The following is a 72,089-nucleotide window of genomic DNA, read 5'->3' as shown; positions in this document are numbered from 1 at the left end:
GAGATTAAGATCAGCATTTCACTGTGAGAAGTTCTGGTGATGAAGGGGAAAAGCGCCGGTTCTCCTCCTAACCGACTGCCTGCTGAATGAGTCCTGTGATATAGAACAAACAGTCATAGCTGAAGCCTCAACTGGAATTAACTGCGTCTAGGCGATGTACCTGAGGTCAAGAGGAGCTCTCATTTAGAGTACTTCTTTCATCTGGGTTCTGGAGGCCTAAACGATGTCACTCAGTTTTCATAGTGTCATTTAATGTAACAGGTTATGTTTATGATTAAGTACGTTGGTATTCGCAGAGTGGAAAGCAATAATATTCTTAATCTTATTTCATTTAAAGTGAAGTTGAAGTTCTAAACTGAAAGCTAGTATCACACAATGCTGTCCCAAGTTTTCATGTCACTACCAAAGAACAGTTTTAGCCCAGAGGCGGAGCCTTATTTTAGCCACACCCTTGCAACAGTTGGATCACATTGCTGTGAAGTAACTGTGTGGGCTGCTTTTCCTGAAGTCAGTTTTCATTTCCACTGTTTTAAGCATGTAGAGACCAAGTGCAGTCATTAGTGTACGGTGAAAAAAGGGGATATAGACATCCTGGGAGGGACACCAGTACAGATGGTCTGAGTTGCGGAACAATACTGTACATGTCCTTGGGTGGCTGAGGATAAGGTAAAGTTACACATTCCCTCTGTCATCCACTGACCCAACGGTCTGATATGCAAACTACAAGGAGTCCAATGGGGGTCTATAAGTTCCTTCAGATATGCTAATAGTGGTCTCTCAAAATAATTAATGACTGCAGGGGTCAGAGCATTAGGTCTGTAGTCATTCAGCCTGCAGAGAGAGAGAGAGAGAGAGAGAGAGAGAGAGACCCTGAGACAGACAGACAGCCTGAGCAAGAGAGAGAGAGAGAGAGAGAGAGACACCCCAAGACAGACAGAGAGAGAGAGAGAGAGAGAGAGAGAGAGAGAGAGAGACACCCCAAGACAGACAGAGAGAGAGAGAGAGAGAGAGAGAGAGAGAGAGAGACACCCCAAGACAGACAGAGAGAGAGAGAGAGAGAGAGAGAGAGAGAGAGACACCCCAAGACAGACAGAGAGAGAGAGAGAGAGAGAGAGAGACACCCCAAGACAGACAGAGAGAGAGAGAGAGAGAGAGAGAGAGAGAGAGAGACACCCTGAGCTGTAAACTATTGTTTAACGTAATACTGAGATCTGCTTTATTTCTCTGAGACAGTGTTAAGAAAGATTTTTCCCCCTTTGAAGAATTGCTGAGTTCAAAAGTGGTACGTTGAGTTTTCGTGCAGTAGTACTGATTAGTTTGAGTTGTTATATGCTGTGTTTCAGGTGCTGGTGTCCTGGGCAGCGTATGTGTCGTTTCGGAAAGCTGGTATGCTGATCAGGCAGTTTAACCAGGCTGGGTGACCAGTTAAACCATCACCAGACCATTCAAGACCCACATAAACCAGCACAGAATTCACTCTGGTCTGTGCTGTTTCTTCAGCAGGGACTATAAGATCGTAAGTCTGTAAACTTCAAGCACTTTTCAAGTGAAAACTTACGTTCATTATTAGTTTTTGTTGCCGAAGCTGAGTTTAAAATGATGATATAGTAGCTGAGGTTTTATTTATGTATAAATATGTTTATGCAGTTCTGTTAGCAGCCACACGATGGCGCACAAAGATCTATGAAATGGCGTCCAGTCCTCTCTGATGAAACCCCTCAGTAAAATCGTCTTTAAGGTATAGAGATTTAGAGAGCTGGTGAACATAAACGCACTTCCCACTACAACAAGCAACTCCAGGGACTTAAAAAGGAATAATGATTAAAAAATCTGAAATGAAAATGACCTTGCCCCCATCACAGTAAACCATCACACATTTTTAGTGTGTACCACTACCCAGGCCAAGATTTAAAAAAAAAAGAGTTATATTATTAAATTAGTTACAATGTAGATAAACCTCAAAAATAAATGACAAATACTGTTGATTTCTTTGCTAAGATAAAAAAAACAAACATTTATATCAAGCTTATTGATTGTTCTGGGAAAATGTTGTGTTCATATTTTCAGTGCGAGTATAATCAAGTGATTAGAAATAATTTTAACATTTTGTTTGTAGCAGTTTGGCTCTAATTCATTGACCACGCTCGCCGGCGCCCTCTGGCGTTAAGTAGGAAGAGGCCAGACCAGAGAACTTGTAGAGAGGAGAATAAACACTCTGCAGTGTCTTCCTGGTTGTTTCAACACTAGATGGCGCTCCTGAGCGAGTCCAAAATGAACGGGTTGATATGGAGCATTTTTAATGTGAAAGAATTCAGTCATTTCCTGAACACTGAGTATTATAAACCATTTTAACACCGCTGTCATACGTTTAAGAGCTTTTAAATTCGAGTTATAGGAGTTTAAAATGGTACTTCATGACGTCCCTGACGTCAGTGAGTGCGAACAGCCAATGAGCTGCTCCGCTCACCAATCAGTCAGCAGTCTCTAGCAGTAAAGCCCGCCTCCTGCTGCTGTAGAAAAAGGAAACATATATAAATATAGGCACCTTTTATCTGCTTCTTAGTGAAATACATCTTTCTACTTCCTAAAATTAAAGAAACATTCTGAGAAACTTATTAGAAGCTATTTTATCTCTGTTTTTAGCCGTTGAGCTCTATTTACTGTCATTCATCGAGGCCTCGTGGCCAGGCGCTTCATGAACCAGCTCTGATGTTTTTAATGTAACAGTGTACTGAACCGAGCTAGAACAGAGCACACGACGTTCTCAGACTTAATTGAATGGAATGGTTCATTGTAGTGAAACGTCTTTACAGTGGTGGTGACCGGGGCTTACAATGTCTACAAAGCAAAATAGCCATTTTATTTGCCACCCATAACCGCCAGTGACCCTAAACTCGTATTCTAAGTCGTTATGTTGTTAAGTCGCTGGGGCAGTCGTGGGCTGGAGGTCAGGGAATCAGCCTCATGACTGGAGGGTCGCCGGTTTGATCCCCAGGGCCGACAGTCCATGACTGAGGTGTCCTTGAGCAAGACACCTAACCCCCAACTGCTCCCTGGGTGCCGTGGATAGGGCTGCTCACTGCCCCCTAGTGTGTGTGTGTTCACTAGTGTGTATGTGGTGTTTCACTTCACGAATGGGTTAAATGTGGAGGTGAAATTTCCCGTTTGTGGGATTAAAAAGTGTCTATTAATTATATCTAATGTTAATAGTAGTAAATCTTTTTCTTGGGAAATGTTAACTATTTTGCCTTACAATGCTCTTCACATACCTCTCTGCTATTAATGGACTTTAAAAATATATTTTGGGCCAAAACCTTTTAAAAAATATCACAACACCATGACTCAAGCCTCAGGCACTGCATTAACAACTCCATATAATAACTTTCTTTGAGGGAGCTTGTAGTGTGCTTATCTAGACCAGTACATTTCACACCTAACCAATCGGAAGGACTTTGTGTCCATTTTACTCATTTATAATTATAAAGAAAGGAATTCCCACTCATTGTGCCAGCTTTGCCCTGGCATCGTGAAGCTCCGCCCTCAACCACTAGAAACAAGAAACGTTCATTCCAATGTAGTTATGTAGTAAAAATAAAACATAAAACCACACAAACTGCAGTCGTGGCTGTGTAAGTGAAATGTTAAGTATAGTCTGTGCACATTATAGATACAATAGTTACAGTAAGGCTGGGAAATCTTTAAGAAATAAAAATGATGACAGACCTTGTAGGTAAACTAAATTTACAAAATGATGTGAAACATTTACATCAAATTCAGCCAGACGCAGACACAAGGCAGGCATGTTTATTTTATGGCATATTTCATGCATATCCAAAGACAATTAAACAGACATCACAGAAATAAAAGCAAAAAGAACATCAAAAATAAAGACAAAATGCTTAAGAGCAAAAAACAATACAACTAGGTCTCATGAGGTGAGTCAGAAAAAGATGGCCTGTTAAATCTTGTGCACCACGTAAGCTGTCGTCGTCGTTTGTGTTAACTGTGAGCTGCAACTGCTTGTGAAGCGTCCAGTTTACCAGCTTTCACTGGAAGAACAGCCAAAACAATACGCAGAATCTGTAGGGTATTTGTGAATCTTTGGGATGACAGTGTTAGAATTTAACCTCCAAGTCAATTAAACCTACACCAATAAGGGTCCTTGGGCAAGACTCCCAAACACCGCCTTCGCCCACCTGTGGAAATTGATCAGATCGTAAGTCGCTCTGGAGAAGAGCGTCAGCCAAATGCCATAAATGTAAATGATTTTGAGAGAAACCTAAGACAACCAATGCACTGAGGCTTTAGACTTATGCCTTTTCCAGGACCCTAAGCAAGCAAGATGATGAGTTGGTTAAACGCAGGATACACAGACTGTCGGATTAGCCTTGAAAAATGTAAAAAAGACAAAGAGTAAAACTAATGGAACAGACTAAGAGAGAGCTAAAGAGATAGAAAGTGCAATAGCTTCAAGAAATAAAAGAAAATGAAATGGAAGTACAAACAAGGGCAATTCGAAATAAAACTGAGCTAAAAACAAAGCGCATTGGCAAATTCAATAATAGGCACTTGAAAAGAGAAACGTTTGAACCAAGATTTAAAAATCTCTACATTTAGGGCACATCTAAGGTCTGCTGGGACGTTTAATTTGGACTCTAGACTCGACTAGCTGACCAGAATGCATGGATCTAAGAGAACTACATGGTTTATATTCTTTAAAAATATCATAGATATATTATGGGCCTAAACCCCACAGCGATTTATATTCCAGCAGCAGCACTTTAAAATCTACTCTGTGACCAACTGGAAACCAGGGTAAAGATTTTAGCAGTGGAGTGATGTATTCTGTCCTGTAGTTCCAGAGGAACTGTGACAATAGGGCTTCTAATTGAGCTGTAGCTGTTTAGTTTTTTTGCGAAGTCAGAGATTAAAGCATGGATGAGTTTGTCTTCGTCTTGTAAGGCCACCCAACATTTGGCTATGATTATATCTTTAAGATGACATAATGCAGCGCTACTGATTGCTTTACGATAGTTAGTGAAGCTGAGATCCGAGTCTATTAGTATGCCAAGCTTTAGACCTTGGTCTTTTGTTTTTAGACCCCCCCCCCCGTTTCATATGCCAAACACAAAATCTCTTTTATTCCTATTTAATTTAAGAATCATTTGCCTCATCCAATTATTTATGCGTTCCATACACTGACACCAAGAACCTGCTGGACTATAATCATCTGCTCAGAGAGCCAGTACATCTGTGTACCATTGCCAGAACTATTTGTTGCATATCAGCTGCTACAGGATAAAAAAGAAGTCTTTTTTAAAAGTCAAACCTTTTTTAAAAGGTTTTTAAAGATGGCAAACCTTGGTCAGATGGCAGTGCTAAACTGTTTCCTCTAGAGGTTTTGGTCAGTTAGATCAATTTGGCTTAATCAGGCTATTTCTAGGTGGCCATAGAGATACACAGTTTCATTATTTGACTGTGTGGTGTGAATCTTAGTTTGGATTTTTAAAATTAAAAACATGCAAATTCATTACATTTCACTGCAGAAAGGAGTTGTGGGGTTTTAAGCCTGTCAGCCATGACAAATAGAGCGACACCAATGGAGGCTAGCAGCTGCTGTCCTGAGAGAGAGAGAGAGAGAGAGAGAGAGAGAGAGAGAGAGAGAGAGAGAGAGAGAGTGTGTGTGTGTGTGTGTTATATGCGAATCTACTGTTGTTTTTGTCTTAGTCACATAATACAGTCTTGAACTTAATAGTTGCGTTTGGTGTTTCATCTCTCACGCACATCACCACATCTCACTCTTTCATATTGTTACTGCTTGACCTAGACCGGGTCGTAACAGTGTGTGTGTGTGTGTGTGTGTGTGTGTGTGTGTGTGTGTGATGTCATGCTGTGTGACAGTCACTGAGTCCCACTATTCACACACATCACTTGCTCCACTGTTTCTGCATCAGCTGCTGTGTGTGCGATTTGAACTGAAAACAATCGAGTGATGGAGACTCGCACACCAGACAGACAAAATTCAGTCTTTAGGGCGAATACTAATATGGTTCTTGCTTGCCAGGGCACAAATCATTAGTTACGTGACTTTAGGTTTAACTCTCAAAATGCTTTAGAGTGTGTCTGTCTTAACAGCGGTAAACCCTACAATATTATTTCTAAAATAGTATTCTCCATCCTAAAATCTGCTTGACTGATCTGCATTCTAAGCTGTAAGATACTATATATCACACACTCAGTCCTAGTTCATCAAATTATAGACCCCTGGCACAAATGTTTGATGGAGCCCTATCTGGAAACTTCTTTCCCATGTTCAGGACATTTTGTATGACATCACAGCAAGTTACACGAAATCTGTGCACTAGAAAGCTGCAGGCTTACAGCAAACAAAAGTAAAACCAGGTTATCTAAATGTATCATCATCACCATCATCATCTCCAACCATGCCCCAATTTACCCTTCACACTGCTTGAAGAGCATGTGTATCTACAATGCATTGTGGATTGAAAACATTATTAATTAACCTACCCAAGTGAACAGCACTCCTAATAATAATAATAATAATAATAATAATAATGATGCTGATAATCATATTGATAATGATAATAATACTCTTGAACTGAATATTTCCTATGTGGCTGAAAGTTAAATGACTTATAATTATTTAATGAATTTGTCTATTTGCTCTCAAGTATAAAAATTGAAATGGGCTGCACCTCGTCTGGCATTATTAGGCTAATCCTGTTATCACCTTCTTGTCCATTTCATCCAGAAGGGACTGTGTCCATCGGCCCCTTGTTGCCTACAGGCAATAGAAACAGCAGTTTCCAAATGACACGACAGAAACAATAAAAACACCAGCATACCTATAAACCTAAACAATGGAGCGTCCTAAACTAAAACCTTCTGCTATGGTGGGCATGAAAAATGTTTATGCACCATTTATATCTTACCCTTGATAACTTTTAGTGAAAGTAGACCGTTCACAGCCGCTGCTGCTCAGCCTGTAAACCCAGCCTGAAAACGCATTTCTCTGCCGGCATATGAGGTCTCACTCTTACAGGGGCTCCCAGGCACATTTTTAAAAATATACTGAGCTTCAAGTTCAAATTGAAAATAAATTCCAAGGAAATTTTGGCTGAAAAACTGAAAGCTTGACCGAGGTAATGGTAAATAGTAAAATAGCTGCTAAGCAGTGATTGGAGCAGGCAGTGAAGCTGGTATTCACTAACGATGTGGAGAGCGTCGGGTTTCTGAATTAGAATTAAATTCAATAAGGTTGAAATTGTTTTTTTTTTCTCCCCCCACGGTACCTGCTCGTTCAGTTCGTGCTGGAAATGAAGGCAGCTGTTAGAATTTTGTCATAATTGCTCACACTGCCCCCTACTGGCTTGGGCCCCTAGCCAGTAAAACTGGATGATCTAGGCCTGCACACACTGGTGTACGACTGCCTCACAAAACCCAGTGGACTTACATACAACATACAGAATGTATAACATGGACTCTATATAAGTAACTGTGTGTCAGGTTGATCAATGACTTGGTTGTTGTTTGTTGGAATCTCATTTGTTGTTTTCATGAGGATTCCATAGTGACAACAGAGTCCTCAATCCTCTGGTTTTTGGAGGCAGAGCCATGAAGGTTGCAGTCTACACCTGGAAGCTCTGACTGGTCAGACAGGTTTCGGCATGAGCAGTCCACACTGTCGTGGACGAGCCCAGCCCCACCCCCTACGGCGCTCGCTTCAGCCTCTTCGTTATCATCATCGTCGTCCTCCTGAATAACCCTGCAGCGACAAACTTCAATGCCGGAGTCGCCTGTCAGAGTGCGGAGACGAAAGCTGTTCTCCTTCGGGTCCTCTTCATCTGCTCTTCGCTCAATCTCCAACACACAGACACTGGAGGAAAAAACTGTGTGTTTAAGAACAGAGGGTGTGACTCTGGGACTCTCCTCAACACCACCTTCTGCATTTAAGTCATATTCCACCCCCTGTGGGTGTGGCAGCGGTGGTGACATGGAGTCAGACTGTTCATGGGTGTTCTCTTCTACCAAAGTGGGCAGAGCCAGGCCTAAACCAGACGTGTCTCCGGAGTCACTGGGCGTTGTGGCACTGCTGGTTAGCATCTCGTCTGTTGGAGCAGAGGAGGAGAAGAGAGAGCTAGACTCAGAGGAGCAGGAGCTGAAGGTCCCCAAGCTGTACGAGGAGGGCAGAATGCCACCATGCAGGCCAAACGCAGCACTGTATGATGGGGGAAGACCTCTGTAGTCAGCTGCCGCCTCCTCGTAGGATGGCAGCTTGGAGAGAGCAAGATAACCTGGAAAGAAACAGAGTTTGTGTGCGTCATTGTCTGATATCCTCGTAGCAAACTTTTACCATAAAACAAAGTCTCGGCTGATCAGCTATAAGAATATTTACTTGTTTTTCTGTTGGTGGTCTTGAGACTTTCTATGGGAGATATGTAGGTGATCTGGGAAGATTTATAGAGCCTCCACTGATGTATGAAAGACCTGTGAGTGATTTATAAGTTTTCTAGGGTGGGAATCTACAAGAGGTGTGCAGGAAATGCTGGTGTGATGTATATGGGCTCTGTGAGGGATCCATTGGGAAGGTTTGAGTTATCTACTGGAACTCACCTGTTCATGACGCTGCACCACACAGAAAATAGCGAGCTCACTGTATTATAACAACATATTCATTTAGAGCATATTTAAGTAAGTAAGTGATACTTTTTGATCCCACAAACGGGGAAATTCCACCTCTGCATTTAACCCATCCGTGAAGTGAAACACCACATACACACTAGTGAACACACACACACTAGGGGGCAGTGAGCACACTTGCCCGGAGCGGTGGGCAGCCCTATCCACGGCGCCTGGGGAGCAGTTGGGGGTTAGGCGTCTTGCTCAAGGGCACCTCAGTCATGAACTGTCAGCCCTGGGGATCGAATCGGCAACCTTCCGGTCACAGGGCTGGTTCCCTGACCTCCAGCCCACGACTGCCCCCAAATTTACTGCATAACAGACATTTTTAAGGCACCTAGGAATTAAGTGTCTGCTAAAAATGAATGATCTTGATTGGCCTAGTGATCTATGGGGATCTACTGAGGATCTGTTGGTGACCTGCAGGGGATTCCTAAAGTTTGCTGGATTGGAAGCCTTTTGACTTTAACTAGAACAAATACCAAGTTACTTCTAAAGAGGGTATTTTTTGTGCACAGTGCGCACTGCTTTGCAGATCAGTGTGTGTAAATGTGAGAGTGTGTGTGTGTGTGTGTGTGTCTTACTGAGCTGAAGGTGAGGAGGTGTGTATCTGCAGGCTCTCTGATACACCATCAGCTCGATCTCTCTTTGCCGCTGCTGCTGGAGACGGAGCTTCATCCGTCTGTGTCTGAACACGCAGCAGCAGCAGAACACAATCAGAACGGTCCAGAGTAACCAGAACCCTGCAGAGACATATACATTTATTTTTATATCAGTATAGGAGGCCACATCTGCCTGTAAGTACCTGTACATAATATAATTAATAGCAATTAAAGTTAATTGAAGTTATGGAATGGTCTTTCAACTCCTGATATGGATGAGGTTTTTGAGAAATCCAATGCTCTGTTTTTAGAAACATGTAGGAATGTTTTTATCCATTCATTCATCCACCCGTTTATGCTCCCAGCAGGTGTGTGTGCGCACTCACACCACAACTCGTAGTACACATAGCAGCCTGTTTCCCCACAGCAGAGACCTGCCTCACACACACACGCCGGACTGCTGATCCCAGGGCACGAGGTCAGGCTGAAGGACAAGAGATCCTGTGAATTCACAAACGAAAAACAAAGACCAGTTTTTTTTTTTACAGTTACATTATCAGGGATTTTTCATCCTGGCTCCACCTTTAGCATCGTATTTACAAGATGAGTGCACATGAACGCTAACACATACAAGCACACGGTTTCTGGGGTGGCCAGTCAGATTTCAGAGGTGCACTGGCCACTCGAGATGCCACTCCAAAACCTCTGCCACCTAGTTGTCTTCCACCTTGCTGTGGTGCCATCCTCTGTCCATCCTCTCTCTAAACCTGACCCCAGACTATCCATCCTGTTTCTGACCAAAACCACTTGAACGCAAATTTTGTTGTAATTACGATTTACAGTCTTGAGTAGGAATTTCCCAGGAGAACTTGAAACAGGTGTTTCCACCTGTGCCTCGCTGGTCTGTGTGTAAAGTCTGTTTTCTTTCGTCTTTTCTCATGTTTGTTTAAGTGGCTGTGTTGTTGCTTCATGTTGCCCTGTCAGCTGCTTAGTTTGTGAATGTGTCAGATTTACTTTGTTTTGCACCAACAGCTTCCAAGCCAGGACCAGCCCATTTATGTGGTACTTGCCTTTAGTGGCACTTGAGCAAGGGCAGGTAAAATATCAGTCATTGTTTAGGCTGCCCCTAAACCCACCCTAGCCCCGCCCCCACCCTTCATTAAAGCCAGTTAATTAATCATGGCTTAGCAATCTGTTGCTTCCTTACTTAAATAACCCTGAAACTATTTAACATCACATTATATGCATGTATTGCTCCATATCCATAGTGACATAGTTCAGATAAACAGTGAGACAGCTTTGGTATAAAGTACTTTATTTGGAAGCAGGTAGACGGTAAACTAACTGTTCATTAAAGTTAGCTGTAACTTTGTGCTGCTGTTTGTATTTTGACCCTATTTTTTAATGTACAGTGTGCAGTACTGGTCCTGACCAATGCTTTGAATACACAGCTCTAAAAAAGCCCATGATAAGTGTTAACTGTGACATAAATGTACTGCATTCAAATGGAAATACCTGGAACTCACATTTTCAAGTGGAATTTTTTCTGCAATATTCTAATTTACCAGATAGGACATAGAATGTGCCCTTTCACCTTTTCACTAGTGAACAATAGAATATCAGATATATGTGCTTTTTAATATGCAAAGAAAAAGCACAATATGTCTTACATGCTTTCCTTTATTCCAACCCTGAATGTAAGCATAAAGCTTCCCCCTTTAGGCAGACAAATGAAACTAAAGTCTTATTCACACCACTGAGAAGTTCTGGGCCTTTCAACAAAATTTTCCCCTTTTCCACGACTACAGCTAACTTCGGAGGAAGCCTCTGGATGGTCGCAGCAGAACTGCTGTGTTTCCGTCATTAGGCTAAACAGATTATGACCTCTGACCAAAACAGGAGACCCAGGGGTTTAAATATCTCATGGTCCCTAAATATGAGAATGTATAACATTCGGAATAAGCTATTATATCATTATATATTGTTATATTATTAATATTATATATAATATTGCATTTTAAAATCCTAATCCTAACCTTCTGGTCAATATTTTAAACATTTAGGATTTTACCTTGTTCACAGTTCCCATTCCTGCATCATCTGGAGCCACTGTCACCTACAAGTAAACCAGCCATCCACAAAACCCATTTAAACATTGAAGAAATATTAAAGATGATGTTCTAAACAGAAAGCACAATGATGATTTAATGCAGAAGCTCTGCTTTCAAAGGCTCTATAGAGGCCACACACTCTCTCTCTCTCAGACACACACACACACACACACACACACACACACACACACACACACAGACACACACAGCCCTACAGTGAATGGAAGCTTTGTTAAACAGCTTTGCCGAGACTTAAAACAATAGTTTAGCAAAGTTAGATCGACTAAAGCAAGACAAAATGTTCCTTCTTTAGTTTTACACCTGGCTTATTCGTCTAATGTAGCTAACTAGTAATGAATGTGTAAACGCCACCAATTCACATTAGACTATGTGACAACTCAACACGGTTTGAGGCAAGTAGCACCATGATAGTTGATGGATTAAAAGCTCCCATTAATTCTTAGACACATTGGCCTCAAAGCTCCAGTGCAAAACTAATGAAGCACCATTTAGTCTTTCTTTCCTAGTTCTTTTGAACGCTAAGTCAGAGGAACACAGACATCAGAGCTGTGGGTCTTTTACTGACATACTCCCTGTGTCCACATCTCAAAGGAACATTAGTTTAAAAACAGAATGAGAGACAATCAAGAGAACAGTGTTCACTGCAGTCACTATAGCTTCCCTCTGCTTCGTCTCCAGCATGATTAAGCTCAAAAACCATCAGCTAAATGTGGAAGTTTTCATAGTTTTGAAAAAAGCAATACAACCTCTGTCCATTGAATCATAACATAAAATATAATGAATTACACGCATGTAACATTTTTTCAGAAACCTAAAGATATATTATAGCATAAGTAACCAGCAGTAATGATAAATAAATGCAGTGTGATTATCGTTTATAAACTCACCTCCATGCTGTTCCACCTGAACGCAGACGTCCAGTTCTGAACTGAAGCTCTGTCTCTTCCATTATTCCCCATAGCAAACTCACCCATCCCACCGCCCAGCACTCAAACCACACCCACTGCATTCTGATTAGCCCACAGTTTATCTTCTTGGAGTCCTGTGAACTGCTTTTTGTATGTATAGATAACGTACATACATCAAAGAGGAGTTCCACTCTTTAATTTCTTCATAAGTCAGTGGTTGAGCTGTGAACAACGTCATTCAGAGCGTGTTTTTGTGGTTAATGTGTTTTTATTTATCTCCAAAACTGCTAGCATCTACATGTCTTGAGTTTTTATGTAATACTGATAATTGTATAATAGTAATAAATGTGAAAAAAGCAGTTTTCTTTGGGGACTATTTTGCACTACAATGTCCTCCATGCACCTATTCACCATGAAAGGATTTAAAAAATACTGTTTAAATAAAAATCTCTTTGTAAAACAGCATCTGGTGATTTCTGAAATGTGCTGTGTTCAGTTTTAAGTACAAGAAAGCAAATCAAAAAGGGTTCTATATACAGCTATATACTATATACAGCACATTATCCATCATTTAGAAGAACCATTTTGCTATGCAAATCATGCAAGAGGTTCTTTGAGTGTTCACGATTCTATATAGCACCGTAAAGCACTCTTAGAGAACCAGGTGGAGGGTTAGTGACCACTGTAGTAGTACCTGATCTTTCCACAAAGGGCTGAATCCGATTGTTGAATAAATTGGCTGTTGCCAAGCAACTGATTAGTTAATTGAAGTGCTCTCTTGCTTGGCTGGAAAGACAACTAGCCACACCAACCCTTTGCATTTAAGAGGGATGACCCCTGTGATAATGTGTGATAAGACAGCAATACTGATTCTGTCCACGTGGAGGCAGAAAGTTCCATGCGTTATTACAGACAGCAAACACCTGGCATCTTTAACCCTACAGCTCTGGTCCTACAGGCCCACTGCCCTGCACATTTGACTGCTTTCTCTGCTCCCAGCACACGCGCACTGGGCTGCATTAGTTTTGTGTACGTTTGTGTTTGTCCGTCTTTACTCGGTCCTTAATTAGTGCTTTCCAAGCTCTCAGCACACCTGATCCCACGAATCAGCTCGTTAACATCTCTGTACTGTATTGAAGTGGGTGTGTTAAGGCAGAGAACACTGAACTTATTTTAGTTGACTTTACTTTAAAATGTCACGCAAACGTATTAGTTCGAAGAAGTTACTTAACAGGATCAAGCTTAGCGGTGGGCAGCCCTATCCACAGCGCCCGGGGAGCAGTTGGGGGTCAGGTGTCTTGCTCAAGGACACCTCAGTCATGTGCTGTCGGCCCTGGGGATCGAATCGGCGACCTTCCAGTCACAGGGCCAGTTCCCTGACCTCCAGCCCACGACTGCCCCAAATTTGCAGTTAGTCTTCCGTGTTTGTCAAATGCCAGAGGGTACTCCCATGCAAGTCCAAAACAAATGGATTGATATGGAAAATATGAGCAAGATTATAGTTCATAAAAGCTTGAACATTTTGTATAGAAGAATGCATTCATTCCCTGAACTGCACAAAACATTTTAACACCACTGTGATATTTTTGAGCACTTTTGATCGAGTTATTGGACGTCATAATGGTGCCACATGTACATTCATGACATCAGTGAGCACAAACCACTTCATTCAGCCAGTGAGCTGAGGTACAGTCTGCTTTCTTTGCTTTTTAAGTGAAATATATACGTCTACTTTCCAAAAGTAAAGAAAGGTCTCGGATAAGTGGGTAGAACAGGAGTCGGCAACCCAGAAGATGAGAAGAGCTATTTTGTCCTTTCAACAAAAGTGAAACCACTTGACTGTAAATATCTCATTATGTGCTAGTGTACTAGTAAAGGCTAAAAATATAAACGATAACAAACGTTCTTTGCTCTTTTATGTTGAGAAATGAGAATTGTTGCACTATTTTCTTGCGCAGTCTTTCACAGAGTGGTGAACCCCTCAGCCTCTGGGGGATGCTCTTCTTATACCCAGTCATGTTTCTGACCTGTTGCCAATTAACCACCAGGTGTTTTCTTGAGTCTTTACCTGTGACGGGGAGCGAGGAGGCGGACGCATACGCTGAGAGAAGCGAGATTTATTAAGGGCAAATCCAGAGTCAGGGTCATAACGGTCCAAGGTCATATAGCCGACACGGATAGAATGGGGTTCAGACACGACACAAAGCAGAACAGAACTAACAGCAAACAGAGTCCAACGAAGCAAACATCAAACAAGGCAAGCACAAAGACCAGCAAACACAAGAGGCAAACACAGGGCTTAAATACACAGGGATAACGGGGGTCAGGTGAAAACAATCAGGGCGGAGTCACAAAACAAGAGGCGGGACTTAAACCAAAACAAAACGTGCATGGACCGGACTGGGAGGGGCCAATCCTGACATTACTAGTCTTTTGTTACTCCTGTCCCAAATTTTTTGAAACATGTTGCTGGCATTAAATTCAAAATGTACATATATTTTTCAACAAAAAATAAAAAATGAAATTCTCACTTTCAACATTTGATTTGTTGTCTATGTACTATGTTCAATTAAATACAGGGTTTAAATTATTTACATGTCATTGCATTCGCATTTGCATTTTGCACATTTTGTGTCCCAACTTTTTTCCCCCCACCTATCACAAGCCACCATATAAATATCTTTATTGAACATGTGAATTAATATATGAAAATGATAAGCTAATTTTAGATCAGGGAGAAAAGTGCAGTTAATAGTGAAGGTTCTGAGCAGGTGTGTTTATGTATATTTAAATGCATCAGAAGTTGCTGAGTGTGTCAGAGACTGTCAGGCATAATGGGGGTGTAAAGTGTTGACTGTGCCACCAGTCAACAAATCCAATTCTGTTTGTGTCTTCATGCTTCTTAATGCATGGTGTAAACCAGTCACCCACAGTTCCTTTCACTGAATATTCATGCTTTTAGAGAATTTCTACATTTGATTCTTCTGCACCCACATTTGTAGACAGGGTGACTGCTGAAGTCCATCCATACAATGTGTTCTGAACTGAATTAGGTTCAGTTTTTTCCCCACAGCACTGATGCACGTGTTTCAGCAGTGTGTGCACACAGACCCTGAGTCAGTTTACTTAGAAGAACAGGCAGCTAAGAATTAACGGGAAGCTAAAATATTAATGAGTAAACAGTCTTGGTGCTTCTCAGAGGTTCTTCCTCTTGCTTCTGAGAAGTTTTCTCATTAGGAAGCTGTACCCACATTCGTAGACAGCTGTGGACAGATAAGACTCAATGACTGTTGAACTCACACCATCTAAGGTATTTTGAACTGAATAGTGAATAGTTCTTTTTTTTGTGCACGTGTTACTGCACACTGTGCACTGGGACTGAGTCAGTTTCCTCGGAAGAACAGATACCTAAGAGTTAATGGGGCGTTTAAATAGTCATGAATAAACAGTGATGTAATATGCCACATCATTTTTGTAATATCCTCGGAAATTTGTTGTGAATCACAGTAGATCCGTTTCAACACAAGCAAAAACCTAACAGTGGCGCTCCAGTACAGCCACACTGGTTAAAGTACAAAGAAGATGGTAGAAAAGAAAACGTACAAACATGAAAAGAAATGTACCTTTAGACCTCCATTAGCATATTAATAAACCTGCATCATTGCCATACGATTAAGAAGAATATTTCTTACAACATTAAAACAATTTGAAATTTATGCCAGTTTTGCACTGCAACTCCTGAACCTCTAGCCTCGTTATGCAGTTACACTGGAGCCTTCAGAAACTCAAAAGACTGATGAATAAAGAACAGCATAGAAATGTTCTAGAACCGAGTAACGATGTTAAAGATATGAGCAGAGGTGTTCTAAGGCTAACAAGAGCTGTTCTAGAGCTGATGTACAATAGCATTGTGGTTCCAGAACATCTCTATTCACTGCCAAAATGTTCTACTCAACTCTAGAACATCTATGGTTGGACACTCAAGAATTGCTTTGGACAGCTTTGAATGTTCAGCTCAGACTGAGCAACTCTCAATGGTCAGTTGTGACTGGACAGATCTGAATAAACAGCCTCTAACAGACAGCTCTGACTGGCAGAGGCATAGCCAAGGGATGGCCAGGTGACCCTTCTGCCCACTCCAGATGTGGGAAGTGAGACAGTCACCCATCATGAGTCAGCCATCGATAAAGCATCTACCCTTGGGGTAGTTACCGAACAGTTCCGTGAGTATGATGAGGCTAATTTTCAAACAGGTGACCTAATACTAAATACTTTTAATGCTGAATGCACCTATATATTCTGGGCAGTCGTGGGCTGGCGGTCAGGGAACTGGCCCTGTGACCGGAAGGTTGCTGGTTTGATCCCCAGGGCTGACAGTCCATGATTGAGGTGTCCTTGAGCAAGACACCTAACCTCCAACTGCTCCCCGGGTGCCGTGGATAGGGCTGCCCTCCAGGGCAAGTGTGGTCACTGACCCTTAGTGTGTCTGTTTACTAGTGTATATGTGGCGTTTCACTTAAATGCGGAGGTGACATTTCCCTGTTTGTGGGATTAAAAAGTGTCACTTAAATTAGATGTATGTGTTGTAGGGTACGTTGTACAATGCTTTCTAATTATTAGTGTAATCTGTAGCCAGGGCTGCATAAATTAAGAATTTCTAAGGCTTGTCTATACAGTGTAACACTGTGCACTGACTTTCCTTGATTAAAATACATAATTTCCATATTAATAACTAATATATTACATGAACGCAGTTGACTGATAACTCAATGTGACATTTTATTCAAACTAATGAATCATTTTTGTTATTTTAATATAGTGACTTTATTTTTATTTATTATTTATTTTTCCTAGCAGTGTGCCACCCTAATAAAGTTAGGTCGTACAAGGCCAGCCCATTCTCTGTAAAGTGCAGAAACTTTCAATCCACACCACATTTGTGTTTATGCGTAGAAGATATTTTATTGGGATTTGAATTTGATGAAACATTATTGCTGTGTGTCTTATTTTACATGTGTGCTATTTTTAGTGTCTTTGGACATAAAAACAAACTGAAAACAGTCAGAAGTGCAAACTCCAAGCACAATGTAAAATGGAATGTAAATGTGAATCATTAAATAAACTGTAATTAATTATGCAATTAAGTAATTGCATAAAAAATAATTACATGATGTTCATTATAACTGTAGACTAGCGAGGGTTAAAGAGCTTCAGTCTGCAGTGCAGTCAAAATACCAGAGCAGCACAGCTGGAGAAAAACACGAGCATGTGCGCGTGTGTGTGTGTGTGTGTGTGTGCGGACGCGTGTGTGTGTGTGTGTTTTAAATTGAAATAGAGAGAGAACAAGGACGAGTGTGTCTTTTGCTTCAACTCAAATAATAGTAGAATATTTTCCTTATATAATCTTTATTTGTCTCTCTCTCTCTCTCTTTCATACACACACACACACACACACACACACACACACACACACACACACACACACACACACCTCTTCCCAGCATTTCTGCTTGCTCTCTGATTCCATCCAATCAATCGCCCCCCTCTCTCCCTCTGTTTTGTTTCTGTTTGGGAGCTGGGGGACCCGCTGACCCAGTTCCTGCCTGCATTTTAAAGTTAAAGCTGTTTACATATTGTGTGTTTTCTTTCACCCCTAATAGAAATATGGAAAAAAATCTGTAAAGTTTCTTAAAATTCTAAATAGAATTAGCTCTTCAACTACATTGCCAGCTGATGTTACTTCACAGAGTAAGTAGCACCAGAGACCCCCCCCCACCCGGTCTGATATGATTGGCTGGGCTGGTGTTGGACTTTTCCCCAATGCCAAGCGGCAGAGGATTGTCGTCTCCTGTTGTTATGTCTGAAATCTCTGGTGCATCACTGAGGCAGTGGTAGGTTAGAGCAGCATCAGCGCCTCTTGAAGGTGTAAACTTAGAATGTACACACATTTTCAGGGGGCTAAATAATATTTTGGGGGGATAAATCCCTCTAAAACTGGCCTAACACCGCCCCTGGTAGAACGTCCACCTTTGCTGTTTAACCACTCTCGTGTTGCTTTGGCCTTGTGCTTAGGAAAATGTGAAGTTTCTGCCATTATAATAACTGTAGAGTCTTAGTACTGCTGGCTGGTGAATCTGTAGCTCCTTCTAAGTGATTGTTAGTATCTCTGTCGCTTCCCTCACAAGCTTTTAGAGAATTGTCTTGTCAAGGCAGTGCCTGAGTTGCAGCTTCAGTTTCCTCACCATTTCCATACAATCCAACTGTTCACTGCTCACTGGGATTTCCAAATACTTTTGTCTTATTTTGTAGCCTTTTTCTTATTTTTTGCACGTCTATAGCTTATAGAGCTATAAACTAATTTCCTCAAAATGCTGTTTGGGCTTTTTTGCAGATTCACTGACTGACCAATGGTATTTGAAGTAAAGGAGCCTTTTGTTCAGAAAGAGGTGAACTTTGATTGTGAGGTAGTGCTACAAATTACTGCCATTTCCTGAAATAAAATGACGTGTGTCCTGAAAATACATTAGTATTTAATTGAGCAAAATAATTTGGACTTAAACCTGTAAAAAGTGTGTCATGTATGCTTGTATGCATGTATTTTTGAAGGCATTCACTTCCGCAGTCAGACACCAATGTAGCCTCTAACAAAAAAAAAAACAGAAGAAGAAAAAAGTTAGAAAATAGTTTATGTCCAAATAATCTCCAACTATGAGTGTAAACTTAATCAAAGTGTTATACATCCATCCATCCATCCATCCATCCATCCACCCACCCCATACTCAGTGTGATCTGCTAAAACATACTGCCTGTTTTACTCACCTATGGTAAAACATTAACTTAGCTTCTTCTTCTTCTTTCGGCTGCTCCCTTTAGGGGTCGCCACAGCGGATCATCTGCCTCCATCCTGCCCTATCCACTGCCTCTACTTTCACACCAACCATCTCCATGTCCACCTTCACTACATCCATAAACCTTCTCTGAGGTCTACCTCTTCTCCTTCTACCCAGCAGCTCCATCTCCAACATTCTTTGCCCAATATATCCACTATTCCTCCTCAACACATGTCCAAACCATCTCAACCTGGCCTCTCTGGCTTTATCTCCAAACTGCTCCACCTTCACTGTCCCTCTGATCTGCTCATTAACTTAGCTAATTTACCATTTAACTACCTCTATAGAGCGTGACTTTAATACTGCAGCTTTATCTACTGCCTTTAACTTGAACAAATGGATGAGAATTTGTCAAACAATAGCATGCAGTAAGACACACACACACACACACACACACACACACACACACACACACACACACACACACACTTCGGACTGATCTAACAGATGGTTTAATGCTGGAGTCACATGGTGCTGCAAAGCTGTGCCTACAGAAGGGTCTGGTCTAAACATTCCAGCCATTTGCAAACACACACACACACACACACACACATATATATGTGCACAAATATGTGTGCAACAGCATACATATACATGCATGCATGCAAATGCACACACATGCAGATACTTCTGTGAAACAGTGGTGACTCAGACAGGAAATGGTGAAATTGGGTGACTAAACATTTCTCAGCCAAGCCAGATGGTAACAACACACAACATGCACAGCCCCAAAACACCACCACATTGTCAGAGTGGCTGAATTCATTTATTTCAGTTCTCTGAAGGTGTTAAAGAAACTGTCTTAAGAGAAAAAAACTGACGCAGACTTTACTCAGCCCATCTAACAGTGTGCAACAAAAACTCAGCTGTGTGCTACAGTTCCTCATGAGCTCGAATGGGATTTTTACCAGCGTTCTGTAAAGCTTGCCCGTCCTCACAACAGCAGGGCAGAGCTCACCTTGGCAGTATATGGCTGCAAGCAAGAAAGCCTAGGTTAGGAAAAAGCTGCAGAAGCTTGAAAGATATAATAGAACAAACAGAAGCACGGTTGGTGTAATGTAGTAACACCACTGGCCTCCACATCGCAGGCTGGGGTTCATACTACATCACTAAGCATCCTTGATCGAGACTCCTCATGCCGCATTCGCCCTGTTACACAACTAAGTCGCTCTGAATAAGCCCATCTGCCAAATGCGTAATTGTCTATATAAATATAGTTCGTATCAGTGGAATATTAGAGGAATATTTTGGTAGATGTATTAGCTAGCTAATTTCTGTCAAACTACATTAATCTGATCTTTGCCTAGTCTATCTTAAAGCTTAGCTAGTGGACCTGCTATTGCAATAACTGGATTTGCTTTCTTTACTGCACAGTTGTCTCACTCTCTAGAGTTGCAAGCCCTATAATGAGTTTTATTGTCATGTGTAAGACCACTATTGGACCACAATTGGACCACTATTGGACCACTATTGGACCACTATTGGACCACTATTGGACCACTACTGAACCACAAATCTGCAACACTATGTAAGATTAAAGCTGGTCGGCTACTGCCTGAGCCTTTTTTCTTCTTACCAGCACCTTTTAAAAATACGCTCCATGCTTTTATGGAAATGTGGAACACTAGAATGAGCATTAGGAGCTAGTGTCACAGCAAAATTGTTCATATAATGTTTTTTTAACCCAAAATAATATTTTACAAATACTATTAGTACATTTTAAAGGCTTGTCCACGATCCTGGCCATGGATCTTAGAGTACGTCTTACACAACTTAAAATTCTTTACCATTTCTACCGGACTCCTGCTAGATTGTACAGGCGTGGTCTAAAGAACACGAGTGCTGGTGATGGGAATCTGAGTAAGGGGCCCTTCACTCTCTGTGGCAGTGCCTTAGAATTCAAGAATTCTGCATTGCGATTTATGGATTATATTTGTGAAGTATTACATATTATTACAAATATATTATATACAAACATAGTATTACAAATTCCATACTGCTCTAGGCTCTTTGTCTTATGGAATCCCTAAGGAACTGTCATTTAAACTGTTTGGACATTTAGATGTGTCCAGGTGTGAGGGTTCAAATATTTAATCCTTATCAAGAGTCCCTAAAGATGGATGTCGGATTGAGACATACTAATATCGTTAAAATCTGTGTATTCCTACATGTAGGAAAACTAATTTCACACCCCCCACCCCCATACAAATATAGTTATTTGCACTATACGAATAACCTGTTGATAGGAGTTTGAGATAGCTTGGAAAGGGTTATATGGGTTAGCTGGATCCTTCAGGTTAAAGGGAAGAGGGACCATCTGGTTCATTATGAGTGCACAGTCCAAAAGCCAGCATTCACGATGGTATGGGGGTGCATTAGTTCCCATGGTATGAGTTACGCATCTGTAAAGGCGTCATTAAGGCTGAATACACTCACCGGCCACTTTATCAGGTTCAGGTGCTTGTTAACACAAATAGCTGATCAGCCAATCAGACGGCGGCAGCTCACTGCATTTAGGCGTGTAGAGGTGGTCAAGACAACTTGCTGAAGTGCAGACCGAGCATCAGAACGGGGAAGAAAGGGGATTTAAGGGGCTTCGAACGTGGCGTGGTTGTTGGTGCCAGACGGGCTGGTCTGAGTATTTCAGAAACTGCTGATCTGCTGGGAATTTCACACACAACCACACGGGCTCACCGAAATCGGACAATAGAAGATCGGAAAAATGAGTCTCGATTTCAGCTGCAACATTCAGATGGTCAGGTCAGCAGGAAAGCATGGATCCATCCTGCGTTGTATCAGTGGTTCAGGCTGGTGGTGGTGGTGGTGGTGGTGGTGGTGGTGTTGGTGGTGGTGGTGGTGGTGGTGGTGTGATGGCGTGGGGGATATTTTCACACTTTGGGCCCCTTAGTACCAATTGAGCATCGTTTAAATGCCACAGCCCACCTGAGTATTGCTGCTGACCATGTCCATCCCTTTATGACCACAGTAGACCCGTCTTCTGATGGCTACTTCCAGCAGGATAATGCACCGTGTCACAAAGCTCATATCATCTCAAACTGCACTCCAGTGGCCTCCACAGTCACCAGATCTCAACCCAACAGAGCACCTCTGGGATGTGGTGGAACGGGAGATTCGCATCATAGATGTGCAGCCGACAAATCTGCAGCTACTGCGTGATGTCATCATGTTAATATGGACCAAATTCTCTGAGGAACGTTTCCATCACCTTGTTGAAAGTCTGCCACGAAGAATTATTTCAGCAAGATAATGCAAAACCAAATTTTGCACGTAATACAACAGCAAACTACACAATTGGTCTCCTCAATTCCCAAACACTTACAGTACTCTTAAGTGTTGTTAAAAGAGGTGATGCAACACAGTGGTAAATATGCCTCTGTCCCAACTTTGTTAAAATGTGTTGCTGGCATCAAATTAAAAATGGGCATATATTTGTCAAAAAACAATAACATTTTCATTTTCCTGTTTCAATATTTGAGATGTTGTCTTAATTTTATGTAATTTTGGGTGGGGTTAAATGGCTGAAGACTAAATACATGAGGCCAAACTGCTTTAGACTGAATAGGCAGATATATGTAAATATACTGGCTGCTCTGAGTCTACAAAAACTAAAAATAAAATAAAATAGGCTCCTTTTGCAGCTTAGTTTCCATATATTGAATGCATAAACTGGAGAGTGAATAGTGTTCTGAAACATAAACAATGCTTACACTGTGTATTAAACTCTTGTTTCAAAAAAGTGAGGTGCGAGGTAAATTCAGTTTCACAAGATATGTGCCCTTTAACTTGTATCCCTTACCACAGTTTACCATAACCCTGTCTGTCATGAACAAAGTGTTGTAATTTCACAGGAAACCAAGCTTAATAACCAATCAGACGCTTTACACGGCAGCCGTTTCTCGCTGAGTGACTTGGCACATTCAGTAAAATGTTGTGGCTTGTTTCTTGCACTGTTGGAGCAGCTTTTTCTGGTAAGGCCATGTTTCGAGTGAGGAAATGCACAGTTATCTAACAGTTGTGACACAGTTATAAAGCATTGCAATCTGCATGCAACAAGCCACAAATTTCAACTCAAACTGCAGCAATGAGGCCGCAGGGTGCAGCCGGGCCTGCAGGGGGAGCCACACAATCTGGTCAGTTTTCACTGGAGAAAGTATCAACAGAGTCTGCCTTTCCCAAACCAGTCTCTCCCCACTCTCACTTCTAATTAAGGAGTTTCAGTGCACGGAAAAATCCTGGCTGCTTTTCAGCGGAAGGAGGAAGCTGCCATCATCATGGCTTTGAATGGACCCTTGCCATTCCGTGTTTTGTAAGGATGTGCAGCATTAGCAAGAATAAAAGCTCACAGAAGAAGAAAGCATCTGCAACATACTGGCAATGAAACAACATAAAATGCACAATTTATTTTATTGCTTATTTTTTAAAGTGATGCGTGCACGCTGGGGATTGATGTAGCTATTTTGGAAACGAGGCAACCGAACTTGGAGAGAGAATAATATATTTAAATACTTAAATATTTTTTAGTTTTATTTTCGCAAAACCTACCGTGATTTATTTTATGGATGAACAGGTTTTATGAGAAACACCATCCAATGTCCCATGCAGCCAATGTGCCCATGACCATTTGACTGATTTGCAAGGTGGAGCTAACACCTGCATACGATGAAGAAATTCTTATTGCCCAAAGTGAGGCCTGTAAGGATGATTGATTTGGCCTGTCAGAAGCTTCCCAAAATTCCCTTACCCCCTCATCCCCTGAAAGAACACTTTTTATATCACTTCTTTTTTTATTTTAATTAGAATTAGATTTTTAACAGTAGTTTTAACAATAATTGAACATTTCAGGATCTCTGTAGCAAAAATGTACACTATATAGTCAAAAGCACCTGGCCATCACACCTACATGAGCTCATTGGACAGTCAATGGGAGTTAGTATGGAGTTGGCCCTCCTTTTGTCTGCAACACGTCTGGGAAGCTTTCACAAAATGAATTTGCGGAGGGAATTTCATTGTCATTTCTATTGAGTCAAAAGAGCATTTGTGAGGTCAGGCACTGATGTTAGACGAAAAGGCCTGACTCACAACCAACGTTCCAGTTTATCCCAAAGGTGTTCAGTAGTGTTGAGGTCAGGGCTCTGTGCCAGCCCCTGGAGTTCCTCCGCACCAAACTCGTCAAACCATGTCTTTAAAGAGCTCACTTTGAGAACTGGGGCACGGTCATACTAGAACAGGAAAGGGCCTTCCCCAGACTGTTGCCACACTGTAGTATTAACAATACCCTTCACTGTAACAATGGGGCAGAGCCCAAACCCTTAAAAACAACCCTAGATCATTATCCCTCCTCCACCAAAATTTACTGTTGCCACTTTGCATTCCATTAGGTGGCATTCTCCTGCCATCTGCCAACCAGATTCATCCATCAGACTGGAAGACAGTGATGCGTGATTCAACACTCCAGAGAACACGTTTCACTGTGGCGAGTGAGTCCAGTGGCAGCATGCTTTACACCTCTCCAGCCAATGCTTGGCATTGTACATAGTGATGTGTGGCTGCTTGGCCATTTGACTACATTTCATGCACCATTCTTGTGCTCATATTGCTTACAGTGACAGTTCTGTTATGAGTGATGTAACAGAAGCAATGTTTACTCACTAAACAGTGGTCCTGCCCTGTGATTTTGCTTGGTCTGCTGCTTCACTGTTGACCTGTTGTTGCTCCCAGACATTTCACAGTAATAGCACTTGTTGACTGGGCCAGTTCCAGCAGGGCAGAAAAGGTAGCATCTTCCATCCATCCATCCATCCATCCATCCATCCATCCATCCGTTTTCTAGGCCGCTTCTCTGTCAGGGTCGCGGGGGGGGTGCTGGAGCCTATCCCAGCAGTCTTCGGGCGGAAGGCAGGATACACCCTGGACAGGTCGCCAGTCCATCACAGGGCAGATAGACAGACACAGACACTCACTCACACCTAGGGGTAATTTAGCATGTCCAATCGGCCTGACTGCATGTCTTTGGACTGTGGGAGGAAACCGGAGAACCCTGAGGAAACCCACACAGACACGGGGAGAACATGCAGACTCCACACAGAGAGGATCCCGGTCACCCGGCCGGGGAATCGAACCCAGGCCCTCCTCGCTGTGAGGCGACAGCGCCACCCACCACGCCATCGTGCCGCCCAGGTAGCATCTTATGAAATGTAAAGTGAGTACGATTCATTCTAATGCCACTGTGTGTCTAAGAAATTGCATGGATGTGTACCTGATTTCATACAGCTGTTAGTATGCACACCTGTATGTCCTCTTGAATTAAGATCTGCAGATGTTGGTGTGCATACCTGTCTACAGTGGCCTAGTAAAATGAGTCAACATGTGAAATCGGAGGCTTCTGTGTGCCAATGTGTTTCCTGCTGACTTTATTGTTGGATGCACTAATTTTTTCTAAGCGAGCAAACGTACACATATTCAGAATGCATTTACTGTTGTGATCTTTAACTTATTTCATCCGAGTGTCAGTAAAAGGACATTGAAGTATAATCGCTACTTGTGTTCAAATGGTAGTTTGTGACACAAATAAAATACAACATATACATTTTTAATGCAAAAACAGCACTGAGAACATATTAAATAACAGAAATAGGCACATTTTTGCATTGACCTTAAAAGCCTTCACATAAAAGCACACATGCTTCAAATATTTCCACATATGTAAATGTAAGGCTGGGAAGCAAGCTGTTATGTCTTTTTGGCCCTCAGACACTTTGCCCCCCAAAGCAAAAAGCTTTTGTACATCTAAAATGATTTTATTTTATTTTTTTACAGTTACCTTATATACAGGCTTTCATTGTAAACAAGCAGAAGCACAAATGATTCCACCTGCATTTCTGCATGAATTACTGTGGTCACACTGGTCCTGCGCAGTCATGTTTGGACACCCCTGCCTTAGAATAACATCTAACAGTACACATCTGAATCGTTAAAATTACATGCAATTTTCATACTTTTATTCACAATTAAACATGAATTTGACATTGTTTTGTTAACAATTCCAAAAGACTGAACTGAATGAGAAATAAAAACTCACATTTTATTAATTTGGTTTAATCAGTTTGAACATTTTCAGAGTACAGAGAGCCTATTAACCAAAAGCTAACTCAGATATGGACATGAATGGGTCATAAAATCTCTAATGTTTCTCTGACACCTGGGGAGTGTGTTCTTCATCCAGCTAAAGATCTCACAAACAAGCAGAACTGTGGGAAAATAATTGGTCTTTTTTTTTTAGCTGTGAACTGGCTGTGAGAGAAAAGAGAAAAAAAACAGTGGAACAAACACACACACACACACACACACACACACACACACACACACACACACACACACACCCTGCCAGTCACATCACAGCCAGCCACAAGCTTTTTCCATCCTAGTTGCTCAGTTTCGCTGAGGTGATTCATTTTGTTATTTCTACATGCACTTTGATCTTTACAGAATTAATCTGCACTGAAACTCGGCTCTTCAAAATAAAACACACATGATTAGCAAGGCCTCAGCACGGGGCCAAATCCCTCCGTGTCATCACGGCCTGCTGCAGACATTAATACTATAAAAGATGCACCGACTCAGAGAGGAAGCAGCACGAGCAGCTTGCAATAGCTTTAGCATAAGCTTTCTGGAGTTTACAGTAAGATAAATATTACACACATATTACACTTGTACGCCAGTCAACCTTTCACTACCTTCCTACTTCCCCTTATGGGGAAACATATGTAGTTCATTGCATAGCTAATTGCATAATTACTTATATAACTAATTGCATAATGATATATTATACATAAATTGTTCAGTGTATAAAAAAAGAAAATAACAACCAAACTCTTAAGGTTTAAACTAAATGAAACCCGTTGCGATGGATGACTATGAAGATTATTTTCCCTTGTTTTAAGTCTGGCTTAAAAGCACAACTCAGTGCAATAACGCCCAGTTTCTAAAGCGGCACCACACCTGCTCAGTTCCAACAAATCCAACTTACTGCCAGTGCAGTGATGTCATTTCACCACATAAAGCTTCTTAAAAAAAATAATAAAGTAGAAATGTCTAGAAATAGATTGAGTAATCTTATAACGCTCTATTATGAGGGAATTCCACTCATTTTTCAAATGCGTAATTCAGTTGCTGAGATGTAAACAGGGTCATTCCAGACATCTGGATCCTCTCACTCTAGAATGGGGAAATGTCACACCAAACCACCCTGGGAGACTTTTAAAAACAGCTAAGTCACATTTCAGTCAGCACGGTTTGTGTGGCCACATGACTGTACCACGAAGCAGTCATGAGAAGTGCTTAGGCATCAGTACGGGTTTTATGTCAGCGTGGGTTTTACAGGTTTTACAGGGCTGTGCAAGAGAAAAGCTTTCACAGAAGTGAAACAAACACGCTGCTGAGCTCTGCGCCATCATGCAGATGTACTTTAGCACCTACAAGCCAACCTTGCCAGCCACACTTCCCCTTTAATGACACCATTTACTGATAGCTATGAAAATGTACTGGCATAGTTGATGGGAATAAGGGTCACAGAGCTGGAGCCTCTCAATATTGTGACAGATTTCTGTTTATGTTCCCTGGTGTCTGTTAAACTATTATAACTGCACATTTGTAAATAGCTCAGAACTCTCTGAATGCATTGTGGGAAAAGGAAGTTGATGGCATGCGAGAGTCTCAGTTTGCTCTTCCTCTTGCAAGTCAAAGCTCAGCCTTCTGCTCCACTCCGGTTGCCATGTATACTCCCACTAAATCCCCGTTAGACTAGGAAAAGCCGAACGATCAGAGGTCATAGTCTCATCAAAAGAACTCATATTGTTGCTGTCAGAGCAAAACCTCGCATCTCCATTTTTGTCAATTTTGAAAATACCCTTGGTCCTATATGTTTTATGTAAATTTCATGACGAATGGACCAACAGAAATGACCCAAATTACTGAAAGATGTCTGGTTCCATTGACTTGCATTAAAAGTAAGGTGTGTTTTTTCCTTCTCTTGTAAAGCTGGCATTTGAGATACGAGGTTTTGATCTGACAACAGCGATATATATATTTTTTTTTAAAGAAATAAGCACAAGTGTAAGAAAGTGATTTAGGTATATGATTGATTTAAAAAAGGGCAAATAAATAGTGAAACGTGTTTTAGTTTCAGAATCTGATTTGAAATTACTCATTTCCTATAAGGCTGAAATAAATAATAAAGTGTAACGCATCATTTCATCAGATTTAAAGTTAAAATCATAAACAGGGAACAATGTTTTTCCTAACAAAAAAAAAACAGAAGTGATCAATAGTGCATAATAAACAGTGAATAGTAAGCGACGCTGTTAGCCAACTAACAAACAAACGTGACTGCCTCCACGAACCGCGCTGTTGCCCTGGCAACGTGGCTCACGTTCGAAGGGAAGTTAAAAGAGACGCGCCCTCCGCGTACGTCTACCAATCATTAGCCAGCACGGTGCCTGACCGGCCAATAGGAGACAAGGGGCGGAGTCCGTAGCGCTGTTGCTAGGGCAGAGCTCTCAGCTTGTTACTATCACCGGCCGGCCAATCACATCCCGCTTCGCCGTGGGTCAACAGCTAGAGCCTGAACACTATTCACAGACACTCCTGATTGGACAAAACGCTTTCCTAAGCCCCACCTTTTGCGTCGTTCTGCTCCACCATTGGCCCGTTGAGCCGCCAGTCAGCCCGGGAGGGTTTAGTTTAGGCGCAGTTGATGTGAATTTGGCTGCGAGTCTCCGAGACTCAGTCGTGAACCTTGCAGGCCAAATCGGGCGTCACCAACTTTAGTTTTTTTGTTTTATTTTTCAGTCTGATTTTTTTTCCTCCCCCCCCCCAGGAACTATTTTATTTTGTACATATATATTTTTTTTATTTCGTATTTTTTGTACAAATTCGCCGAGATGGAACTTAATTCTCTTCTAATCCTCCTTGAGGCTGCAGAGTACTTGGAAAGAAGAGACCGAGGTATTTAGTCTTCGTGATAAAATTGGTGCTTGTTGGGAATAAAATTCTCTTGCCCGGTGTTAGTGAAAGGAAGGTGCCCGTCGATTTAGGACTGTTGAACGGCGCAGGTATGCTGCCACTTTAGCTTAGAACTGGACATTATTGTAGCGAACCGGCTGCTTTTCAGGTTTAAGAAAATATTCATAAATATATCTGACGTGCCACTCACACAGCATGAAGCAGATAAACGTGGATTACGATAATAATAATAATTTAAAAAAAAAAAAAAAAAAAAAACCTGCTCATTTTCATGTCGTGGAGACCGGAGTCCGCCAGTCCTCGTAGTTTTTGCTGATGGGCTGTGAATCACATGTTTTCCTAAATGCTGCGTAACGTTGATTTACTGCTTTAATCCTGCTCAGCACTCATTTACTCGAGCCCGGTGGCGCTTATTGAGCTGTTAACGCTTGTTTTGTGTACTTTGTCAATAGAGGCAGAGCACGGTTACGCTTCTGTTTTACCCTTCAATAGCGACTTTTCCAGAAAGAAGACGAAAGCGACGCCAATTTCAAGAAAAGCCCAGAGCAATAGGTAAATATTCTGGTTAAAATCGTGGTAAATATGAAGCTGCTCCTTTTCCCCCCTTTCGCCATGTTTCTCTGTAAACAGTGCCACGCGTACAGCTGCTCCACTTTCTCTTTCCCTCGGTCTCTAACGTTAATCCTCCGCCTGCTGCACTAAACTCGCTCCTTTCCAGCAGAACTCTGTCTTTAACCACATCAGCTGCACGTCTGTCTCACTCTCACACGCTGTGCGCCCGGCCGAGGCTCTCCAGCAGCTCTGCTCCAGCCTGGCTTCGTCCCTGTTCGGCCGGGCTTGGAGCTCCGAGGGCCTCCAGAGCTGAAAGCCCTCACTTGGCTCTTCTTTCCTTCAAGGAAAACTTCTAACAGACGCAAAGAGTAGATCCAGACTCGGAACTCTAAAGTGGTCAAGGTCCAGGACGTCGCTTTAAGCCTGGCACATGTTTTGTTTTTGTTTTTTAAAATTGAAATGTTTTATACTTCTACATCGTTTTAAACCACCTTCTCGGTGTGTTTTCATGCAGTGCAGTCACAGGTGGGCGTGGTGCTTAAAGCAGGTCCACCCTGCTCCCACAAAACTTGGCCTTGGATTTTGACCAGACTCTGGGCTTCCGTGTTCAGCACTGAAGTGCACCCACTTTGACTAGTTGATTCAATCCGGAGGCCTAGACCTAAAAAGGCTGGCCTGGCTTTGGTTTCCAGAGACGGACGGATCTGCCTGGGGTCCCTCCCCTCCCCCGGCCCGGCTCACAGATCACTAGAACTTGAGGAAACGGGCCGTGCAGACAGTAGGGGTTTGCTCCGTGCCGAAGCGCAGATACTTCCCCCCTCAGCTGTGGCGAGGCCCGGAGCTGCGGACGGCATGCCGGCCGTGTTTATCTAGAGCAAACGGGCATTTTCTTTCTGGAGGCCTTTGTCAGTGTAAGTAAAGGTCCTGCTGAAAAATCGACCAAGTTCTCTAAGCTGCTCGGCGAATGGGTTTTTAGGTCACGAGGGCGTGTGAGTTCAGCCTTATTTACCATGGCCTGTTCCACCTAAAAGAAAAGCAGGAACAGTTAAATTCCCAGCTCGCCTCTCCACCTTCACAACCCGTTTACGTTTGCAGGGCACATGTGGACGAGCGTAGAGCTTCACGTTCACCGTGGGGGCCACACGCTGAAGCTTCATAAGACATTAATGGAAGTGGGGCCTTATTGGGTCTGCTTCACTTCTTCGCTCTCATAACTATTGAACTCTGCGCGTCGGTCTGAGTTAGTTACTGGATAATAAATAAAGATTAATATTATTAATAATGAGCCCACGGTTGAAAGAGGTAACCGATTTCGAGCCAGTGCTGAACGTCTGATCCGTGTGTCTGATGATGAAGGCTTGCGTAACGTTATGATGTCACGGCTAGGCGGCTTCTGTCAGCTTCCTCCTGCCGTTTTCTCATGCCGTCCCTAATTTGCACAAGTTTGAATAGAAGCTGCTTCCGCCCTGCAGAGACGTGGCTCTTCTGCTGGACCTCGGCCTGTTGCTGCAGCTCTGCGCTCTGGCCGGGGCTTAAAGATGTGCAAAAACACCTGGACAATAAAACGTCCAGTTATTTAAACACCAAACCTTGCAAATGCACACCTATACAAACACGTACCTATACAAAAACCCAGCCACACACACACACACACACACCGCTGTTGTCAGATGAAAACCTCATATCTCCAAAATGGTAACTTTACAGGAGAAGGAAAAAACCTACTTTGCTTTTAATGTGAGTCAATGGAACCAGAATTTTTTCTAAGTAGTTTTGGGCCGTTTCTTTTGGTCCATTCGTCATGAAATTTACACACAATGTAAAGAACAACAGATTTTATCAAATTATGATAAAAACTGAAAAATGACAAAAGTGGAGATACGAGGTTTTCTTCCGACAACAGCGATTATTTATATATATATATATATGTGTGTGTGTGTGTGTGTCTATATGTTTATGTCTGGCCATACAAACACCCGACCCAGCAAATGCCCCATCTGACAAGTTCCCAGCCTCCCTTTGTTGCACATGCTCATCCTCACAAACAGCAACCATACAAACAGGTTCTCCGCTGTGAGAAGAGCACGCGAGAGACGACAGTAATACAGGAGTTGTAAATGGAGATGGCAGTCAGTATATTTACATACATTTATATTTGGATGTTTTACGTGTAGAGTTTCCCAGTCTTTCCCAGTCTTTCCCAGTCTTTCCCAGTCTTCCCAGTCTTTCCCAGTCTTTCCCAGTCTTTCCCAGTCTTTCCCAGTCTTTCCCAGTCTTCCCTAGTGTTTCGTGAACAGGTTGTTTGTTTTGAGACGGATGTAATTTTGCCCGACCCATACACACTCGAGGCCTGAAATAGCTGCATGTGTTGCAGCATGCCGAAATGTGTGTGTGTGTGTGTGTGTGTGTGTGTGTGTTGGTTCCTGACTTGTAATTTTATTTCACTAAGTAGAGGTGGATGAAGTGTGTGTGTTTGTCCCCGGGTGCACTCGGTCCTCCATCAGAAAGCAGATGTCACACACAAAAAGGATTTTTTAGCATGAGTAGTGCCGAGAGCAGAAACGGATGAAGAGCGTGTGACGTGGGGGGAAGGACTTTAGGGACAGGGCTTCTTACTCTTCTCTGCTGCCAGAACGGGACACCTCCTGACACAGCAGAGTGCTTGTGTAGGAGAAAGCCGAGGTTTTCCTCACCTGTGGGCCCAAAGTTGCCAAGTTTACTCGGCCACTTACATCCCTGTTTGTAGAGGGCAGTCGTGTCATACAGTGTCAGAAAGTCTGAAGTTAATAAACATCTTGAGAAGGTCTAGAAGAAGTGTGTAACGGTGTAGACGTGCAGTCATCCTCATCCTCATCACCACCTTTTCCTGTAACACTTGTGATTCCCAGTTTAAATTATTGCATTTGCATTGCTCATCTTTAAAAGAACAAATTCATTTTTTTGATGCAGTTAAATAATATTATATACCCGTATAAATTATCGGTACCCGTCCTTTTATGTAATTTGCTCATGTACATGCTGCCTTCATCAGCTTATTGCATGACTGTGTGTCAGTGTGCGAAGCGCATTACAGCTCATCTGTACAGCAGGGATTTCTCATCCCAGTCCTGGTGACCCGACGCCATTCACATCTAATCTAGCTCACCTGATTCAGTTCATTAACTAATTAACAAGCTCTTCATGGTCTGGGTCAGGCGGATACAGTAGAGCAAACAAATGATCAGAGCGTGGGGTTGCCAGGATTGGGATTGAGAACTTCTGGTGTATGGTGCTAGCAGACAAGAGTGTGTGTGTGTGTGTGTGTGTGTGTGTGTGTGTGTGTGTGTGTGTGTGTGTGTGTGGATAAAACATGCACCCTCCTTCCTGGGCTGTAGCTCATGTGCACACTTGCATGCAGGATGACATGCTTATGTCATTCAAATGACTAAAACTCTGAACCCAGAACAAAAAGTTATTTTACCACTTTCAGGTTCAAGTGAAGTCACAAAACAGTGTACAGCATAGATAGATAGACCGATAGACAGACTGCTAGACAGACCGCTAGACAGACCGATAGACAGACCAATAGATAGACCGATAGACAGACTGATAGACAGACCGCTAGACAGACCGATAGACAGACCAATAGATAGACCGATAGACAGACTGATAGACAGACCGCTAGACAGACCAATAGACAGACTGCTAGACAGACCGAAAGTCAGACCGATAAACAGACTGATAGACAGACTCATAGACAGACCGATAGACAGACCAATAGATAGACCGATAGACAGACAGACCGACCGATAAACAGACTGATAGACAGACCAATAGATAGACCGATAGACAGACAGACCGACCGATAAACAGACTGATAGACAGACTGATAGACAGACCGATAGACAGACCAATAGATAGACCGATAGACAGACAGACCGACCGATAAACAGACTGATAGACAGACTGATAGACAGACCAATAGATAGACCGATAGACAGACCGACCGATAGACCGACCAATAAACAGACCGATAAACAGACCGATGAATAGATAAATATAGATATATACATACATAGACAGACAGACAGAGATAGATAAATAAAGAGATAGACAGAAACATAGAGAGACAGCCAGACAGACAGACTACCCGCAAGTAAACAGCACTTTGTGCGAGAGAGTACATTTACATACAGCAAGAAATCCCGAGACAGATTCACTCTCATTTTCGTTCTCTCTCTAAAACTGCAGGCTGAATCCAAACGCTACTCATAAAATAACAGCTTGTTCTCTGCCCTGCATTTCCCTACGAGTCTCGCTAAAAGACCAGCTGATAGGAACTTTAATTCAGCTGTGTGGTGCTAGTAATGTGGTTTTTTTGCTGTACTCATTCATGCCTGTCTTTACTTGCCTTTCCAGGTCATCACACAACGAGCTGGAGAAACACAGGTAAGACGGATGCGCTGGTTTCCTGGTATCACTAACCCTGATGCCGTTTGCATCTCCAGACGTCTCGTTTTAAAGGTTTCCAGCTTGGCGTCATGTGCATAAGCAATAGGCTGGCGATGACTTAAAGAGATGACGGAGCTAGTTATAGCGCTCTAACTTGTGACGGACTGACATACAGCATATGAAGTGCGGGGGGGCGACGCGGCTTCTGTTGAGTACTTTAGAAGCGTTTGATGCAGCGGTGATCCTGCCACTCTGCAGTGTAGGGGGTCATATGGCTTCATTTAGAGACGACTCGAATGCTTTAATGAAAGAAGAACTTGAAAGAACTTCGACGGATCATTGCAGCAGAGAGAGAGAGAAAGAGAGAGAGAGTCACAAAGAGAGAGAGAGAGACACACACAGAGAGAGAGAGACACAGAGAGAGAGAGAGACACAGAGAGAGAGAGAGAGAGAGAGAGAGAGAGAGAGAGTCACAAAGAGAGAGAGAGAGACACAGAGAGAGAGAGAGAGAGAGAGAGAGAGAGACACACAGAGAGAGAGAGAGACACAGAGAGAGAGAGAGACACAGAGAGAGAGAGAGAGAGAGAGAGAGAGTCACAAAGAGAGAGAGAGAGACACACACAGAGAGAGAGAGACACAGAGAGAGAGAGAGACAGAGAGAGAGAGAGAGAGAGAGAGAGAGAGAGTCACAAAGAGAGAGAGAGAGACACACACAGAGAGAGAGAGACACAGAGAGAGAGAGAGAGAGAGAGAGAGAGAGAGAGAGAGAGAGTCACACAGAGAGAGAGAGAGAGTCACAGACAGAGAGAGAGAGACACACACAGAGAGAGAGAGAGAGAGACACACAGAGAGAGAGAGAGAGAGAGTCACAGACAGAGAGAGAGACACAGAGAGAGAGAGAGAGTCACAGACAGAGAGAGAGACACACACACAGACAGAGAGAGACACAGAGAGAGAGACAGACAGAGAGAGAGAGAAGGGAGAGTCACAAAGAGAGAGAGAGACAGACAGAGAGAGACACACACAGACAGAGAGAGAGTCACAGAGAGAGAGAGAGAGTCACAGAGAGAGAGAGAGACACAGAGAGAGAGACAGACAGAGAGAGAGAGAAGGGAGAGTCACAAAGAGAGAGAGAGACAGACAGAGAGAGACACACACAGACAGAGAGAGAGTCACAGAGAGAGAGAGAGTCACAGAGAGAGAGAGAGACACAGAGAGAGAGTCACAAAGAGAGAGAGAGACAGACAGAGAGACACAGAGAGAGAGAGAGACACAGAGAGAAGTACAGCTCGAACTCTCAGTAATCAGAGAGAAGCGTCGCCTTTATTGTTCTTTTCTGTTTTATTTTGTTTGTAATCATCATTGCCTGGTATGGTAGCCAAGTCCGGGCGGCACGGTGGCGTGGTGGGTAGCGCTGTCGCCTCACAGCGAGGAGGGCCTGGGTTCGATTCCCCGGCCGGGCGGCCAGGGTCCTCTCTGTGTGGAGTTTGCATGTTCTCCCCGTGTCTGCGTGGGTTTCCTCCGGGTTCTCCGGTTTCCTCCCACAGTCCAAAGACATGCAGTCAGGCCAGTTGGACGTGCTAAATTGCCCCTGGGTGTGAGTGTGTGAGTGACTGTCTGTCTGTCTGCCCTGCGATGGACTGGCGACCTGTCCAGGGTGTATCCTGCCTTCCGCCTGAAGACTGCTGGGATAGGCTCCAGCACCCCCCCGCGACCCTGACGGAGAAGCGGCTTAGAAAATGGATGGATGGATGGATGGTAGCCAAGTCCGTCGTGAGATACTGTCCCATGATGCTTTTAAATTTTCCCATACTGCATCTCATTTCTCCTTTGATGGTCTTATGATGCTCCTCCCTTCTCTCATGATGCCTATCATGATTCTTACGATAGGTTGATGCTTGAGTGTGTGATTTAATGTTCAGTTGCTCGTTAACACAAATAGCTGATCAGCCAATCACACGGCCGCAGCTCACTGCATTTAGACCTGTAGAGGTGGTCAAGACGACTTGCTGAAGTGCAGACCGAGCATCAGAACGGGGAAGAAAGGGGATTTAAGGGGCTTTGAACGTGGCGTGGTTGTTGGTGCCAGACGGGCTGGTCTGAGTATTTCAGAAACTGCTGATCTGCTGGGATTTTCACGCTCAACCATCTCTAGGGTTTACAGAGAACGGTCCGAAAAAGAGGAAACATCCAGTGAGCGGTCAGTTGTGTGGACGAACATGCCTTGTTGATGTGAGAGGTCAGAGGAGAACGGGCAGACTGGTTCCAGATGATAGAAAGACAACAGGAACTCAAATAACCAACTAGAATCTCTGAGGAACGTTTCCAACACCTTGTTGAAAGTGTGGCACGAAGAATTAAAGCAGTTCTGAAGGAAAAAGGGGGTCCAGCCTTTTACTAGCATTAGATTTGTGGCTCCATTGTTTTGCTTCTTTAGGGTTAACATTAGACACCGAGCATCTTGTGTGATGGGCTACTTTGGGGCTTTTTGACTGGACTGTGGCCCTGAGATGTTCGAGTGGTACAGTGCTGATTGCCTGATTCAGGTGTGGACTGCACACCTGGTTGAGACCTCCGGGTTAGACGGCCGTGCTTTTTTGTGACTCAGCTAAACAAGTTGAGTGTGTTATTAACGCTGCGCTCTGTTAGTGTGTGCGTGCAGGATGTGGCGTGTGTGTGTGTTTGCGTGACACGCTGTCATTCCTGCTCAGAGTTTGCTGGTCACATGCCTGAATGTGACTAAGAGTGTGTGTGTGTGTGTGTGTGTGTGTGTGTGTGTGTGGGGTGGGGGGGGTCCTGTGGGACATGCTCAGGCATATCCATCAGTAAAGCAGCTGTAAGAAATCTCCTGAAACATCTACCCAAGTTTAACCTACAGGAGAAAGAGAAGCTCCAAGTGGGAAGACTGGCAGGCCCATTATCTTCAGTGTTTACAAGCAGTGAGACTACAGCTTTCCGAAATACTCCTACTTTTTATGCACCATCGAGGGGGATTTCACACTGCCTCATTTTTGAGCCAGTGTGATGTAATTTCCTGTTGATGTTAACAAAGGAAAACCCTTGTTTACTAACATCCTCTTTCCGTGAACCACGTTTGCTGCCATGAAAAAGTGAAGAGCATTTAAAAACGATTTCTAAATGTTTTTTTTAGCTCGGAAAACTTCTTGTAAAAACTTAATTTGTGGTCCAGATAAAAGAATCCTCTTATTCCAGTGAACACGTGGAAAATAACTGCAATAGTCTGTTAAACCCGGACTTCAAGATGTGAGGGTGAGGGGAGGCCATTAATCAAAGGTCTTTTGTAAAATTAATTGTAGATCTTAATAATGTGTTAATATTAGTCGAACCACATTCACCATCTGTCACGGTCAGTTATTTAGTTGACGGTATTAACCGAGTCAGAAAGCCACTAAACTTCATAAGGAGCCGTTATCAGCTACTCCTAAGATTTAAAATAATATAGTCGTTTTCAAACATTACGATCCGAAGTGCAGGAGTTGGTTTGTCCGGCTTGTCCTTTTGAATAAGCACAATGCGCCTTAGTTCTGTTGGACCTTTGAGATTGATCATGCTTCTCTTTATTGATTATTGATTATCCTTTGTTGGCTGCAACCTCTTATATCAAGACTACATGGGTACCCATGATACTGCTGGCTAGTTCAATTCGATTTGCCTTATTAAATTTAGTGACAGCTTGTTATGCGGTCAGTTTTGATTTGAAAAATCTACATTTTTAAACTTAAAAACAAATGGGAACATGCCATCAAATGTACAATGTAACTGTAATTAACTGTGGATTTAAATGCTTAATCAGTAGTAATAACAGGCAAATCCAGGGTCATCGTCTAAACGGTCTAGGGTCATAGATCCAACACGGATTGATCGGGGGACAGACATGACAGAAACCCACATAGACCAGTACAAAAACAACAAAGACCAGCAAACACAGGGCTTAAATACACAGGGTAAATGAGGGACAGGTGGGAAACAGGTGGAGACAGTCAGGGATGGAGTCATGAAACGAGGGGGCTGGACCAAAACAAACGACACGGGCTAAACCAAAACACTAACACAAGGACAGGACCGGGAGGGGCCAATCGTGGCAAAAGTTCATTTCTAAAAAAAGCAGAAAGAGTCTGGGATGAATTATGCTAGAAAAAATGATATTACTTATGCGATGTGTGCTCGTCATCTTCAGAGTGAGAACAGCAGACGACAGCGGCAACGTTGGCTTACAATAAAAGAGGTTTAGCCAGGGCTGCCAGCTCTCACACATCGGACCGTATTTTGTTCATTGGAGAGCAAAGAAACACCTGAACAAGAACCGACGTAACTTCAGTCTTTGCGTCTCTGAAGGCTTTAATGTGGTCACTGTCTTATATTGAACTGATGTGTGCAGTGTTGCTTAATTGAGCACGGCGTTAGTCCGAGGCCACTTGTGCTCTCTTGGTCTTCTAGACGTGGATGGCTGTAGCATCACACTGGAACGTCTCCTGATGATGGAGCCAGTTCTGAGAGGTGTGTGCCGCTTGGGAGCCCCTAACTAGGTAGTGTTGGTTATGGAACTGTTGGGTTTGTTTTTCCAGGTCTAACTAAAGGGACCCGTTGGCGGACGCTGAAGGATGGTTGGTGTTTGACCTTCGTCTGCTAGAATGTGATTGGAGCTCTCCTTGCAGGCAGGCGTGTAAGAAGGGAGAAAGGTGAAGAATGAAAAATGAAAGGAGGAATGAAGTCAGCATTGAGGAAGGAAATGAAGCCACTGCTGTTACATTGTAGCTGACTAAGACCGGGCTTTTACGCGAGGTTATGAGTCAAAAGGTTGGACACACCTACTCCTGAGCTCAGTTAGCCAACAAGGAATAAAAACGACTACCATAATGACAGTGATGGCTACGGAATTGTTTGTTTAGGATACATAAATTGTTATTCCAGTCTAAATAAAGTGATCAGTGAAGGTACACTGAAGGGAGGATTGTTGGTGTCTGGCCGATTGTGATGGGCCAGTGTGTGGCGATTTCAAATTATTTATTTATTTATTTATTTATTTATTAATTATTCCGCCCTATTCCATGAATAGTACTGCCAATGGAACGCCAGTCAACTGCTTAAAGATTGGCAGGGGGCCACTAAACCCGGCCTGCCTTGCTCAGCACAGCTCTCTGACTATTATTCACATCCACTTACTGACCTGCTGTGTAATGCGTGTAGGTCCTACTATCAGTGTTGGTGACCATCTCCCACACACAGACAGAGCCATGCTTATTTTAGCCGTGACTCAGCCTGTGTGTGTAATCACGTGTTCTGGAGCGATTCATTCGCCAAAAAGACGCTGGTGTGTCTGTCAGGGAGGCGCTTCCCCCTTGTGTTTACGTCGGCTACATTGAGTTTATAAAGCTCCAGTGTTCGCGTGTGGCACACGTACAGAATTCGGACACTCCGTCTGATCAGGGTTATCATTAAAAAAGTATGCAGATATACTCATTAACATAAAATTTACATCTTTTCAAAAATCCCAAATTAATAAACATTATTATGTCTACTGCAACACTTACTACAGCAGATCAAGTCAAATTTATTTGTATGGCGCTTTTTACAGCTGATGTGTGAAACTGAAGCAGCTTCCAGAATTCTCCAGGTGAGCAAGCCGGGGGCGACAGTGGGCAAGGAGAACCTCCCTCAGAGCTGGGGAAGAAACCTTGGGAGGAACCAGGCTCACAAGGGGGAACCGAATTTAATAGGCAGCCAATGAAGTGATGATAGCGCTGGACTGATATGATCAGATGTTCTAGGTTTAGTGAGGACCCTGGCTGCGGCGTTTTGGACTAGTTGGAGTTTGTTTAAATTCCTGCTCGTACATCCTGACAGTAGCGCATTACAGTAGTCTAGCCTGGAAGTAATAAAGGCTGTACTAGTGTTTCTGCATCACGCAGGGACAGGGCATTTCTGATCTTGGCGATGTTGTGAAGATGTAGAAAAGCTGTCCTAGTGATGCCGCCTGTGTGTTGATCGAATGATAAATCTGAATCTATTATAACGCCGAGATTTTTTGCTGCTAGTCCAGGTGCGGCTGGAAAGTCGGCGAGATTTAGGATTAAATCTGGTGATTTACTTCTTGCTAGTTTTGGACCCAGAAGGAGAACCTCTGTTTTGTTACTGTTTAATAGGAGGAAGTTGCGTAACATCCAGCCTTTCAAGTCTTTTACACAGTCCTCTATTTTCTTTAACCTGTGTTGGTCATCAGGTTTGGCTGATATGTACAGTTGAGTATCGTCTGCATAACAATGAAAGTTTACGCCATGGTTATTTATAACTGTGCCTAATGGTAACATGTATAGTGTAAATAGTAATGGTCCTAATATAGACCCCTGCGGAACTCCAAATCTCACTTTTGAATAAGTGGAAGATAAATTGTTTAACCTAACGAACTGATAACGTTCTGCTAGGTAAGATCTGAACCATGATAGGGCCGTCCCTGTGACTCCAACCATGTTTTCTAACCTTTCTAGGAGAATATTGTGGTCTATTGTATCGAAAGCCGCGCTGAGGTCAAGTAGCACTAAGAGAGATATGTAGCCTTGATCAGAGGCAAGAAGAAGATCGTTAGTTATCTTAACTAGAGCGTCTCAGTGCTGTGGTGTGGCCTGAATCCAGACTGGAATTTTTCATATATATGGTCCTTGTGTAGATATGAACTAAGTTGTTGGGCCACAGCTTTTTCTAAGATCTTAGATATGAACGGTAAGTTAGAAACAGGCCTGTAATTGGACAAAACGGCGACATCAAGATTTGATTTCTTGATCAGAGGTTTGATAACTGCTAGTTTAAAAGCTTTGGGTACATGGCCCAGACTAAGGGATGAGTTTACTATAGTTAAAATAGGGTTTATAACTGGCAGGACTTCTTTGAGTAATTTTGATGGAATTGCATCGAGTGTGCAGGTTGTGCGATTTGCAGAAGAGATAATCTTCTTTATATCGTTTTATCGTTGTACCACGGGGCTTTTTCTGCCTTATTCTTTTTATTTTAAGTGGGGCCACATTTTCTAAAGTGGATCGTAAGGTATTTTCTAAATAATCGGTTAGTAAATCTAGTTCCATTGGGTCTGATGCAGTGGAGACTGGGGTTGATAGCTCTGGGAGATTTTCTATAAATTGTAGGGCGGTAGAAGGTTTTATTGAGCGCTTTGTTGAATAACGAGGGGACGTATATATATTATGGCTGAGTCGTAGCTCATATGAAATTAGGTAATGGTCAGAGATCGCTGTGGTTTGCGGGAGGATATTAAGTTTGTCTATGTTAAGACCTCGTGTCAAAACTAAATCTAACGTATGACTGCAGTCGTGTGTCGGCCCTGCTGCATTTTGGGTAAAACCAACAGAGTCTAGGATTGAGGTAAATGCCCTTTTTAATGGGTCATCTACCCATTATCTATAAAGCCCACTTGATTTTCGGAACACCACTTGGACATCCAGCAGTTTAACGCTGTAAGCCTGCTGTAGGCCTCAGCGCCGCGCCGCATTGGGATGGGGCCAGAGCAGATTACGGCATCGGACATCGTCTGGGCCTGTTTAATCACCTCTCTAATATTAGCCTTAGTTACCTCAGACTGCCGCAGACGGACATCATTGGCCCCTACATGAATGACTATCCTCAAATATCTCTTATCAGCTAATCTAAGGTTGCCACTAATGTCCGGCGCTCTGGCTCCCGATAAGCATCTAACTGTAACCACTGGCGCCCCTAATGGAGTAGCTAACTTCACGTGTCAGACAATCGAGTCTCCTATGACCAGAGTGCTTTTAACAGGCTTCACAGTGGGCGCTTCACTGAGCGGGGAAGCCTGTTTGACACGCGAATCGGGGGAGCGTGGTGTTCCGGTGGGCTAGCTTTGGCCTCAGCGTTAGCATTAGCCTTAGCTTTCCGGCTAGACTGCCGAGTCGTCACCCCTTTCGCCCCGCTGTGAGGGCTCTGACGCCGGAGTTGAGGGGGTGCTAACTCTCCCTAGGGCACCTGGAGCTGCTAACGCTGAATCTTGCTGTCTGTCCTTTAATAACCCCCGGATGTGCACCTCTAGCTGGGCCACCTTCTCCGCCAGAGAGCTAACTAGCAGATGTGTACCTTTTGGCAGTGAAAGGAAACGCAGTGCTAAAAGTCCTTCTGAAAGGGAATAATGCGCCTTGACTGAGCTTTTAGTGACTGACTAGCAGGTAGTGTATGGAAAACAATGCTTATATAATCACAAGCAAGAAGACATGTTAGTGCAAAGGTTCACGGAGATGAAGATGGCAATTAACAGGTGAGTTCAGCTTAGTTTGAGCAGGTAAGCTTGACATTCAGTGCACACTTGCGGTAAAGGTGTGGGCACCCCTGTCAAAATGACAGATTATGTTGATTTTGAAAGTTCAAAGAAGTAAACAAAAAAAATATTAAAATAATTTTCTTTTTGCGAATACTAATGCACAGTTACTTTACATTGTTAAAAAAAATAAAATAGTAATAGTGGCACTTGTACAAGTTCGGACACTCTTCCAGTTGTAAAGACTCGGAACGTAATTAAGTTGTTAAGCCTTGATTGACTCATGAGGACCAGTTAGGCAGATGAAGATTCATCATTAGGAATTGGCCAACAGCGGGTTATAGGTTGCTCTAAACAGCTGGCTGAAAAAGCTAATTGATGCCTACAAACCAGGAGAAGGCTATAAAAATATCACACTGCTTCCAGCTCCTAGTTTTCACTTCCCAAAGGAAAAGGCAGTTACGCTGGCCAGAAAGGCAAAGCAACACCCCCATATTACGGCCAAGGAGCTGCAGGAAGGTGTAGCTGACAGCATAAACATGATCTGGAAGAGTCGTCAGAAGGAAACCTCACAACAACTCCTCTCAAACGTCAGTGTCTGCCAACAACATCTAATAAAAACCTTCAGGAGTGGCCGTATCTAAACATTTAACTGCTACTGTGCTCATTTCGTAGTGTTTCTGTGTAAAAGCCCTTGGTTATCCAGTGCTAGTGTAACAGCAGTGGCATCATTTCCTTCCTCTGTGCCGATTTCACTCCTTATTTCTCTCTCCGTCTGTTTCTCATAACTCCTCCCTTCTGATTTATCTCACTGGTTCCCCTGTTTAGTGGAAGCTAAACGAAACCTGCTCTTTCATCTTGCGCACCTGCATAAACGTGTGATCTCATTTTCACGTGTGTTTCACAGTTTCACTCTCCGATACGGTGGAGGATGGAGTTTATTTAGACTTCTGCAGGAAACTGTTGCATCACGAAATCTTAAATATCAAGCTGTCTAATGCGTAATAGTTGTTTTCCTAGAATTTATACAGCACATAGAAGCTCTTTACAACTTAAAAAGGTTTTTCAGTCATACATCTGTCACGGGACGGCGGGGAGGCGGACCCAAGTGCAGAACTCAGACCCATATATAGTGTGCTAGACGTAGAAAGATAGGGTGTCCCCGAGCGGGGTTCGAACCACCGCTGTACAGATCGGGGGTCTGTGATGTTACCGCTGCACCACCAGAATGCAGAAGCGACCTCGGGTGAAGCCCTTCAAGGAACGGAGAACCAAAAAGGCGGGAACGTAGAACAAAGACGAGTTAGAATGGAGAAAAAAGATAACAAGAACACAGAAGACGGGATTATGACAGGAAGGCTTTATACCTCCCTTCACTGGTCGGCTCTTAGAGTAAACACCTTCTGCATGGCTTGTTGTTTGTTTGTTTTCCCTTTTGTGAGTAATTTGGGGCAATTACTCTCTTCTCAGCCCTCTTTGTGGTTTTGGGGCAGTTTTGTTTTGGGGCGACTTTTCCAGTGCAGTAATAAAAGATGCATAGTAAACAGGGCAAAGACAGAAGACAGTAAAAGACAGACAGAATGTGCAGTCAGTAGGTTCAGGTGTCGACCGTAGACAAGATGTGCGTAGACAGGTGTTACAGGTGTATTGGGCGTATAGACAGTTAGTGCAGAAGTACTATTGGTAAAAAAAGAGATGTAAACAGTGAACTGTATATAAAGTGTACAGTGCAGGTAGAGAGTAGCAACATAATGTTCATTTATCGTTTTTATACAATAATAACTTACGTTTTATACATTGGTATGTCATTAAATAGATATAAATAGCTATTTTTAGTTGTTTCACAAATTTACGGTGACAATCAGCCATGACTTGGAAGGAGAGAGGCAGCTAAAGGTTGTTACTGTTGTTCCTTAAGATAAAAACAAGTAGTGGTTGGTTGGTGTAGTGGGTAACACCTCTGCCTTCTGTGCTGGAGACTGGGGTTCAATGCCCACTTGGATAGGCACCCCACACTAAACCAACAGGAGTCCTTGGGCAAGACTCTTAACACCACCTTCACCTACCTGTGTAAAATGATTAAATTAAGAGACCCTTATTAATCCCACAACGGGGAAATTCCCCCTCCGCATTTAACCCATCCGTGAAGTGAAAGACCACATACACACTAGTGAGCACACACACTAGGGGGCAGTGAGCACACTAGTGCCCGGAGCGGTGGGCAGCCCAATCCGCAGTGCCCAGGGAGCAGTTGGGGGTTGGGTGTCTTGCTCAAGGACACCTCAGTCATGTGCTGTCGGCTCTGGGGATCAAACCGGCGACCTTCCGGTCACGAGGCCGGTTGTCTGACCTCCAGCCCACGACTGCCCCAATAAACTACATCGCTCTGGATAAGAGCTTCAGCCAAATGTAAATATATTCAGTCAGGAGTGTCCAAACAGTAGCCTGTTGGTTCTGCAGATGTGTGTGTGGAGAATCTACGAGCTCCATTCAGGTCAGAAACACACACACACACACACACACAGTGGAATGTAGAGTTGTGTAAGAGTGGAGGTGGAGTGTTAGAGACATTACACTGAATAGATTATTCACTTCACTTCAGTCTCCACTATTGACAACCTTACACTTTAAAGCAAACGCTGGACAATGATGAAGTTATTAAAATAATAACATAAAATAATCCAACACCCCTCATTTGTGGCTGACTTGGTAGTTGACCGATAAGTTGGCATCTGTGCTTTGAACCTGGAGAAAATGCCCCAGTTGATGAGCTGTGCTGTGTATCTGACTGCGTGATTAATAATGATCTGCTTTAGAATAATCACTGAATGCCAGCTAGATGCTTTGCCAGTGATGGCACTGTAAGCATGTTTGCCAGCAGAATGGGGTTTTTGAGGTGTCTTAAGGAGCTTATGTTTTGAGGTGCCCGGATTTCTGAAAAGAGAACCAGGGACGTTTCCAGTTCGGCAGTCAATATATTATTAAAATATCCAGTGTTTTTATTTATGGAATGAAAAAGACGAGGCACTTCCAGTTCCGTGCGTTTTGACCATGGTAGCTGGTGCGCTGTAATAAACTGCGGGGAAGGCTGGCTGATGGAAGCGGTACTAACTAAGTCACTTTGAAACCCATGTGAGAAACTCATAAACAAGCCCAAGAGGCAGACTCTAAAGATACCCATGACCTAGCTGCAGGCCTGGTGAGGCAGAGGTGTCTGCCATTTGTCATAAAAGCAGGGCTGAAAAAGCGACGCAGTTACAGACAGTTGGGCACTCTTTGACGATGGCATGGTGGCCTATATTAGGTCAATTCTATGCCTATACAAATCAGGGCTCCCAGGTACTCAGGAGCCTGGTGCAGTATAGCATTTCATGTCAGTCTAACCTACTTATTAACGACAGCGAGGAAGCAAGGCAGCTAATCTGCCTTCTATAACATGAACATAAAAGCGATTCAGTTGTTAATCGCAATTCTTATGACAGTTAATTGTTAGGTAAAGCCTTGTTATTGTGACAGGTCTGGAGCAGGGGAGCGTGAGGAAGGCTCGGGTTGCCCTTCTTGACTGGGTTAGTGACGTTAATCATTCACAGAGTTGTGTGCTGAGGCTGTACAGCACCACTGTGCCGGGTTTACACTGAACCCGCTCAGCCTTAACCCTGCAGCCCCAGCCCAGCTCCACACCTGCTTTTATTTAGCCCACTTCTGGATGATTGATAGAGCTGCAAGGTTTCAGGCTGTTTTGTAAGCTGAAGCACGAGACCCCAGCCTTCCTCTGGCTGCAAACTGGAACCGCAGTGGTGCTGGAGACTTGTTTTCTTCTGCTCTGTCTTCTTTCCACCCACATAAACTACGTCTCTGTCTTTAGTTTAGAAGGTGTGTACGGCTGGGTTGTGGGAAATCTAGTGTAGTACAACTTTCCCAATATACTGTAGTTCTCAGAAGTGGTTTCTTTTTAATTTTCTGTTCCATTAAAGGTAAACTGGCCAGGCCTCTGTGGGAGGATGGGAGTGTAGGTATACAGAGTTATGTGGGATTCTTTTGAGGGGTGCACGCTTTAGGCATGCAAGCTGTCATCACCTCATTTGAGTCATAAGAGTGGTGCTCACCAGAGTTTAAAGTGCTGTGCTGTAATAGTCAGATTTCCGTCCGGTCTCCTCATATCAGAACAGAATCCGAGATCCTCTCTCACTCTCTTTCTGCCTGCTGTTAATTTGGCTTCTTTTGATTGATTACGTAGCTGTTTGTGTGTGAGTGACTGTGTGTGAGTGACTGTTCGGCTGTTTAACTGTTAAGGTGAAAATAAATTTCTGTTCTGTAGTAAAATCAAAACAGGATAAATTGCTGTTATTGATAATGATTTTGATTAGAATCAGAATAGGTGTCAGTAAATTTGGAGGGTGTGTTTATACACTGAACGGGGGTGATACAGGCTTTCTAAAGGATACGGCTGCTGTTTGTGCTGGGCTATTGTGTCCAATCCAACTTCTTCATAAAACTAGAAAAACTAGATTTCATGACACATTCTGTACACCACACTATACACACTTTATTAGGTACACCTTGCTAGTAAAAGGCTGGACCCCCTTTTTCCTGCAGAACTGCTTTAATTCTTCGTGGCAGACTTTCAACAAGGTGTTGGAAACGTTCCTCAGAGATGTTGGTTGGTTATTTGAGTTCCTGCTGTCTTTCTATCATCTGGAACCAGTCTGCCCATTCTCCTCTGACCTCTCACATCAACAAGGCATTTTCGTCCACACAACTGACCGCTCACTGGATGTTTCCTCTTTTTCGGACCGTTCTCTGTGAACCCTAGAGATGGTTGTGTGTGAAAATCCCAGCAGATCAGCAGTTTCTGAAATACTCAGACCAGCCCGTCTGGCACCAACAACCACGCCACGTTCAAAGCCCCTTAAATCCCCTTTCTTCCCCGTTCTGATGCTCGGTCTGCACTTCAGCAAGTCGTCTTGACCACCTCTACAGGTCTAAATGCAGTGAGCTGCAGCCGTGTGATTGGCTGATTAGCTGTTTGTGTTAACAAGCAACTGAACCCTGTACCTAATGAAGTGGCCGGTGAGTGTGAGGGTTACTGTCTCTATAGGTTGGTACTTGTACTCATACTTGTTAGCGTTTGTAATTTAACTTGTCTTGGACTGAAAACAGGCTGCTCACTGCAGTCGGCAGCGACGCAGTCGTGAGTGTCCTCTTTTCCTGCTCTTTCGCTTAGCAACATCTGTTTTCCTCACGCTGCAGATGTGCTTTAGGGTTGGCCTTCATGCCTTAAAGGGTTTCAGAGAGAAACCAACCTGATATTTTCTTCAGACAGACTTTAAATGCTGACATGCTTTTTGTCTTCATGCCTGTCTTCAAACAAAACATAGTAAGATGGCTTTTGAAGTGATACTTGAGCAAAACATCCCCCTGTACAGGCCTAAGTCATCACACACTCGCCCCAAGATCTAAATCCAGAATCAGAACCAGGTTTTACTGGCCAAGTATATTTGCACATAAAATGAATTTGTCTTCATTTGAACCGTAGCTGATGATTGAGTCTAGTGTGGGCCGAATTCAGGCCTCGAGGATGTTCTCAGCTACTCTAACATGCTTATGCCCATGTTTACTGTTTATAGACTCGTCAGAAACCACGTAAGCAAATCTGTTTAAGATGCAGCTCAGCAGTTTAATGATTCAGTTACATTAGCCTGGGAACCTCAGCGTAAAACTAAAGAAGCAAACGAGACACCAAACATGTCTTGGAAGATCAATTACATTTGGAGTAAAAAGGGGAAAATTGTAGAAATTAGATTTTTCTGTCTGTCTGTGACTTTAAGGGTGAGTTGATCCTTTGTGTCTGCATTTCAACATTGCTTAGATGTGTGTCCTTTGTATCGCCGTGTGCAGTTTAAAATAGTTTCCACTGTGTGTGTGTGTGTGTGTGTGTGTGTGTGTGTGAGGACCTTGTTCATGATGCCAGGCCTGTAGTGTTTGTGTGTGAGCTACAAATGCTGCAGATTGTTTTGGTGGGTGTGGCGCCTCCAGAGAGTGAACAACAACAGACAGCGTTTATCTACAGGATCTTTGCCCTTATGCACCAGCCCCAGTCTAAAGTTTGGACCCTCCTGACTGACTAGGTGTTTTACATAGACATTGTCAAGTTTTTAATATCTGAATCTTTGATAAAAATAATGAAATCTTGAAGAACACGTCGCTGTTGTCGGAAGAAAACCTCATATCTCCGAAACGGTAACTTTACAGGAGAGGGAAAAAACCTGCTTTACTTTTAATGGAAGTCAATGGAACCAGAATTATTTCCAAGTCATTTTGGGCCGTTTTTATTGGTCCATTCATTGCGAAATTTGCACACAATGTAAAGAGCAACAGACCTTTCCGAATTATGTCAAAAACTGAAAAACAACAAAAATGGAGATACAAGGTTTTCTTCCACAGCAGCGGTACATTCATTTACTTCCAAAACAGTATTTGTAGATTTGAGTTAAAGAAATAATTCAAAATATATCACTGCTAAAAATAAAGGTGCTGAAAGGGGTTCTTAGGAATGATGCCAGTTTTGATGTCCTAAAAACCTTCAGTGGATTGTTCCCCTTTGAACCGCGTGTCAGTGAAATGTGTGAGTGTGAAGAACCTTTTCAGAGTTTTTAGTGGTTTTAAGTAGCTGTGAAAGAACACATTTGTGGGTGCAGCGTGGCATAGTCAAGTGGCGGCTGTTAGATTTTATTTACTAGCCACATTTGCATTTTGGTTAAAGGGCTGTAGCCTGTTTTCCAGATGTGGGTCAGATGTGTGTTAATGCTGACGGCTGCAGTTTTCAGCTCAGTAACACACACTCACTCACAGACTGGCCATTTTTGCCGTTACACCGAGGACATTTTGCTGCTCTTGTGCAACTTCCAGATGCTGTTTATGAACTTCAGGGTCATTGTCAGCTTTTAGCAGCCAACATTAATAAAAGCCATGTGGTAATTTTATCTACCTCACTAAAAGTGGAGAATGTTTTGTGCAGACTCTAAACTTTTAGTGCTACGTTTGGGTTTGTAGGTAGAAAAGGAAATATATTGCCACAATTTATATTCGATGCAAAGCTTTTGTTCTACTGTCCTACTTTGCAGAAAGAAAAAACATAGTTAACATACACTCACTGGCCACTTTATTAGGTACAGTTGTTTAACACAATTAGCTAATCAGCCAATCACGCGGCCGCAGCTCACTGCATTTAGGCGTGTAGAGGTGGTCAAGACGACTTGCTGAAGTGCAGACCGAGCATCAGAACGGGGAAGAAAGGGGATTTAAGGGGCTTTGAACGTGGCGTGGTTGTTGGTGCCAGACGGGCTGGTCTGAGTATTTCAGAAACTGCTGATCTGCTGGGATTTTCACGCTCAACCATCTCTAGGGTTCACAGAGAACGGTCCAAAAAGAGGAAACATCCAGTGAGCGGTCAGTTGTGTGGACGAAAATGCCTTGTTGATGTGAGAGGTCAGAGGAGAATGGGCAGACTGGTTCCAGATGATAGAAATGCAACAGGAACTCAAATAACCAACCAGAATCTCTGAGGAACGTTTCCAACACCTTGTTGAAAGTCTGACATGAAGAATTAAGACTCTGAAGGAAAAAGGGGGTCCAGCCTTTTACTAGCAGTACCTAATAAAGTGGCCGGTGAGTGTATATTTTGCAGTTTTGACATTTTTTGACATCAAAACAAACAAAAGCTGTGAACAGCAAAACACCAGATACAAAGCTGCGTATTTAAGATTATGTATTAACTCTGAATTTACTCAGTAGCCAAAACAGAGTCAGATCAGTGTTTTCATTTTTTTCTTTCACAACTAACCTCCAAACGCAGTTCTCCCACCAAGCCGGAGGAAACGCCTCAGCGGGGTTTGGGGGTGGCCTTTGACCCCAGAGGAACGAGCTGGCATAGAGCCAGCAAGCAGAAAACACAGAAACCACTTGCCACTTGGTCATGGCCAGCTCATTAACCAGAGCACAGTGTGTGTGTGTGTGTGTGTGTGTGTGTGTGTGTGTGTGTGTGTGTGTGTGTGTGTGTGTGTGTGCGTGTGTGAGAGCGCGTTTTCTTTTCTTTTACTCTGTGTGTGCCCAGTGTTTTCCCCTCAGCTTGGAGACTGTGTGTGTGTGTGTGTGTGTGTGTGTGTGTGTGTCTACATGTCTCTATAGAAGTATATTCACATTTCTGACTCAAAACTGTAGTTTAGGCTTCAAGTAGGTCACAGCTCCTCTTTAAACCCCTCTAAAAACCAGTTTACGCTCTTATGATTGTTTTGTTTTATATGTTTTTGTTTGTTTTGGTGCCAGCTACCTGCCACGCCCCTGTATTTGTTATTAGTTTAGTTAGGTGACATTAGACACGTTTACATGCAGCCTAATAATAATCCGACTAATAGCTCAATGGGAATAGAATATGTCCATGTAAACACCTCAGTCGGAATAGTCTAGTCCGATTGAGGCCATTCGGAATACAGTTTCTATCCGATTGAAGGAGGTGAGTAAACCTCTAAATAACCTGTTAAATAGAAGAATAATATCCGTGTAAGCGCCTGTATCCGATTACAAACGGAAAGTTTGTCCGTTCTGCTTTGCGTCGCGTCACAGTGAGAGTTTACACCGTTCAACACGGCGGAGCAGAAACTGGTCTGCAGAGGAGACGAAGTTCATGCTCTGGTCTTTAAAAGACGGCGGTGGGACGTTAATAAGGACGTGTGAAGGACGTTTTCCTGAGTCTGACGTCATTTTAAAGCAGTTAAAACCACAATCACTGCTCACTGCTGCTCATCTCACTCTGACTGGGCTCATATGATGTTCGTTGTCATGGTAACGGCAACACTAAGCACTTCTCCATGCATGCGCGTCGTTTTGCATCGGCTTACTTGTAGCATGTAAATGAAGAATTTCATCAGACAGTTGAATAGAGTAAGAATAAGCACCTCAGTCTGAATCTGTAATCTGATTGTATTTAATCGGACTGGCAAAAATCTTTGCATGTAAACACAGCCGTTGCTAACTAGGCTGACTAAACGCAGATGTGAACACTAATTTTTTGGACTCAAAAAGCAAAAAAAACTCTCTAAGTGCTTCTCAACCCTGTCATCAGGGTCCGTATATTTTTCAACCTAATTTGCAACGTCTTATAACGGTCTTATTAAAGGCCGATATAGCAGCGGGTTTTCACTGCAACAGGCAAGAGCGCACAGGATCAGTTGTTTCAAGACTAACTGATTAAACAAGTGTAATCAAGTGAGGTACTACCTGGCGGAGATGAAAACCTGCTGCCGCGCTGACGGTTGGGGATAGGATTGGATATGACTGGACTAAAAGCAGGCAGACAGTCTAACTTGACTCACTGAAGTCAGGCTTGCATCTTCCTGCCATGTCCTGCAGTCCAAATCTGTTTAGCTAGCTACCTGACATAACTGGCGAGGCTCAATAAATGCAGTCGTGGTCTGGCGGTCAGGGAACTGGCCCTGTGACCGGAAGGTTGCTGGTTCAATCCCCAGAGCTGACAGTCCATGACTGAGGTGTCCTTGAGCAAGACACCTAACCCCCAACTGCTCCCCAGGCGCCGTGGATAGGGCTGCCCACCGTTCTGGGCAAGCGTGCTCACTGCCCCCTAGTGTGTGTGTTCACTAGTGTGTATGTGGTGTTCCACTTCACAGATGGGTTAAATGGGGAGGTGGAATTTCCCCGATTGTGGGATTAAAAAAAGTTTCACTTCATGCAGAAATCCAAAGTTTTTGCCACAGTGCTGCTGTTTGGGACCCCCACCTGCCTTGTCCCTGTAGCTCAAAACTGTGAAAGATTTTCTAGGTGGAGAGATAAAATCAGTGCTCTTAAAAATAAAGGGTTCATAGGACTGACGCCATGATTTCCGAAACACCTGTCAGTGGATCGTTCTGTAGAGAACCGTTTTACAGCGTGCTTTTGTTATCACTAACTATAACTGGAGCCGTACGAGGCCGAGGAGCTACACACACAGATGCTTGCAGAAGCATTCGTTACAGAAAGTAGATGAATGTTTAGCACACAGTTCTAATCCACAGAAGGCGGTTATTTGTACCTGGTTTTACTGAAGACTTTATTAACTTGTCATGTGAGTAAGCCCGAAAGAGTGCCTTAACAAACCAGGACACTGGCACTGGACTGTGTGTGTGTGTGTGTGTGTGTGTGTGTGTGTGTGTGTTTGGAGGAACAAACAGGAGTCTTGGTGCTATTAAAGCGTGTTCTCACCCAATCTGGCCAACCCACAGACACGAAAACAAAACAAGTGAAAAAAAGAAAAAGCGCCCCACGCATAACAATTAGCAGGTAAAGCAGTTAATTGTGTTATAATGTATCAAATTGTGATGCATGTATGGTAATAACATGCTTTATTTGGTGAAGCTTAGTTTGTATGTGCAGCGTCTGTAAAGCCGCCTGCTGACAGGCTGGCGTGACAGCTGGTTATAGACTGTACGCTGAAGCGGTATTGTGTCCAATCCAACTTCTTCATGAAACTAGAAAAACTAGATTTCATGACACACTATACACACTCACTGGCCACTTTATTAGGTACACCCTGCTAGTAAAAGGCTGGACCCCCTTTTCCCTTCAGAACTGTCTTAATTCTTCTTGTCAGACTTTCAACAAGGTGTTGGAAACGTTCCTCAGAGATTCTGGTTGGTTATTTGAGTTCCTGCTGCCTTTCTATCATCTGGAACCAGTCTGCCCATTCTCCTCTGACCTCTCACATCAACAAGGCATTTTCATCCACACAACTGACCGCTCACTGGATATTTCCTCTTTTTCGGACCGTTCTCTGTAAACCCTAGAGATGGTTGTGGGTGAAAATCCCAGCAGATCAGCAGTTTCTGAAATACTCAGACCAGCCCGTCTGGCACCAACAACCACGCCACGTTCAAAGCCCCTTAAATCCCCTTTCTTCCCCGTTCTGATGCTCGGTCTGCACTTCAGCAAGTCGTCTTGACCACCTCTACACGCCTAAATGCAGTGAGCTGCGGCCGTGTGATTGGCTGATTAGCTATTTGTGTTAACAAGCAACTGAACGGTGAGTGTAAGTGCTAGTAAAGAAGTGTTCAATCTTATCCCAATGTTTTTGTTTTTTTTCCAAAATTTGGAAGTGGCTGCTTGAGGAAATTCCACTCCAAAATTCTCCCCATTCATGCTTGGCTGGGTGGTGGACAGGTTGGCCTCTGTTTGTGTGTGTGTGTGTGTGTGTGTGTGTAAGGTGCAGGTGGCCAGTCCCCTCACTACATAAACACACACCAGAATGTCGGGGTTTAGGGTGTGTCTGGTTATTTTTTGGAGCAGGGTGTGTGTATATGTGTGTGTAGCATCTGCAGCTGAACACACTGCACTCAATAAGCCCCTTATGCAGCACAGAGAACATCAGAGCGCCTCACCACCGCACCGCTTTGGCGCTCGCTTCCTCTGACCGCTCTCCAGCTGCTTCATGTGGCTTCAAGTCTGACAGGTGGAAGATCACTGCCGTCCGGGACTGACCATCAAACGCACACATACATACCTGCACTCCTAGGCACACTCACACTCGTATATTGATCTGTCAGCAAATATAAGTGATACGTTTTTAGTCCCACAAACGGGGAAATTCCACCCCTGCATTTAACCCATCTGTGAAGTGGAACACCACATACACACTAGTGAACACACACACACGGGGTCAGTGAGCACACTTGTTAGCGGTGGGCAGCCCAATCCACAGCGGCCGGGGAGCAGTTGGGGGGTAGGTGTCTTGCTCAAGGCGCTGGGGATCGAACCGGCAACCTTCCGGTTACAGGGCCAGTTCCCTAACCTCCAGCCCACGACTGCCCCCAACGTGTACTCTATTTGCCCCCCTTACCCCACATATAATCGATCAGCCAAGACGTGTTTGGTGTCTGAAGTTCTTTAATTTTGGAGCTACAGTGCTCATGTAGGTAGCAAGTGTTGTTATCTTGTACCACACCAAAGAGCGTGGAACTGACTGCATGCCTACATCATCTCACAGGGCGTGTCTGACTGTCTGACAAACTGTAGAGCAGGCATGATGCTACTTATTCTACGATACTGATACCGATAGTCACCTTATGTCGGCCTATACTGATACTGATCCAGCCACTCTTTATTTTTGCCTTTCCATTCCTTGTGAGCTACATTAGCCTTGTAGCTCCAGCCTAAAACTAAAGAAGCAAACTAAAGGCAGTCGTGGGCTGGAGGTCAGGGAACGAACATTGTGACCGGAAGGTCGCCGGTTCGATCCCCAGAGCCGACAGTCCATGACTGAGGTGTCCTTGAGCAAGACACCTAACCCCCAACTGCTCCCCGGGCGCTGTGGATAGGGCTGCCCACTGCCCCCTAGTGTGTGTGTGCTCACTAGTGTGTATGTGGTGTTTCACTGCATGGATGGGTTAAATCCGGAGGTGGAATTTCCCCGTTTGTGGGATTAATAAGTATCACCTAACTTAAAGACACCAAGCATAACTTTGGTTCTTTGCTGAGCCACTGCTTTAAAATCCCAGACCACATCATGTGCTCCTGCTTCATTTGCCATGCCAACCCCCTTCGTCAGCATCACGAAGGACAAACCCTTCACACACACATAGCTGCCACGCTCTCACAGCTGTCACACAGCTATCCAACACACACACACCTGTCAGAATTAGTATGATGTGGGAACACCCTGCGGTCGCATCATCGGGCAGGTCTGATGGCTGTTGGACACAAACTGGTTGTGTAAGTGTGTGTGTGTGTGTGTGTGGGTGTGTTATGTAATAGAGCTTCATGGGTGATGTGGGTGTTTCTACGGCAGATTCTGGATGTGTTTGACATCATCACACGTGATGAGAGACCACAAATTACAAACCAATAAAAAATGAGTAAAGGCAGCGACTGATTTGATTGTTGCCTTGTTCAACATGAGCACTTCCCATTTTAACCAGTGTTATTCGGTTCCCAGCAGCACATTGTGTTTTCTGTGGGATCCTGAAGGCTGACACGCTGCCCTTAATATCAACACACTGTTGTGAGTTAATCACAGGCAAAGCAAACGTAGTGTGAAGAGTTGGCCCAAGGCACCCGAAAAACTACTTGTGCTGCCCAAACAGAGATTTATCCCGTCATTTCTAACGTAAAAGGCTGTAACTTTACTCACTGTGAGATCTAATTGTATAAACTCCATTTAGGAGCTCGACAGAGTCTGGAATAAATCCCTGTTTTTTACAATAATAAAACTCGTTTGGTTGTTCAAAATAGGTCTTTCTTTGAGGACTTTCTGTAGGTCTGTTTTTAAAACAGCATTGCACACTGATTATTAGAGCTGTGAAATAATAGTAGTAATAATAGTAATAATATATAGAACTATGAAAGCAGTTCAGATGGCCTTGCAGAGAAGAAAGTGGGAAATGGAAAAATAATAAACAGATTAAATATTCAATGTTAAATTAAAAAAGAGAACATGAGGGATGTAATAAATGGAATAATATATAATAATAGTAATAATAATAATAATAACCAAACCCAACCAAAATATGGAAGTAATTATTTAATTAACGCTGCTGGGTTTATGGCGGTGGTACAGAATTTTGCAGTCCTAGTCTGAAAAATGGTTTGTGCTGCGTCACCCCACAAAACACTGTGCAATCAACTTGGACACACACACTTTACAGTAAGCTGACACCTCAGGGTCCTGCAACCTGGCCTCACCTTCCTCGAGGATGTTTGTGTGTGTGTGTGTGTGTGTGTGTGTGTGTGTGTGTGTAGTCTTATCTGTCTTGGCTGTGTGGTGCTGTTTGTTTTCCAGTTTACCTGTAAGAAAACTCTTCAACTGTAGATGCTATTCAGAGTTTTGGGATGTTAAAAATATGGAATCTTTTAGTGAAAATAAAAGTGGACAAAATTCAGATAGCAGATAGCAGACGTGTCTTGGCTGGTCGTCCTCTCCACTTCTTGCTGTAATACAATCTGACAGTCTGTGTGGATCTGATGAACATTATATCTTCAACTAGTATCAACAATAAAAACCCACATCAGCATTACTGACTCATAACTGCCCTTTTCTAAATCCCTGTGTGTGTGTGTGTGTGTGTGTGTGTGTGTGTGTGTATGATCCATGTCCTCATGTCTCTCTGTGGTGTCTTCCTCCTGTAGACGTGCTAAGTTGCGGCTCTACCTGGAGCAGCTGAAGCAGTTGGTGCCTTTGGGCCCGGACAGCACCAGACACACCACACTGAGTCTGCTCAAACGTGCCAGGATGCACATCAAGGTACACGCATAGCGACTCCGGCTACATATGATGAAAAACCTGGTTTTCTGCACTTTTATGTGATGAAGGTCTGATGCAGTTAAAGACTGATGATACAGTCTTCATTCCCCAGTCTGTGCAGCCCGAACGTGGAGCATGCAGAAACAGCCTGTTTTGGTTTCATTGTTTTTGTGACGCCACAGAAATCGACAGATTCACACACATCGGCCTGCCTGGCCGGCACTGCCAAGCGTGGTCTGTCAGTTTTAGCTAAAACAGTTAAAAATCGAATTAACTTAACATTTTCTTCACTGCACAGCAACGTGAAGAGTTCCAGTGAACAGAAGCGATGTTCAAATCTCAGAAGACGTTACCATGTTAGTGATGTCACAGAATTGCAGACTGGAGAAGCTGCAGAGCTTCCAAGTAGGTGGTGAACAGCGCATTAGGACGAAGCTGTTCGGAAAGGATGATGCTGCAAATCAACCCAGCAGTTGATATGGTTCTGCAAGCGAGGACATTTACCGTCACACAGGAAGTTGATTAGGACTGTTCCCATCTACGAGAAGGAGTCTTAAACGGCCCCTTTGCAGCAGACTCAGTGGGCACCTAGAAGTGAGGTTAACGGTTACTGGCCTGCTGAGTACTGGGCCCACTTCGAGTACTGGTTTTAAGTCACAGAGCTGTTGAAGACTTCAGCGAGATACTCAGCCTGATCTGGTTTTTAGATGACTTCATTGCACCCTTGAAGGGGTGCTCATGTGCAGCTTTTAGCCCAGGAGCTTGTGTTTATGATAATTCCCAGAGCACAAAGGCAGTGTGAGAGTTTGTGGTTGGTGGAAAGCCCAGACCTAAAGCTCCGTTAACCCTTAGTTTCCTGTTTTTGCTGCACAGTTTGTCTGCACTGAAATGTCACACAGCTTCAATTTGCACAGCTGCAGTCAGCAGATCAGCACCACAGCACACTGTTTATGCACTCTGAGCATGAACGTGATCTCACTTGCTGGCGGATGTGTGTTGTATATTTTTGGAACAAAAATGTCCTGAAACTAAAGCTAGCGAAAAACAAGGCGACCCGACAGGACAGACAGAACGCTTCTGACAGAAGTTTCGCTTTTTAAAACTAAACAAACAACAATATTTCCTCTTGTTTTCTGATGTTAAGATTAGGGTTAGGATCAGGGTCAGGTTTAGAAACGTGTTGATAAATGTAGATTAATCCAAGTGCTTGACTACACAGCTCAGATTCAGAGAGCAAGACTGGCCTTAATTCCTGTTCAGGAACCCAACCCATATGCAACATATGAACAGTTGTATAGGTACTTATATAATGAGGCATATCATGATTAAAAACACAGTACTGAGCAAAAAGTCATTTCACTGTATATATAATTATTAAGTGGATTTTCATACATCTCAGAAATATTTCCTGAGAAGTTAATAACTTGAACATACTTGTACGTGTGTGTGTGTGTGTGTGTGTGTGTGTGTGCATACACATTGTTGTTACATGTAGTGTTTACATTTACAGTCATATGCAAACATTTAAATAACCTGGTCACATGACATTTTGTTGGTTTTCTAAGTGAAAATAAGTACAGACATTCAGGAAACTTCACAACTAGAGTTTAATCATTTGAATTTCCTATTTTGTGCTGAGTGACATATGCCTTATTATTATTATTATTATTATTATTATTATTATATTATTATACACAGGTAGGTGACAAAAGAAAAAAAAGAATAAATAAGTAGAGGAAAAAAAACAAGTGCAAATGTTTCCAGATGGTGTATTTAACTTTTATTTATTCACTGAGGAAAAACTGGAAAAATTAAAACATGCAACGTGGCCTTTTATATTTTATATTTTATGTTTACATTTTTCCAGTTTTCCCTCAGAGAATAAATAAAAGAAAAGAAGATACCTGTGTATAGTAATAAGGTATATTTTTATTATTATATATATTTAGATACGTAATACATGTGTGATGTATGACCCCACGTCCTGAGAAACTGTATAAACAGGTGTGTGTGTGTGTGTGTGTGTGTGTGTGTGTGTGTGTGTGTGTGTGTGTGTGTGTGTAGAAGCTGGAGGAGCAGGACAGAAAGGCCCTGAATGTGAAGGAGCAGCTGCAGAGAGAGCATCGCTACCTCAAACGGCGTCTGGAGCAACTCGGTGTGGAGAGAATCCGCACAGACAGCATGGGCTCCACCATCTCTACTGATTCAGAACAAGGTAAACACACACACACACACACACACACACACACACACACACACACACACAGCACAGGCTCCACCATCTCTACTGATTCAGAACAAGGTAAACACACACACACACACACACACAGCACAGGCTCCACCATCTCTACTGATTCAGAACAAGGTAAACACACACACACACACACACACACACACACACACACACACACAGCACAGGCTCCACCATCTCTACTGATTCAGAACAAGGTAAACACACACACACACACACAGCACAGGCTCCACCATCTCTACTGATTCAGAACAAGGTAAACACACACACACACACACACACACACACACACACACAGCACAGGCTCCACCATCTCTACTGATTCAGAACAAGGTAAACACACACACACACACACACACACACACACACACACACACACACAGCACAGGCTCCACCATCTCTACTGATTCAGAACAAGGTAAACACACACACACACACACAGCACAGGCTCCACCATCTCTACTGATTCAGAACAAGGTAAACACACACACACACACACACACACACACAGCACAGGCTCCACCATCTCTACTGATTCAGAACAAGGTAAACACACACACACACACACACAGCACAGGCTCCACCATCTCTACTGATTCAGAACAAGGTAAACACACACACACACACACACACACAGCACAGGCTCCACCATCTCTACTGATTCAGAACAAGGTAAACACACACACACACACACACAGCACAGGCTCCACCATCTCTACTGATTCAGAACAAGGTAAACATACACACACACACACACACACACAGCACAGGCTCCACCATCTCTACTGATTCAGAACAAGGTAAACACACACACACACACACAGCACAGGCTCCACCATCTCTACTGATTCAGAACAAGGTAAACACACACACACACACACACACACACACACACACAGCACAGGCTCCACCATCTCTACTGATTCAGAACAAGGTAAACACACACACACACACACACACACACAGCACAGGCTCCACCATCTCTACTGATTCAGAACAAGGTAAACACACACACACACACACACACAGCACAGGCTCCACCATCTCTACTGATTCAGAACAAGGTAAACACACACACACACACACACACACACACACACAGCACAGGCTGTACCTTCTCTACTGATTCAGATCAAGGTAAACACACACACCTCCGCATTTAACCGAGCCGTGCAAACACCAAATACACACTAGGGGGCAGTGAGCAGACTTGCCCGGAGTGGTGGGCAGCCCTATCCGCAGCGCCCGGGGAGCAGTTGGGGGTTAGGCGTCTTGCTCAAGGACACCTCAGTCATGCGCTGTCGGCCAAGGGGATCGAACCGGCGACCTTCTGATCACAGGGCCAGGTCCCTGACCTCCAGCCCACGACTTACTGAATAGTACTGGTCTGTGTGGAGCTCCTCAGGGTTTACGCAACACGCCATGAAGTGTGTTTACTAATGCACGTTGTAGTAAACATCCTGTGCTGTAGTAAACAAGTAAGTAAGTAGAGGATCAGCCAAGCGAGCACAAAACCTGTTCTGTTTGCCCGCAGCTAAGGGCCACTTAAACCCTGCAGTAATCCACCAACACAGAATGGCCTTCACATATCCAGAGCTGGACACAAACAGATGGCCAGTTTTAAAATATTAAATATAAAAATATTAAATCGACCTACTTTTTTACCCTTCTTACCTCACATGGACTGGCTTCTTTAGTTCTAGCACTGGAGCTTTGAGGCTCATGTACTGAACAAGTAATGAAAGTCGTGGTCACACTGAATGTGAGAGAAAAGCCTGTTCACTTGAGTGGGTGACTTGCTGATTCCCTCTGGAATTGTGTGGCCTTAGATCTACCGTACTTTTATCGCCCTGTATTTCCTTTCGTTTTTTTGGCTGCGTGGATAAGCTGCGTCCCCCTGGCCCCTCGTACTGGGCCTGTATGGATTGAAGTACACTAGCAATACTGAGAACAGTAGAGTCATCATGAAGACGGGATTTGATACTGTTGACCGTTTTATAGAGGAGAATATTGTATATATTCGATTTTTTTAGATGAAGCACTTCTTCAAACACTGATTTCTCAGCGTAGGCACAGAGTGAGTGTGATACTAACTGCGTGTGTGTGTGTGTGTGTGTTTCTCCAGAGGTGGACGTGGATATCGAAGGGATGGAGTTTACACCCGGTGAGGGTGACAGTGTGGACAGTGTGAGCGATACTGAAGACCACTACAGCCTGCAGAGCAGCTCCAGCGACAGCAGCCATTACTCGCCCTCACACAGACTGCACACACATATCTGCTAGAACCAAGCCAGCAGTGCAACGGCGACCTCCAAACCACCCGTCCGCCCAGCGCCAAGCTCACACACCTGCCTCTTGTGGCAGGAAGCAGCTGGTTGGACTTCCTGTCCCACTTCTCCACCACTTTCACACTTCCAGACTTTCTCTATTAAACCCTGATCGCTGCCTCAGACACCCAAAGAGCAATCTGCGGTTTCGTGGTGCGGCCATACAGCTTTGACCTGTCAGCTAACGTCCCGAGTGAGTTGGCGAGTGAGCGTGTGTGTTTCAGACGCTCTCTCTTACTGAACGGTCTGGATTCATGAAAACACCTTTGCTTTTGTTGTTAGAGATGCACTCGTGTGGGAGTTCTGGGACAACGCCTGTCCGATTTTTTAAATATACGCGTCTCCCGATGGATCATCAGTTATTAGCTTGAATTATCAGTCAGACGTAAACGTTTGTCTGATATGACGCTGATATCATCCGTGCATCTTTCGGTTCTTAGCACATGCTAAAACAAGAACAATTATAAACGCTTAGTAAATGCTGAGCATAGTAGCATTTAGCACACTACGTGTTCTATTGGCATTGCCTAGAGCAACAACTATTTAGCTTCTTTAAGGAACAAAAAAAAATCAGTTCGTCTTTATTCAGAACGACCAAATATAAACACAATAACAGCAACAAAAAGAGATTATAAGGAGGGAAGGTACAAACCTGCGCCGTGGGCTGGTTGCGTAAACATTTTGAATCGCTATTAATTTCTCCGTTTTTTGATAATGGATTAAAAATCAGTTCACAGCCGTAGAAGCAGACAGGCTATGAGTACGGTATAATAGCAGAATATTGGGCTGAGTCATAAAACTGAAGAGTACAGTAGAACTGAACTACAGAAGCTGGTGTTGGCGCTGGTGGCATCATCAGCTCATTTTGTGGGAACACTCATAAAACTGTATTTCTGTCTTTTGCGGTTCATTCGGATCATTTAATATAGCGTCAACATGGAGGCAACACAGCACAATATATGGTACAGTACACACTCTCCGGCCACTTTATTAGGTACACCTTGCTTTGCCTTCAGAACTGCCTTAATGGTTATTTGAGTTCCTGCTGCCTTTCTATCATCTGGAACCAGTCTGCCCGTTCTCCTCTGACCTCTCACATCAACAAGGCATTTTCGTCCACACAACTGACCGCTCACTGGATATTTCCTCTTTTTCGGACCGTTCTCTGTGAACCCTAGAGATGGTTGTGTGTGAAAATCCCAGCAGATCAGCAGTTTCTGAAATACTCAGACCAGCCCGTCTGGCACCAACAACCACGCCACGTTCAAAGCCCCTTAAATCCCCTTTCTTCCCCGTTCTGATGCTCGGTCTGCACTTCAGCAAGTCGTCTTGACCACCTCTACACGCCTAAATGCAGTGAGCTGCGGCCGTGTGATTGGCTGATTAGCTATTTGTGTTAACGAGCAGCTGAACAGGTGTACCTAATAAAGTGAGTGTATGTAATGTGCAGTACCGGCAATTCATGTTTACCTGCCGTTTGAACACAAACAGTAAGAGCCGATCTAACCACTTTCCTTCACTGTTGCCGGAGCAGCGACAGTAAAGCCAGATTTTTTCACAGCACCACCCGGTGCTAATCACTACGGTTTGTGCCAGTGCTACATTAGCATTTGGCTGGTACCACAAATGCAGTGAAGCAAAATTCACACACAGCGTTCACAGCAGAAAACAGCTTAGTGAGATCAGCCCCTCGGGATCAAACCCCTTTTTTCCCTTTCAGTAGCAAAGTGATGTAGCAATAAACAGAGAAAGCTACTGCTTTCGTGATTGTTTATATGATTCTGAGGGGTTTAAGGCACTAAAAACAAGAGTGATTCACTAAGCCAGCCTTTCTGCTCTAAACACACACACGCGCGCCACCTGCGTCTCAGCATTCAGGCTGACAGATCAAAGCTGAATGAGTCCAAAAACGTCTAATAACAGCTCTAATGATTTTCCTTTTGTGGAGGCTTAGTTAAACCAGATTACATCGCTAACCCTTAACTTTCATTTTTGTCTTGTAGCTTTCTTGGATTCGTTCAAATTAACTCTCTCTTTACATAGTAATACGTAACCGATTGTTTGAGGATCTCCAGGGCATTGCAGATCGTACCACTAATGATTTTATATTCCTTCGGTTGGCCTATACAGTGTATTTGCAATACAGAGAATGCAGTATTTTATTCTCTTTCTGCTTTTTAAACTCCCTCTGCTGCCGTTCTTAGAGCTTGGCATTCAACACTTTAAAAAGGAAAAAAAAAAAAACATACATACACACAGATACACATACACACGTGTGTGTGTGTGTGTGTGTGAGTGTGATGATGTGATTTGCCTACAACGGCTGATTACAAAAAGCAAGAAAAGCCAATAAAAACATGAATTAAAAAAAGCTAGAGGTCACTAAAAGTGATTTTAGCAAGTGTAGTCTATATTTCCTGTATTAAAATTTTGTATTATATTTTCCTAAATGTTCCTAAAGGTAAAAGACAAAAAAGAAGAATATATATATATATATATAGATATGAGATGGACAGGGCAGTAGGCCAGGCTTGTCTCGGGGATTTGGGGATTTAGACAGTCATTCTGTGCCTTGGTCAGCCTCTGTTTATGTTATTATGTCCCATTCCCTCCCCTCAGCCTCCACTCGCTCAGGTCTACTCCAGGCACTCCCTGCGTCCATCCATGCATCCTCAGTGAGTAACAAGTGAAGTTAGGCACTAAAGCAGTAGTTCTGCAAAAAATGAAAAATCTAATTTAGCCAGTCCCCCCCCCTTAACTCTCATGTAGTCAGTCACTCAGGAGATGTTTGCTGTCACAAAGGTAATATAGTCAACAGGTAATGGCATTCATTACTCCTGGACTGCAAATCCAGAATCCACACACAGCGCCCTCAAACCGCGGTGAGGACAAAATATCTAGCTATCAGATTAAATAACTAACATAACTAAAACCGGGACTTCAGACAGTTATTGCAGGCAACAGTCATACGGCATCAGAAACCATAACAAGTCTATTTGAGATCACCTAATAAACTATTCGGACACGAGTGATGACGTTGGAGGCTGCATCCCAAACTCAGAGTAGCGCGAAGAGTTTCACTGCCGCAGCTGGACCTTTATGAGCGCTTTCGCATGTCTGTAGGACCAGAGATGTCTGGACATACTCTGAGCTCAAACTGACCCAATGACAAAAATGAAAGCGATTGGTTGTGTGAGGTCATGTTGCCGGCAAAAGCTCACAAAAAACCAGGGCGAGTAAAATAACGCTGCTTTTTCACCTGAAAGATCACACCTGGTGTGCAAGAAATCGTTACACACACGTTTAAATGAATTTATTTCCAAATCAATCGCAATTGGTTTATAAAGGCCTTAAAACTAAAGAAGCAAATTTCAGACCCGGAGCACGTCTTGGATGTACGGCTGCATTTGGGGTTTATGGTGGACTAACTAGGCTAATGGAGTTTATTTGCTGAGCAGTTGCTTTAAGCGGTTCTCCGACTGTTCTGCTTCAGCCTCTTCGTCTAGCTTTGCTTCTTTTTCTTGTCATAATGAAGAGGGAGATGCTGGGAGGAGAGCGATAATCAATCATTAACCGACGGCAGCTGGAGCTCTTTCCCTCCACACTCTCCCATTGACACCTCCTGTTGGTGTTGGTGTTGTGGGTCATCGTCCCTCTGCTTGAGTCTCTCGGCTCCTCTGAAACAAACCCCCCCCGTCAGCGTCATTACAGGCAGTGAGGCCCTCAGCTCACCAACCAAACGCCAACAAACAGAAACAAATGCAAACAGGAGTGTTCGTTTAGTGAACCAGACGTTCTTTAATAAAATGGTATCACAGATGGTTATAAGCGATAATAACAGCTATAAGCGATGCCATTTCCATAAAAATCAATTTAAACAAACGTCTCATTTACAAAACAGTCCTCCCGAGAACCGAAGGGGGTTCTTCCATCGCACTGAGCAAAGAAACTCTATTTGCCGCGTGTTTAACTGTGAGGAGACTCTCGGATGCTCTCTCTTCAGTCACTCGTCCAGTTGGATGGCCGGTTCCTTTTCTCGGAGCGCCGAGTGTTTCTGTCTGTTGCGGAACGTTTGGTTGGCGTGCTCTGTGTCTAAAGACCAGCAGGGGGCGACAGCAATACAATCACCTACTTCTTTTTTTGTTTTCATCATTGAGTGTGAACAGCAGCTTGAATACTGTGGTGCACGTTTGTGACCAATTCTGACATTTCTGCTTTTATTATCTCCTCCTACAAAAGAGGGAGCACAAGTTTTTATTTTTGTTTGTTTTTTTTTTTTGGAAAAAGCTTTTTTCATGAAGAGTTTACATCCATGTCAATGACTGTTAGTAGCAAAAAAATGAGTCCTCTTTCAGTTTGATGGTCAGAGAACAACAGCGATATTTAAACCGAGGGGAAAAAATCTTGCACAGAACCTCCCATTTTTAATTTTTATGGGATGATTAAGATGGAATTCATGGGCCAGAGACGAGATTCAGTTTTCAGCATCGTGCAGCAGGTGTGTGTGTGTGTGTGTGTGTGTGTGTGTGTGTGTGTGTGTGTGTGTGTGTGTGTGTCCACTGACATCACACTGTAAAAGAGTTTAAGACCTGATCAGTCTCACGATAGTTTTAAAAACAAAAAGTAACCAAAAAAAGAACACGTGGAAATCATGAAACAGAATTCGTTTAACATGCATCATATTTAGCTTTGTTTCACTGCTGCAGTGATGAGACGTGAAGACATTTTGTTGGCTTATAAAAAAGCTTTCCAACACTAAATATATGTGGGCGGAGCTTCGGGCCTAGGCATCATCAGAAAAGTGAAAAGGAGTGTGTGTTACAGTGGAAAAGAGCAGGAAGAGTGTGAACAGTCAATGGAGCTGATACTGAAGACACACACACACAAACACACACACACACACAGCTGCTGTGTGGAATGATAACTGGCTGCTGGCACGCCGAACCCAAGACTGGGCAAATGCTGCATTCATGACATCTGAACTCGGACTTTTCTAACGTAGAGCCTCCTGCTTCCAAACTCGGAGTGTTGCAGCTTTTATTAAAGAGCTGCTTGGCTAACGGTTAAGTGGACGTGGCAGTTCACTGCAACTAAAAGTCTGAATGTGTGAGAAACGCTGACTGTCCTAGTGGGAATTATGAGCTTTGTGATGGTTCAAATTGATTTTTCCTATTTTGAAAAGCTTCCTAGCTGCCGCTGGGTCAGCAGAACGCAGCAGAAGCTTCGGGGTTTGGTGGCGTTTAGCCAGCTAGCTAGAAGGCCGGCTAAGTTAGCCATCTAGCTAAAGCTTAGCCAGCTAGCTAGAAGGCCGGCTAAGTTAGCCATCTAGCTAAAGCTTAGCCAGCTAGCTAGAAGGCCGGCTAAGTTAGCCGTCTAGCTAAAGCTTAGCCAGCTAACTAGAAGGCCGACTAAGTTAGCCATCTAGCTAAAGCTTAGCCAGCTAGCTAGAAGGCTGGCAAAGTTAGCCGTCTAGCAAAAGCTTAGCCAGCTAACTAGAAGGCCGACTAAGTTAGCCCCCTAGTTAAAGCTTAGCCAGCTAGCTAGAAGGCTGGCTAAATTAGCCGTCTAGCTAAAGCTTAGCCAGCTAGCTAGAAGGCCGGCTAAGTTAGCCGTCTAGCTAAAGCTTAGCCAGCTAACTAGAAGGCCGACTAAGTTAGCCCCCTAGTTAAAGCTTAGCCAGCTAGCTAGAAGGCTGGCTAAATTAGCCGTCTAGCTAAAGCTTAGCCAGCTAGCTAGAAGGCCGGCTAAGTTAGCCGTCTAGCTAAAGCTTAGCCAGCTAGCTAGAATTCCAGCTAAGTTAGCCATCTAGCTAAAGTGTTGGTAAGGTAGTTCACATTAATGTTAGATATAAGTTAATTAATTAATTAAGTTTAACCCGTTTGTTTTAAAGGAGAAATTAGCTAGCTAACATCGTTGAGCAAGTAACCAACCCGAGTAACTAGCCGTAACCCTCCCGTTAGCTGTTTTATGTACTTACCGTAATGTGAACACTTTAGCTAGATGGCTAATTGCGCCCTAACGGGCTGCCTGCGTGAGAACCGAACGCGAGCGGGATGAACGCCGCTCGCCGATCAAGGAGGAACAGGTGTTTGTGTGCATGTGTGCCGATTCATCTGAACCCATTCCTTCCTGCACTAAACTCTTCCATTTCTGCCAGATTCCGGCCAATAACAGCACTTTCTCTTTCTTCCAGGACGTCTACTGGGAATTCCATACTAGTAGATTTACTCATAGATGATTTTAGTCTTCTCTCTTATATACAGCTGGACTTATATTAGTCTGGACCCAGACTAAGGCCCTCTGCTGGCTGGACTGACCCGAGCCACCACTGAATTTAAAGAGACGAATGTGTGTTTTAACCTGATCTCCATCTGCTGTGTTTGTAGCAGACGTTTCATCATCATGGTTAATAATTTGACTGAACTTCGTAAAGAAGAGAAAACCTGTTCACTCAAAACTCACTGATAACAGAAGTCAATGGGCAGGTGCCCACAAACTACAGACAGCGGTGGGGATGAGCATCGATAATAGAATAAATACTGCAAATGCAGAAAATAGAGATCACGTTAAAAGATGCTGGAGAAGCCCTTTAATGCATGTGCAGGAGGCCAGTTTATAGATGATTACATGTTTTGGGTTTTTTCTTTTTTTTTTTTTATCTTGCCTTTCCACTGCGAGCTGTTTCTGTCTTCCTCTGTGTGTGTGTGTGTGTGTGTGTGTGTGTGTGTGTGTGTGTTGCCGCTTGGCGTGCAGTGTTACCCATCACTGAAGCGGGAGTGTTCTGTGCCAGACCTGTGAATATGTTTCCTGATAGAAGATGTGTAATATGCATCCAGATGTGCTATAATAGTTTTTTTTTGTTGTTGTTTGTTTATTTGTTTGTGTATACATATAATACCTGGTGCTGGCTGTTTTGTAGCCCACTCTTAAAGGTATTGTGTATTCTTTTATTGTAATATAAATAATTAAAAATGTTTTATACACACAGGTGTCACGGGTGTTACTGACATGAGAGCGGAGTTTAAGCCATTCATGCTGAAGAAATATTCCACAGAATTTATTCTGATTGAAATTAAATGATGTACAATTATATTTGCATGAACGTCCAACAGAACACTTCATTTTTGGATTCACGGTTGTTTTGTTGAAAATTAACAGTGCCATGTGACCAAAAGACTGAATGTAATGATCCTCTGGGTGAAGAAATAAACAGCCATGTCCTTTGAACAAAATGAAGAGCCAGTTTAGACCTAAACTTGGCGCCTCCTGCTGGTCGTAACAGGAACGGCCACATCACTCATCAGGAGTAAAATTAAATGTTTAGTCTAAACTGAATTACAGGTATAAATTTATGTTTACTGACATTTGCATGTACATTTAGAACAATATATTAGACATTTTCAAATGAGCAATATTTGAAAAGCCCAGGTAAACTGAAATAGTTTTATTTGTGTATTTGCTGCATTGATATAATTACTCAAAGTTAACATTTCGTTTCCTGTTGCAGTTACACATAAAATATATTACTGATAAATAAATAGTACATTTGCATCATTAAATCATTTTCAGTGCTGCCAACATGACTTTAAATTCTCATAATTGTAATATTTCCAGCAAATTTCATGGTGACTTCATTAAACCACATCAGGTACAGATACAGCGCAGTGTTCTGCAGTGATGGTTACTGCACTGTCAGCATTCTGCAGTCACACACACACACACAAACACACACACAAACTCACACACACGCACACACACACACACTCACACTCTCTCAGCTGATCACAGTAAGGCTCAAAGTCACAGATCACAGTACAGTTTGAGTGGGGGAGGGGGGAGTTGGGGGTGTTATTGATTTTTGCAGGATTATCACTCGATCAGATCAGATGATTTTAGCCTAGTATCGGGACTGTGTGTGTGGTTTTCAGCCCAGTCCTGTGCGTGTGTGTGTGTCCGTCACACATACTGTTGTGGTTTCTGTGGTGCGGCAGCTGAAGCAAGGTGTTTGGCTCTTTCTGTGGCAGCGAGAGCCGCTTCCCTTGCTTTCTCAGATGCCTCTCTGACAGAGGCCCTCAGGGGCCACTGCTGACCATCTCCTGAAACACACACACACCAAAAACATACTGTTAAGATCATCACAGAAGTTCATTGATAATTAGGACCCAATATTAACATTCTGGGGTAGGAATTCTGCTATGCATTTCTAATATCAGACAATATTTAGACCTTTATACTAAATAATACTATTATAGTCATATAATAAATAATGACTAATACGACTGGCAGGTCTTAAACTCAAGCAGCAGAAGCTCACAGTGCTAATTATTGCAGCACTGGGGACGGAGCTGAACCTAATTGGTTTCTGTTCTGTTGCTCCTTTCTCTTATTTTTCATCAGTAGTCATTGAAATATTTATGTGTGTGACTGTGTTTATAATAATTTACATACATGGTAAAATTGAGGTCTGGATTCTTTTTCCATGTGTCTATTTTATTCATGGTGGTGGTTTTTTGTCTCTCCAGTTCTGCTGGCAGGGGCGAACACTGCATCTACTTCTGGCACAACGAACGGCGCAATAAATGTTTACATATTGTCTGCATTTGTCTAGTAATTCATGCGATACGAGCATCTCATATACTAAGGAGCTCATCTATAGCAGAGAACCTGTTAAGACATCAGAGAGCTCAGGAAAAAATCACCACGCTGGACATCACAACAGTGACACTGCTGAGCCCCTGTCTGCTTCACGAAGCTGGGCGCACCACTGCGGTGCCACTCTGGCAGCACTGTGACCAGAAGCAGAAACATAGGAAGCTAAAGTAAACTCAAACAAATGATCACCCAGGGGGAGGGAGGGGGCTCCCGTGTCTCGTTCTACAGAAACATGACTCTCTGAGGACATTCCCGATTTAGCCATTCATCTAGATGGACGAAACACATGGACCTGGACTCTGCAGCAGTTAGTAACAGCCCCCCCTGGCTGGGGGGGGCGACATGTGTTGTAAATGCTGTACTCGTCTCCAGCCACTGATCACAGCATGTAGTTTATATTGAGTAAATGTCACCTGCATTCTTTACTTAGCCCACTCTGAGATTATCCATCCAGCACACACACACACACACACACACTTTCCAAGCTGCTTCTCCCTCAGGGTCGTGGGACAGCACATCCAAAACCTCCAAAAAGAGGTACTAAGAGAGCTCTAAGAGGCCATTAGCAAACCTACAAATCGCGACGGTTTTCTCTTTGTTAATGGAGACTTTAACCAAGCAAAGCCCAAAACAGTCCACAGATGACCGCAGAGGTCCTAATCTGCTTAAAGCTTTGGATCAGGAGTGCACCGATACACTGCTACCCCTTCTGGACACTAGAGATGCAGAACTGCATCCAAGCCTTCACTGACTAAGTTACCTCCAAGCACCTGAAACCGATACCGTTCCCCTTCCGCATGCGTGGAGTACGTTCTATGCACAGAATAACGTGCCAAGCAAGAAATCCACCTCTTCCGCTCGACAACCAGGGACTCCATCTATCAGTGGCAGATGTCAAAGGGAACACTTTCCAAAGGAAAACCACAGAAAGCTGCTGGACCTGTCAATCGATGATGACTATCCTGTAGCACTCACTCCAGTCATCTCGTAGTCAGCCTGGATCACTGCAATGGGGCTCATCAGGAACCAAAACGAGTCAGCATACTGGAAGGAAATGAGACAACTCGCGAACTGGTTTGAGATCAGCCCCTCGCTCAAAACAAAAGAGATGGTAAGTGACTTCAGGATCAATCGACTCCTAGTGGGAACAGCGGAAAAGATCATAGGCATTTCTCTACCCGTCATCCAGGACATTACGTCAGCAGAGCCAGCTGCTTTGTCAAAGGCCCACCCACCCCACCCCTCTAACAGACACTTTGCCCCCTTGCCATCTGGTAGGAGGTACTGAAGCAGCCGTGGTAGCACTACCAGACTCTGAATCAGCTTCTTCTTTTACGCAGTAAGGCTACTGCAACCACACAACTATGATATTCATATGCAAACCCTCAATCACACACAGGGCGACAGTGTGCATTTGAACTTCTCATCCCAATGATTTACATACCTCACATTTCACTTATGATGATTATCAGTATCGTTATCTACAGTGACATTTTGTTTCTAGTAGTATCTGAGCTCAGGACTCAGCGGGGTCAGCGGATGCTGAGGGGCATAGTGCGCAGAGGTCACCAACTTTCTGCAGAGTCCATCACTACAGACCTCCAAACTTCATGTGGCCTTCAGATCAGCTCAAGAACAGCGTAGAGAGCTTCATGGAATGGGTTTCCATGGCCCAGCAGCTGCATCCAAGCCTTACATCACCAAGCGCAATGCAAAGCGTGGAATGCAGTGGTGTAAAGCGCCACCACTGGACTCTAGAGCAGTGGAGACGTGTTCTCTGGAGTGACCAATCACGCTTCTCCGTCTGGAAATCCGATGGATGACTCTGGGTTTGGCGGTTGCCAGGAGACGGTACTTGTCTGACTGCATTGTGCCGAGTGTAAAGTTTGGTGGAGGGGGGATCATGGTGTGGGGGTGTTTTTCAGGAGTTGGGCTCGGCCCCTTAGTTCCAGTGAAAGGAACTCTTAAAGCTTCAGCACCAAGAGATTTTGGACAATTTCATGCTCCCAACTTTGTGGGAACA

General features: G+C 43.5%; 3 protein-coding genes across 4 annotated transcripts in view; 1 reads left to right on the top strand and 2 right to left on the bottom strand.

Moving 5' to 3' along the window:
• Positions 1-3,790: 3,790 nt before the first annotated feature.
• On the bottom strand, positions 3,791-12,482 carry LOC108410816 (WW domain-binding protein 1-like). 2 transcript variants are annotated; one of them, XR_005130277.1, is made up of 6 exons: positions 12,322-12,482; positions 11,374-11,418; positions 9,689-9,803; positions 9,285-9,443; positions 7,515-8,315; positions 3,791-7,467 (listed from the first exon to the last, which is right to left on the bottom strand). XR_005130277.1 is itself a non-coding variant. In XM_017682088.2 (5 exons), the coding sequence occupies exons 1-5, from the start codon at positions 12,406-12,408 to the stop codon at positions 7,576-7,578; spliced, it is 1,146 nt and encodes a 381-aa protein (XP_017537577.1). In that variant the 5' UTR covers positions 12,409-12,481; the 3' UTR covers positions 3,791-7,575. The 2 variants fall into 2 exon arrangements, 1 of the variants encoding a protein (XP_017537577.1); XM_017682088.2 differs by having other exon boundaries at positions 3,791-8,315; positions 12,322-12,481.
• A 16,512-nt stretch (positions 12,483-28,994) lies between these two features.
• mxd4 (MAX dimerization protein 4) lies at positions 28,995-62,516 on the top strand. Its single transcript, XM_017682085.2, has 6 exons — positions 28,995-29,255; positions 29,726-29,825; positions 34,224-34,253; positions 56,722-56,836; positions 58,901-59,051; positions 61,213-62,516. The coding sequence occupies exons 1-6, from the start codon at positions 29,192-29,194 to the stop codon at positions 61,368-61,370; spliced, it is 618 nt and encodes a 205-aa protein (XP_017537574.1). The 5' UTR covers positions 28,995-29,191; the 3' UTR covers positions 61,371-62,516.
• Positions 62,517-68,455: 5,939 nt separating this feature from the next.
• Positions 68,456-72,089, bottom strand: part of LOC108410811 (PRELI domain-containing protein 1, mitochondrial-like) — an 11,213-nt gene continuing 7,579 nt past the window's right edge. Inside the window, exon 6 of the mRNA XM_017682082.2 lies at positions 68,456-69,510. Within this exon, the coding sequence (XP_017537571.2) occupies positions 69,371-69,510 (140 nt within the window). The 3' untranslated portion in view covers positions 68,456-69,370. The remainder of the gene's footprint in view (positions 69,511-72,089) is intronic.

Source organism: Pygocentrus nattereri, chromosome 5, assembly GCF_015220715.1.
Source record: "Pygocentrus nattereri isolate fPygNat1 chromosome 5, fPygNat1.pri, whole genome shotgun sequence".
Classification (NCBI taxonomy): Eukaryota; Metazoa; Chordata; class Actinopteri; order Characiformes; family Serrasalmidae; genus Pygocentrus; species Pygocentrus nattereri.
The sequence above is the reverse complement of the archived record's forward strand: the minus strand, read 5'-3'. Positions and strand labels throughout refer to the sequence as shown.

What these genes read in the sequence shown, in the direction of transcription:
- mxd4 (XM_017682085.2), top strand. Translation starts at nt 29,192, where the DNA reads ATGGAACTTAATTCTCTTCTAATCCTCCTTGAGGCTGCAGAGTACTTG. An exon ending in CTTGGAAAGAAGAGACCGAG is followed by an intron (nt 29,256 to 29,725) that starts GTATTTAGTCTT and finishes CTTTGTCAATAG; the next exon opens with AGGCAGAGCACGGTTACGCT. An exon ending in AGAAAAGCCCAGAGCAATAG is followed by an intron (nt 29,826 to 34,223) that starts GTAAATATTCTG and finishes TTGCCTTTCCAG; the next exon opens with GTCATCACACAACGAGCTGG.
- LOC108410816 (XM_017682088.2), bottom strand. Translation starts at nt 12,408, where the DNA reads ATGGGTGAGTTTGCTATGGGGAATAATGGAAGAGACAGAGCTTCAGTT. An exon ending in TCAGGTGGAACAGCATGGAG is followed by an intron (nt 11,419 to 12,321) that starts GTGAGTTTATAA and finishes GTTTACTTGTAG; the next exon opens with GTGACAGTGGCTCCAGATGA. An exon ending in ACCTCCTCACCTTCAGCTCA is followed by an intron (nt 8,316 to 9,284) that starts GTAAGACACACA and finishes GTTTCTTTCCAG; the next exon opens with GTTATCTTGCTCTCTCCAAG.